This window comes from Ascaphus truei, chromosome 3 (assembly GCF_040206685.1).
Source record: "Ascaphus truei isolate aAscTru1 chromosome 3, aAscTru1.hap1, whole genome shotgun sequence".
Lineage (NCBI taxonomy): Eukaryota > Metazoa > Chordata > Amphibia > Anura > Ascaphidae > Ascaphus > Ascaphus truei.
In genome coordinates this window covers 388554045-388626133 of record NC_134485.1, presented here as the reverse complement: position 1 = coordinate 388626133, position 72089 = coordinate 388554045, and the positions used below count along the sequence as shown (strand labels likewise).

Below are 72089 nucleotides of genomic sequence, written 5' to 3'. Positions count from 1 at the left end.
TATTGATTCGCCATCTGGGTGGGACAGTCTGCTGTGTACACACTGATTAACTTGTGTTTGTAATCCACAGATTGTTCGCCTGCAGGATGGTACATAAATTAGGTCCAAGTGGGGACCATTGGATTCCACCTGAGGGATAGTGTAGCCCTGGTAAGAAATTGGGCTATATGTCTTTCCTCCTTCTGGTATAAGCCCTGATAAGGGCAGGCTTCCAGAAGTCAGGGGTTTCCCCCACTTCAAGCACTGCTCTGAGTGGTGGAGGTAGGTCCCCTGACCCTGTGTCTAAGGCAAGAGACACTGGGGAATGGCCTACTAAGATCATAAAGGGCAGTGCACAGCCTATTTAGTGAGTCATGTGTCAGTTGTGTCAGAGTTCAGTGTGAATAGTTAGAAGTGCATGGAGTGCACAGCTGGAGAAGGAGATTCTGCAGCCTTTGAGTAGAGCTGCTAGAAGTATAGTAGCTAGGTGGACCAATTCCTCTCACCCTGTTTAGGGGGTGAGGGAAGAGCTAGCCCCACCCTGGGTGCCCTTCACCTGGGGTGGTGGCAGGGACACAGATACCATCCTGAGGGAGAGCAGTTTGGAGGAGAGAGAGAATCTGTACCCGACTGTGATCCTGCTGCTATCCCTGCTGCTGTGATAATAAAGAGTTGCTGCTGCTTTTAAGAAAGACTGTGTGAGACTGGAATCTCTCGTCCCTGAGTGGGGGACTCTCTGGAAGGATTCCACCCCGCGTTCCTGGGGCTTACCAGAGATAGAGGCGCTGCACCATTAAATGAGACGGAGGCATTCACCCCAGTAACCTGGTCCTGTCATCCCCCATACCATCGCGGGAGTCTCAGGCCCTTCTGTTGCCAGCAGGTATGCACCACACATATACACGTAGCCAGACCCTAGTACAGGGGGGGGGGCCCAATCTGCGATTGGCCCCGGGAAGAGGGGCTACATATACATACATATACATACATATACATACATATATATATATATAGTTATACGTTACCGTTCCAAGGATTGGTAAACAAGAGACAGCACTCAATGTTGAAAATCAAAGTGTATTAGTGAAAGCTTTCACTAATACACTTTGATTTTCAACATTGAGTGCTGTCTCTTGTTTACCAATCCTTGGAACGGTAACGTATAACTACATTCTCTATATGGGACGTGCACCTGTGGCTTACCAGCACCTATTGGAGTGCCAACTGCCTTATCTGACTATATATATATATATATATATATATATATATATATATATATATATATATATATATATATATATATATATTGTGACAGAAACCAGGGGATGGTAATAAATTCCGTATATAGGGCTCCCAGGATACTAGACAGTTTCTATCCTGTTTGGCCTGGGAGTGCAGCCTTATAATACATACACTCCATCCCACAGTTTGGCAAGCGCTGGAACTGAGGGATGAGAGATCCAGACCAGAGTTTGTCTGCTGCCTGATTTCTGTCACCTGTCATGCTAATTAGGAATCAGGTATGAAAGACTGATTTCCTGTTTGCTCTGGTCTCCCCACAAGAGCCAGGAGGCTGGAAGGCTGCTGAACTACAGAGGGGAGAAGCCTCTTCCCCAAACAGGTTCAATCTTTCTGTTCATTTGTGTAAGACTGCAAAAGTACCGTGTTTTGATGTTGGAAGTGGAAAAGCCACTTCCAACCCTGAGTCAGGGATATCTAAGTTAAGTTATCGCTCAGGTGAGCAGCTTTTGTTTTGATCTGTTTTCTGTTGTATGCACTGTGGCAGTCTCAGTGCCTGGGACTGAATAAACCAGGCATAGCCTGTTTAAAGGAACAGTACGTGACGCCTCATCATTTAACCTACCCTAAAAGACCGTGTTCTAAACAGTCCCGGACAAACGACGGAGCCCCGGAGTAAGCCGTTTGTCACAATATATATATTGTGACATAGTCCAAAGATGTTAGGCAGCTTTCTGCCCCATTTTAGGTCAGAAAGTGCAGGAATAGTTAAAAATGATCCGTTCCACAGCTTCCCATTAACGCAGGCAGCTGGATGGAAAATCCAGACCACAGATTATAATGGCTCTAGTTCTCCCTCACCTGCTCTTCTAATCACATGCACAGGTATTTAGAGCAGAGAGGTTTTGCATTTCACTCTCTCTCCTTAGAGCCTGGAGGCTGGGGGTATCGCTGCTCCCCTGTTTCCAGTGTCGGGGTTGACGGGCCCTCCACGTATCACAGTACCAGAGGATTTGCCTGGACACCACAAGCAGATAAGACAAAACAAATGGTTTCTGCTGTTGCTAAAAGACTGTGCTGTATCTTGTGACCCTAAATGAGAGAGCATTGTTTTAAGCTGGGGAACCAGTTTAGTTGGCCAGCAGCTGTTAGAGAGACTGATTCTGATGTGTAGTTAGATCCCTGAAAGGGATAGGATTTTGCTTATATGATTTTGGTTTTATTTCTTGAAATAACAGTGTGGGAAATATTGTAACACTGAAATATGTGAACTGCTGAATGAAAGTATCTGAGTACCTCTAACCTTCACATGTTAAAGCTGCAGTACCTTACTTGGATGAAAATAAAGCAGGCAGAAGCCTGAGTTAAGCAGCATAATACTTTGCATGATCCTGTTTGTTGTATAATTAACCCTAGAAGACTGTGTCGGGAAGAACCCAGAAAGACGTCAGCACTACAAAAAAGGGGCGTTTGTCACATATGGTGGAGAATGCGGGGCGACACTAAAAAGTCTGTGGGTTTGCAAAGAAATGCGGGGGTTTAAAATGGCCGCCCAGCTGAACTAAAGTACAGATGCTATGAGTGAAGTCTGTCCCACTGTGTATATCAGTTGTGCTTCTAGCATACACAGAGAATGTGCGAAGTGTGGATGCAATAGCACCCTGAACCCAAACAGAAAACCAAAATGTTTTGCTGAAGGAAAAAAAAAAAAATTGCATCTAGCAAGTGCTGTTTGTAAAGCTAATGCCTTTTGCTGAAGTGAGTGAAATTGCAGCTAGCAGATTGTCCCTGCCGGGCTTCTAAAATGGCCGACGTGAAATGTTTGTTTTGTAATGTACATAATCATGAAAAACAGTGTCCCTTCAGGCCATACGATGATGATGATGATGACGACTCATATGTGGCCCCTGGAGGAGAGCCGTACCCACAGATGAATTTAGTATGCTGGGCCTGTCATAAAGTAGGTCACATGGAAGATGTGTGCCCCAAAATTTTCAAAGACAAACAGCTGCAAAAACAAGCAACGCCCTATGAGTGCAAGCAAGATGTGGAAGCTGATACCAGTGAGCGTGTGCCCAGTACCACTGATATCTCTGGAGCTAATAAAGCAAAAAGAAAGAAGAAAAAGAAAACTGTTCCTCAAGTCACAGGGGAAGTGACCGAGCCACTTGAACCTGCGCTGTCAGGACATGCGTCAGAAAGGCGCCGAGATGTGCTGCAGACCGGAGTGACTAGCAGAATTGTCACGGGAACAGTGGCAAAGGAAAAGGAGGAGAAAAGGGAAGCTGAATCCTTGAACCAGGATAAAGAGGCTTTGGTTTCTGCACTCCAAGCTGCCCGCCATGATTATGAAGTCCTGCGGCAGGGATTGATGAAGGAGCGAGAATGTTGGAAGAAGGAACAAGAATCTAACAATAAGGTGCGAGAATGTTGGAACAAGGAGCGAGAAGCGAACGCCGAGTTACAGAGGTGTATACTTCCAGCTTTACAAGAGCACGAGACTTTGAAGAAAACAGAGTCTCTCTTACGGAGTGAGCTGGAAGAGGTGACGACTAGTCTGAAATAGGCCAACACCGTAATTGCCACCATAGAGGAAAAACAGATTAAGTCTGACAAATCGATTGCTATCCTAAAACAGAAATACGGGAAGGCTCTGCAAGAGGTTCACACGCTCAGCACAGAGGTGCAAAACTCACTCCTGGAGGGCCACGGTCTGAACACAGAGCTGGGAATATTGAAAGAAACCTATGAGAATGCCCTGAGTAATTTAGAGACTGTAAAGAGAGAGAATGTAATTCTGAAACAGAAAAATTTAGACTTGACTGACCAGATCAGTGAAGGTGATAAGAAGCTTCACCAAGCAGCAAAAGTGGAGAAGCAATTGATCCAGGAAAAGCTAGAAATACAGGAAGAGCTGCAGAAGCAGATGGCTGAGCGCGAGATACAGTGCGCCGAAATGGAGGAGGTGTCCGTCCGTCAGGTGGTCTGCCTGACATTGCGCTATGAAAGCGAGATGGCCGATATCCACAAGCAGCTGGACCACACGGCAAATGAGGGGGCCCGGCTGCTGCTGGAGCTGAACAAGACCCGAGAGGAGCACCTGCAGCTGCAGGTCAAGAATAGAAAAAATGAAACAGAGTTAAACTTTGCTCTGAAACAAATGACAGACATGGAGTCGCAATTCAACTCCAAAGAAGTTGAATTAGCAGCTGCACTGAGTGGAAAAAGAAATAAAGGACAGCAACAAAGACGCTACCAGGACATGGGAGAAGCTGCTAAAGTGGTTCAGTCGGGCTATCAATCCTACCTCCTAACCAAGCAAGCTGTACGTTCCTATACACTTAAAGTCAATGTCCTCACTGATGACAAAGAGGAAGGAGAAAGAATTGACTTTGATTGTGCTGCTGTTATTCCAGAAACAGATAGGCACCCTCCTGAGAATATTCTCCCTGATCTGGGATTCAAAAATCCAGATCCTCAATTTCATTTACGTTGTCCAGAAGATTATCAAACTAGTGAACGCAGCCAGGCCACCACAGAAGATGTTTTAGCCAAGTGGGTGGCAGTTCCTGAAAACACAAACTTGTTGACAGATCCTGATGACGTTGTTAATATGGACTACGTTTGTACAGAGGCAACTAGGTCTTCAAAACGCAAAGGCCTGGTAATGGCCCCAAAAGGGAAATCAAAGATTGAAAAGAAAAAGCAACGAAGGTCAACACGGCGCCTGAATAGTTCCAGATCTCGCCACTCTGGACCACACTGTGGAGCCAAGGAGAATCCGGACCGAGGGTCTCGTCAGTGGCTGAAGAAACAGTCCAGTCATTTGCAGGCTGCAGCGGGTGTTGAAATAAACTCAGAGGGTGTAATGGACTGGAAGTCAAGAAAAAAAAAAAAGGAAAAATGTTTGGGAACTGACCGATTTTTATGTTATACGAGTGGACTATGTCACTACTACAGTATATGCTATACTATGCCTTTAGAAAAGCATTTTTGTAAATATTGCAATGTTGTATTTTTTTTTTACTCTTCATTGAAAATGTAGGTAAAACTACAAATTAATATACAGGGTTGATGGCCCTTAAGATTACAAGGCTGTAGTATAAGAAAAAAAAAATAGTGGTAGCTTACAATATAGAAAAAAAAATGCCCTTTTCGGTTGGTAAATATATAATGAAGTTCATATTCGTGTCATGTGAATACTTAATATTGTACTGAGGAGTTAGCTCAAGTATTTCAGGTAGGACACTCACCCCAGTGAGGTCCATGGCCGCTCACCCCAGTAGGTGTGAGCTGGGGAGGGGGATATGTGACATAGTCCAAAGATGTTAGGCAGCTTTCTGCCCCATTTCAGGTCAGAAAGTGCAGGAATAGTTAAAAATGATCCGTTCCACAGCTTCCCATTAACGCAGGCAGCTGGATGGAAAATCCAGACCACAGATTATAATGGCTCTAGTTCTCCCTCACCTGCTCTTCTAATCACATGCACAGGTATTTAGAGCAGAGAGGTTTTGCATTTCACTCTCTCTCCTTAGAGCCTGGAGGCTGGGGGTATCGCTGCTCCCCTGTTTCCAGTGTCGGGGTTGACGGGCCCTCCATGTATCACAGTACCAGAGGATTTGCCTGGACACCACAAGCAGATAAGACAAAACAAATGGTTTCTGCTGTTGCTAAAAGACTGTGCTGTATCTTGTGACCCTAAATGAGAGAGCATTGTTTTAAGCTGGGGAACCAGTTTAGTTGGCCAGCAGCTGTTAGAGAGACTGATTCTGATGTGTAGTTAGATCCCTGAAAGGGATAGGATTTTGCTTATATGATTTTGGTTTTATTTCTTGAAATAACAGTGTGGGAAATATTGTAACACTGAAATATGTGAACTGCTGAATGAAAGTATCTGAGTACCTCTAACCTTCACATGTTAAAGCTGCAGTACCTTACTTGGATGAAAATAAAGCAGGCAGAAGCCTGAGTTAAGCAGCATAATACTTTGCATGATCCTGTTTGTTGTATAATTAACCCTAGAAGACTGTGTCGGGAAGAACCCAGACAGACGTCAGCACTACAAAAAAGGGGCGTTTGTCACAATATATATATAGACCATACGATACCGGTTGCAACACGACATCAAGGGACAGCACGCAGGTAAGTAAATCAAAATGTTCTATATTTGATAGAAGACACAAAAACCGACGTTTCGGTCCCCCAGTGGGACCTTTCTCAAGACCTTGAGACCTTGAGAAAGGTCCCACTGGGGGACCGAAACGTCGGTTTTTGTGTCTTCTATCAAATATAGAACATTTTTGATTTACTTACAGCAGCGGCAGCTCTTATTCGAGCAAAAGCCGCCGGCTGCATGCGTCTGGGAAGCGGGTAGCCGCGGCGCGTGGCGGCGCACTGTGACGTCACAGTAACATGCGCGCCCGGCTTCCCCGTCTTCCCCGTCTTCCCCAGGCTTCCCCGACACCCCTGGAGATGAAATTAAGTTAAGCGGGGGTGCGGGGAAGCAGAGGGGCAGAGCAGAAGCCGGGTTCGGGGTCCGGAAGGGGGGGTAAATTGCGCGCGAAGTGGAGGGGGGGTGCGTGGGGGAAACGCGGCGGCGCGCCTTTTTTACTGCCGGCAGCTGGGGTAGATCCCGGCATGCCGCCGGCATTTACTTCAATAAAAGATGTCGGTACTGTACCTGCGTGCTGTCCCTTGATGTCGTGTTGCAACCGGTATCGTATGGTCTGTTATTGCTTTATGGGATAAGCACCAAAACTGATTTACTTGCATATGGTGTGCCGGCTGTGCATTGGATATTATATATATATATATATATATATATATATATATATATATATATATATATATATATATATATTAAGGTCGAAACAGCTGTCTGTGGGTGGTTTTCTGGGTATGCACCTTAACCCTGCCTGTGCTCAAAGCTGTGACCATGCAGCAAGCTTAAGCCTATAGGGAACCATGTTTAAAATGTTTTTTGTAGCAAAAGGTGGCACTGCGTGCTCATTTGCATGTCATTTCCCAGAATCCCTTGCTGCAGTGGAAGTGCTGTATGCTGGGTGATAATGGTGAAAGGTGGGGTTGCAGACCTGCCTAAGACATGCAGATGAGCATACAGCTGTATTTGTATATATATATATATATATATATATATATATAGTGTCTCCGTCATAAATTGGGAGGGTTGGTCAGCGTGGCTGAAAGGGTTAAAAAAATGGAGAACATGAAAATAATGGACTAAGTGGTACTACACCTTTAATAAATAGAGTAACAGTAACATAACATTGGCTTTGTGCAAAAAGGGAAACGGGAAAAGCTGTAATGCAAAGCAGAGAAATACCCTAATCTAACATGTGATGTAGCTACTTGCACCTGATTGACACGAGACAGGAATTCATAGTGATAGTGTGCAGAATCAAACCCGTGTTCACTTAATATATAAATATTTAATTATTGCTCTCATTCATTACAATTTAGTAGTGGTACTTGATGACAGGGGAGGAAATTCCTTTTACAGCTATATTCAAACTTCTTACAGTAAGTCATTAACAGTCATTAAAAGATTTATGCCATGTTTGCATCACACAAATAAAAAAGGGAGATACCCATATATATGGTCACAATCGTTTTTAAACACTGCAATTTTCCATTTCCTGCGTGGGTCACATGCCTTCTGGTAAAAATAATGTAACACCTCTCTGTTTTCGATTATCACTGAATAGGTAAAAACACAGTTCGTGCAAGCTCTAACCCCAACACCGACCACATCATATCATATATCTGTATGAAAAGACGTGCTACTGGGTGCGACCATATGTATACAACAAAAGGCAAAAATACCCAATGCTATATCCAATGTGACAAAAAATATATAGTTAAATACTTAACTGTTTGTCTTCTCATAAGTGAATGAGCTTATGAGAAGAACTTCAAATGAACAATATCTCCCCTACGGGACAAGGGTTAATACACAGCTCGCAAGCTGTCCCACTCTTCACCTTTGCAAAAGGTCCTTCAGATGAGTAATATCTCCTTTAAATCGGTTCCCATATACCATCTGTCATGAACAGCACACAAGTGAGCACGTGACTTAGCTATGCAACCAGGGTTAATACACATGGCTACTCTAGCCAACTCGCCTTTCTCCTCCGCAAAGGCACATCCAATGAGTTAATATTAACCCTTTACTCAATTGCAATCATATCTATACGCTTCCACCACCCGAGAAAATATACAAATAAAAAATGTAAAATTTATATATTTTCCAGGGTCTCAGGTCCTTGTTTACGATAAAAAAAACTATGCACTTAATACTCAAAAATCTGTTGTATAAAAATGTGTCCGAAAAGTAAATACTCTCTCCAGAGCGTGCAATCAGTTCATTCAGAGCCCAAAGCATCATTTATTACATGTTTTAATATATATAAAAATAAAATGCTTAGATTAAAGAAAAAGGATTACAAGAACATACAATTATAGTAAATGCAGGAAAGTTTCTTAAAATAACAGGATAAAACATAAAATAGAAATTCATATACAGTACAATATCAAATGTCATAGGTTTTCTCTCCGAGCGGTCACTGGTGCAAAAAATTGGACTTCACGTGTTTTATCCAAACACCTCTTCCGTGCTAAGGCTTATGTATTCTTTTTCCCTATTGAAACAACATAAGCCCACCCCTGTCGTAAATCAGCTGTGAGATTGGCGGTTTTTTGACAGAGTGAAAACAACTGTTTCCAAACGACATTTGAATTTTGCCTCAATATATAACCGCACTCATAACTTCCCTCCTCTAATACTTAGACACACGTAAGTCACATCATTAGATTCTGGTGCTCACGGCAGACGCAACAAAACTGAGTATGACCGTCTTACCCCTAAATTTGAGCAACAAATGGATATCTGTCCCTTAGTACCTGCTAGACCTGATGTGTCTGTAATCATTATATGCTACTCTTTGCCAAGGATACACACGTCATTCTTAGCATGTACAGCAGATGATGTCACAGGACATTCTACTTTTTAATAAAGTCCTTCAACTGTGTGGCACTTCTCTCTGGAATCCACCAGTAACTCTTCACAAACCTTGAGGCTTCTTTCAAGCTGACAGAATAGTTTCTGATTGGCGTTTATGACCCTCTAAACCAGCGCAAAGTGAAGGGCGCGACACCCAGGGGGGATGGGAGATTGTGCTGGGGGCGCGGGCAGTTGCAGAGGCCCCGCGCTCTTCCCCCAGGCATTTAAATTAAATGCCGGGGGATCGCGTGAGGCCCCTGCAACGGTTTACTTACCGTGATTCAGCCGACCTGACGTCACACGCCCACGCAGCGTCATCTGACACGAATGAAGGTAGGCAGGGGGCGCGAGAGCCGGGGGCAGAGTGACAGGGGGGCGCAGCACAAAATGTTTGCGCTCCCCTGCTCTAAACCACACATCATTTTTAGTGTGCTATCCATGACAGCCCCCCCCCCAATTAATTTCTCTTTGAATCCTGCACAGACCCAGAAAAGGTCTTGTCCTGTCATAACCAAAATATATTATTTTTAAACCCAAATTGTTGCACTATTAACCCCTGAAGCACCAGATGTATTAAAATACATATTTCATGATATTATCATGACATGTGGTAAGACGGGGAAAGTGGTAGGGACATCCTCTTGTGGGGCAGGAGGGTATTTATTGGGTGGTATGGGGCAGTCTAAGCCTATAATAGTAAAAATCCCCTCAACACAGTGCATTACCTGGACATGAATGCCATGATTATTACTTAAATAGTAATTTTAGTATACGTTTCTATGTTAAAATAAGAGAGCCTTTAAAATAAATGTAATACTTCATGTTTGCAAGTTAAAAAGTAGAGGTGCTCAGTGACACCATGTACCAGTACACATCAACCACTAGTCTAATGTGGTTTTCAACCTTTTTTTGGCTAAGGAACCCTTGAAATAGATCGTGTAATTCTGGGCAACTCCAACCCTGCCCTCCGTCTTTCTCTCCCCATCCCTTTCTCCCCCCATCCATCTCTCTCTTCCTCCTCTTTTTGTTCCCCCCCTTACACTCCCTCCCTCTTCCCCCTTTACACTTTCTCTCCCACCTTCCACGCTCTCCCTCACTCTCTACCCTTCTTCCCCCTTGGCCTCCCTCCCTCTCTTCTCCCTTCACACTCTCTGACCTCTCTCTTCTTCCCATACTCTCTCTCCCACCCTCCCCATCTCTCTTCCCCCTTACACTTTCTCCCTCTCTCTTCTCCCTTTACACTCTCCCCCTCTCTCTTCTCCCCTTACACCCCGCCTCTCTTCTCTCCTTAGACTCTCCCCCTCTATCTTCCCCCTTACACTACCCCTCTCTCTCCCCCTCTCTGTTGCCCCCTTATACTCTACCCCTCTCTCTTATCTTATCCCCTTACACACTTCCCCCCATCTACCCCCTTTCACTCTCTCCCCCCTCTCTTGCCCCCTTACAACACACACACACCTTTGGGCAGCACACCCGTGCGCAGCCCCCTCCTTGAGTGCAACTTCCGGCGCCAACAGGAGAAAGGAGAGGATGGATTGCAGTGAACTGGCGGCTGCTGCTGAGCTGATGAGATGCCAGTCACTGCTGTGTACGTTTCTGCCACACCACTGGGACAGCTGGGTTAGTTGTCCCAGCTTTCCCCCTCCTGGTGCCTGCAGAACCCCTGAGGGATCCCAGTTGAAAATAACTGCAGTAGTCTAATGTTGGGTAAAGACAATGATTGAAGTTTAATAGTTGTATGCACCCTTCTGAACTTTAGCTGCCAAATAGTACAGCGGTGCGCAAAGTGGGGGCGCAGAATTTTTTGGGGAGGGGCGGGAGCGGTTGCAGCGGCCTCGCGCTCTTCCCGAGGCATTTAAATTAAATGCCGGGGGAATGTATGAGGTATCTGTAACTCACTTCACTTACCGTGGTTCAGACGCGTTGCTGTGACACGTCGCCATGGCCACGCGGTGTCAAGTGACGTCACACGCCCGTATCAATGGCAACGATGACGCCAAACCAGGTAGGGGGGCGCGAGGGGGAGCAGGCAGGGGCGTGCTGCTCCAAAAGTTTGCTCTCCCCTGAAATAGTACTTAAAAAAATATCCGGTAAACACTGCACTGACACCTAGTGGACAGTCTCATGATTAACACTTATTGTGAATGCTATCCTTCAAAACACATAGAGCTACAGTAGCGACATACTTTATTAAAGTAAATGCCGGCGGCATGCCGGGATCTACCCCAGCTGCCGCCAGTCAGAAACGCGCGCCGCCGCGTTTCCCCCACGCACCCCCCCTCCACATCGCGCGCAATTACCCCCCCAAAGACACCCCGAACCCGGCTTCTACTCTGCCCCTCTGCTTCCCCGCACCCCCGCTTACCTAGATTTGAACTCCAGGGGTGTCGGGGAAGCCTGGGGAAGCCGGGGAAGACGGGGAAGCCGGGCGCGCTTGTGACCGTGACGTCACAGTGCGCCGCCACGCGCCGCGGCTACCCGCTTCCCAGCCTCATTCAGCCAGCGGCATTTGCTCGAATAAGAGCTGCCGCTGCTGTAGATGCACTGAGCTCTGTTCTAGTCTACAGGCATACCCCGCTTTAAGTACACTCACTTTAAGTACACTCGCGAGTAAGTACATATCGCCCAATAGGCAAACGGCAGCTCACGCATGCGCCTGTCATCACGTCCTGAACAGCAATACCGGCTCCCTACCTGTACCAAAGCTGTGTGCAAGCGGGGAGACTATAGAGCCTGTTACAAATGCGTTATTTACATCAGTTATGCACGTATATAACGATTGCAGTACAGTATATGCATCGATAAGTGGGAAAAGGTAGTGCTTCACTTTAAGTTCACTTTAAGTACATTTTCGCTTTACATACATGCTCCGGTCCCATTGCGTACGTTAATGCGGGGTATGCCTGTATTTAACTTAACTTGAACCTAAATTAAGATTAGGTTAATCATAACACCTATCAACTACCAACCTAACGTTAACCCCGTGCAACCCCTTAAATAATGTATGGTTATTTAGATTCTGGATGATAGTGCTAATGAAATGCAAAATAGGTGTTTGACCTAACATCACATACAGTATGCACTAACGGCCATTCAGGTTAGCACAGGAATTTAACCTGTTGTTCTTTAGATCATACAATACATAAAAGTGGCTCCCTCCAGACCCTGATATATGGGTTTCACTGGAGAGACATCTATAGCTAATCATACTCATGGGCACTCTTCTGGCTTCCTTTAAAAACAGCAGTATAGCTCAAATGTATGCTGTGACAAAACAGCTTCCAGCATCTGAGATAGCGCAATGCTAGAGCTGCTGCCCTACATAGCCACAATTGTGGGTTCTGATCCTATTGGGCCTGACACTAGTAACACCTTTGTTACACATATAAAGTGTCGGTGGAGTTAGTTTTGGAGTTATCATCTCTGGATCTCTGGATGTTTTCTATATCTTTAATCATGGATGAATACTAAATATCTAGACTAACATACTGATTCATTTCTTCAAACAGGTATGTGTCTCTGAGTGAATTCTTCTATCAATTGTAACCCAATTGCTTCAGAACCTATATCTAATTAACAAGTACTTGGTACAGTATGTGTCTCTGAGTTGATTAGGCAAACCCTCCCTTAATTGTTAGTCAAGTAAATGTGTTTAGAGTATTTAAGACAGTCTATCTTGCCCCTCTGTAACATCAAAGTGCCACATGTAAAGTGTCTGTGGAGTTAATTTTGGAGTTAGAATTGGAGGTGAAGATTACAGGAAGATCTGGAACCTGCACCCCAACAACAACAACTCTGCAGCTGTGAGAACTTAATGCTTTGATAGTTTGTACTCTTCCTAACCTTCAATACCTAGGAAGTCTCTCCTCCTACATCTCACTATGCCCTCCGTGTTGCTTTTTTTTGTTTTCTGTTTTCTCACTGCTTTGTAAACATTTCTGTTCTGTCCAGCTTCCCAACTCCCCTCCTATCCACATTTCTTCATAGCTCCTCCCCTACCCATATATGCCCATAAACTGCACCATTATTTATACACCTCTTTCCCAACAACTTATTTACCCCTCAATAAAATGCACCCCAGAAATCCTCTATTCAGACCACACTCCTTCCTGCTGCTGGGGATATCTCGCCTAATCCTGGTGTAATGGGTATTCCCTGTGAATACAGACGCTACCGATGATGTATATTACCTGTATGGCTCTCAGGAGCCTAAGCCTCCGCTCGGGGAGCCTGGGGTACATACATATAAACATCTCGTGGTACAGCGCCTCCACCTGGAGGGATTCCAATGGAGTGGGAGGAGGCCCTCACAGGAAACAATCACAATAAGCACACTGGTGTAAAACAGGACTGGCTTTACTGAACATATGCACATAACTTATACATATCGCACAATACTTGCTCTCGTTGAAAGTATTACCCTTCCCAACCACCGTGTACCCCTACACCGTGTCCAACTGTACTATACAGGGCCCTTGGCCACTCTGCCACGTAAGTGTCCCCAAGTGATACCTCCACCCTTTAAGCGTGCTTCTTGCGTTGCTGTACAGTGTTGGTGCACTTGTAGACTGATACCTGCCCGGGGCTCCGACCCCGGGTTCCACAGACAACGACAGGGATTCCGTCCGGTCCGACGTCGTCCTCCGCCACCGCGTTGGGTGAATTCCGGCGTGGATAATATTACCTTAAGTCTCTGTGTCTTTGGAGGCGTTCTGAGCCCAGAACCCACCTCGCAGGGCTGCACTGCTTCAGCACTGTGTCCCTGACTATCAAACAGCTAATGAGGCAGGGTCCCTACCTAGGGCCTGTCCCTATAGCACCACAAGCTTTCAAGGTGGCTCAGGACCTAACTGGGGCCTAGGGGGCTGCTGGCCTAATGCAGTGGGTCACTGATCCCTCCTACCCGTAGCTCGTCCTGGTCCTGACTGACTAGCCTGGGCTGAGCGCACGAAAAGTATCTATCTCCTCAAGCATGGAAATGCTGCAGCCCTATTGGCTCCCTGGCGTCACGTGGGGTCCCCTAAGGCTCATGTAGTCCCTGCTTAGAGCCCTCTCCTGGTTGGTCCAAGTTCACGTGCTTATTACTGCGCATGCGCAACTGGTCCGGCCGCCGGAGCTCCACTGCGCATGCGCGAACTCGCGCAAGATGGACGGGAGCCGCCGGGGGCTTCCGGAGCACCAGAGCGCTCCCTGCTCGGCCCCCACCCTCCAGAAGTGCCGGCGGGTCTGCCGCTTGGCTCCGGCAGCACCCACCATCGCTCCCGGCAGCGGAGGTAACGGGGGGGTCGCAGAGCAGAGGGGGACCTGGCTACATCCTCCCCCTGGTAAAATCCCCAATGCCTCGCTTGGGACGAAACTTAAGCAACTATATACAGAAGTTATATAATAAAAATGCATATCAATACGAACACAACTTAACACATCTAATGACTTTAAACGATGTTTCACAATTCTGTGAGCATTACAATTACAGATTGTATTTTGCTACGAAACCACTGCTGAGCCTCATAATGGGGTGCCCCAATTTGGTCATAGGTTACCCGGTTTGGGGGGTACCTTACTCTTTGGCTCCTATGGAGCTGTTCTTCAGCAACTCCCTCTGGGGAGTAATAAGTACAGTCCTGAGGCTCAGCTTCTTCCCTTGAGGGGAGAAATGTCTCTGAACAGTCTCTGTGTGGCACAAAGCACGGGCTCTGTGGATCCAAAGGCTGGCCTGTTGGTGCCACCTTAGTAGGCGCTGGCCTACGGGGCCCTTTAACCGTAGCTCCTCCGGGATATGCCCCTTCATTGGAATAGTCCCTTTGAGAGGGTCCTTCCATAGGGTCTTCAGGAGTTTCAGAGTTGGTGTAGTTATTTACAGTCTCTTGACCAATCTCTGAGAAATCGACTCACCGTTCAGCAGTGTGGCCAGTATTTCTGCTTCCTCGTCTCCCACTTGTGGAATGGGGAGAAGATGATTACGATGCCAAACCTTTACCCGGCCTTTAGTGTCTTTGATGCGATAGACCGGGAGGCCAGGCATCTGTGACTCTACCGCATATACGCCATCTCTCCATCGGTCAACCAATTTATGTTTTCCGGGGACTCCCAGATTACGAAGTAACACAGCGTCCCCAGGACATAGCTCCCGATATTGACTTTATGGTCGTATCGTCTTTTGTTGCCAGCATTCAGTTTAGCTGTAGACTTCTCAGCCTGTTGGTAAGCTTGCTGCAAACTGTCCTTGAGTCTTTGTACATATTTGAAATGGGTAGCATTGTGTATCACATCCGTTGATACTCGAAGACGTACATCTACTGGCAGTCTCGCCTCTCGCCCAAACATAAGGAAGTATGGAGAGAATCCAGTTGACTCATGGCGGGTACAGTTGTACGCGTGTACCAAAGCCTCCACGTGTCGACTCCATTCCGTTTTCTGCGCACCCTTCAGGGTTCCGAGCATGTCCAACAATGTCCTATTAAATCGTTCTGGCAAAGCATCTCCTTCAGGGTGGTACGGAGTCGTCCGCGATTTGGCAATATTCAACATTTTGAGTAATTCCCGGATCAGAGTGCTCTCAAAATCTCAAAATCTCGACCTTGGTCTGAGTGAAGCCGGTTTGGAAGACCGTAGTGAACGAAGTACTTCTCCCATAGTATTTTTGCCACTGGGATGGCCTTCTGGTCTTTCGTGGGGAAGGCCTGAGCTTACCGGGTGTAATGGTCCGTGATGACCAGCACGTTACATATTCCTCGGGTGTCGGGCTCAATGCACAGAAAGTCCATACACACTAGGTCCATTGCGCCAGAACTCTTTAGGTGGGCCATGGGCGCTGCTCTTGTAGGCAAGGTCTTGCATTGTATACACCAGGAACAACGGCAGCAGTGTTGTTCTACCGCTTCCCGCATTTTGGGCCAGAAGAAGCGGTCTCTGACCAACCCAAAGGTCTTCTCTACACCGAGATGCCCATGTTCATCATGTAGAGACTTCAATACCATATATCATAAGTTTTGGGGTAGAACCAGTTGCCGCCTATCAGGGTGGTCGTGATATTGTACGCCCCTATAGAGCAAGCAATTGTCAATCTCAAACTTGTCCACCTCACGCATGTGGTTTGCAGTGTGTGGTTTTAAATCTTCAGCAGCAGCAGCAGCAGATGCACCGCCGTTTTTCCTGCACTTTCTTCAATTGTTCCTTGGTAGGAGCACGCTGGACAGGACCAGGATATCCCCAAGGTCAGCAGTGTGTAATTTATTTACTTCATTTATGTGATCAGTCCCACACACGGTTACCTAGACCACCACACAAGACTTACCTATATGGCTAGTGGCAATATCTATGGGAGTGTGTTTAACGTTGGACTATTTGGAATCCTGGGTCTTATGAACTGTCTTATGCTATGAAGATGTTTATATATATATAATGACCAAATATTGCCTACTCCTGGTTAGCATCACAAGTGGGAATTAACCCTCCCCTTCCCTTCTATGTTCACCTCACGCATTAGCAACGCGATCAGGTCTCTGGGAGCACGTTTCAGTAGGGCTGGATTCTTTCTTTGAACAGCTTGCTGAATGATGCTGATTACCGGATCTCTCATCTGGTAGTCCACTACGTCTTTCCATTGTATGACCTTGTCGTGAGTTATGTTCATTCTCTTTGGATCGCAATATGCAGCTGGGATAGCCTGCGACTGGCATCCTAAGGAATCAGCAACCCGTAGTTCTGAGAAGGCCACCTGATCATTGATGAAAGCCGCTATGCTAAACATTGCTCGCATCCCTGGCCCGGGATCTCTTCCCATTCATCATCATCGGGAGTAGTACTTAGTCCTGGTCGTCGGGATAGAGCGTCAGCTCCAATGTTCAAAGGCCCCAGCTTATACTTCAGAGAGAATCTGTAATTACATAGAGTTGCCAGCCATCGGTGCCCTGCTGCATCCAATTTGGCAGAGGTATTGATGTACGTGAGGGGATTGTTATCCGTCCTTATCTCAAACGTAACCCCGTAAAGGTAATCGTGGAGTTTTTCCGTGATCGCCCATTTGAGAGCCATGAACTCTAACTTGTGTATGGGGTATTTTTGTTCACTGGGTGTCAGACTGCGGCTGACGTAGGCTACAGGCGAAGACCCTCAGGGTGCTTCTGATGTAAGACAGCGCCCAGTCCATTGAGACTGGCATCGACATGCAGAACGTATGGTTGTTCTGGATCAGCATACGCCAGCACTGGTGCTTCGGTCAGGCTTTTCTTCAAGTTCAGGAAGGCCTGTTCACACTCGGACGTCCACTTATCGCCAAACGGTTGACGGGCCGATGTGGCCTTCCATCCTGTATCTTCGGGATATATCTTCAAAAGATTGTTCAGGGGTTTAGCTCGACTAGAGTACCCTTCCACGAAGCAACGGTAATACCCACAGAAACCCAGGAATGATCACTGTTCTGTGACATTCTCGGGACGAGGCCAGTTCACTACCGCTTCTACTTTGGCCGGATCGGTAGCAATTCCTTGAGCAGACACGATGTGTCCCACGTAAGTCACCGAGGTGTGACAGAAACGACACTTGTCGAGGGACAACTTCAATCCTTCTTTTCCAAGACGGTCTATCACCTTAAGCAGCCTCTCTTCGTGCTCCTCCAGGGTCTTTCCGAAGACAATGATGTCATCCAGGTAGACTAGACACTCCCGAGGGTTCAAGTCTCCGATAGTTTTCTCCATCAGTCGCTGGAAGGTAGCAGGGGCTCCACATATACCTTGGGGCATATGCGTCAATTGGTAGAAACCCAGGGGGCAGACGAAGGCTGTCTTTTCCTGGTCCTCTGCGCTCATAGGTACCTGGTAGTACCCAGATCGTAAGTCGAGAACACTGAACCATTGGCTCCCGGTTAGAGCATTCAGAATCTCTTCAATACGAGGAAGGTTGTATTGGTTGGGTACCGTACGATTATTCAGGGTTCGATAATCGACGCACAGTCTTACAGATCCGTTCTTCTTCGTTACCCCCACTATGGGTGATGCATAAAGACTCCGAAATGCCGTCAAAATCCCAGCGGTCTCCATTTCTTTCAGGACGTTCCTTAAATCGTCCACATCCCTGGGGGCGATGCGACAAGAGCGTTCACGGAATGGAGTGGTGTCACTCAACCTAATGGTGTGTTGGGCACTGCGACTGCACCCCACATCCATCTCACTTGTGGAAAACACCGTCTTTCGTTCATTCAACTTTGCCATCAGTCGATCCTTCCACTCAGTTGGCAGCGTCGAGTCTCTGAAGTTGAAATCCAGATCTACTAACTGCTCATCCACTGCAGCGGCATTCACCTGTGGCACTGTTTCCACAGGGCTGACCGGATATATGCGGCCCAAATTTCGTCCTGCATCAAGGTCCATCAGGACTGGAGTGATATTCTGAACATATACGTAGGTTCGTAGAGGAATTTTAGTCGTCCACTCTCTCACTTCGGGTATTACCCTATACCCTCTCCGAACCTCTTCCTCAGGGGTACTCTCCAGAGAGAAAAGATGATTGGTCTCATCTCAATCGGGATAACAGCACCTGACGGCAATCTGTTGCACTCCCCCTGGTAAAATGGTTGTCAGTCCGCGTTGATGATTGCAGAGGTCCCCGTGACGCTCTAAGGCATATACTCGGTTGCACTCCTCCCGTAGTACAGGGTCAAGGAGTGTATTGGCCATTGGTAATTCGTTGGTCTCTTTCAGGTATGCTCTGATTACAGCTCGCACTATATCAGTATTCGTTCCCAAGATGATCGGGTACTGACACTGTCCTTGAGGCTTCGGACATACCATTGCGTCCACATACATGGGATGCTTCTTGCCGGTGTTCAGTTGGAGTATCTCCAGTTGAACTCTCACAATCCCATTGATGAGGTAATCTTTGTTACTTAACCCCCTCACCTTCATATGTTGAACCGATTGCAAGGGACAGTGTTTGAGGTGTTGGTCATATGATTTGTCTGTATATTATAGTCACTTGGGATCCGGTGTCTAGTAGAGCAGAGGCATAGATCCCTTCTAATACCACACGCACGATGGCAGGTGGGCCTACCTGACTGTAAGCATCCCCTGGTGGCGTTCCATCGTCGGGGCTTAGATCAGTAGGAGCTTCGGGAGGCTGAGGAGTGGCTTCAGATATCTTAGCTTCTGTGGTCTGTGTCCGGCAGATCATGGACCTAGCCGAGCTTCCCTTACTTGGAGTTTTTTTTTCTTGGTTGACTCCTTCAGGGCACTCTCTGGAGAAATGACCCTTCTGTCCACAGCCATAGCAGACGATATCCGTAGGATCAAGTCATCTTGGGTAAGTGGGGGGAGATTTCCCCAAAGTTCGGCCTTTCATTGAGGGCGACTTGGGTGGCTCCTCTTCTTCTTTGACAGGTTTCTTGACCCGGCGAGCGGAGGCTCCTTGAATGTCACTCGTAAGCTGTTCTTTGACCTTGCTGGACGTATGTAGCTTGGTATAGGCTTCATGTCCCTTGACTAGCCCCAAAATGTCCATGAATGTAGGGAGAGGCCCTTCCATTAGTGAGCACCTAATCATAATCACTATGTGATGCGTGGGGATGGCCCCTCGAAGGAACTGCTTGCGCCGGTATTCGTCCATATCTGAAGCTGGAATGAGGCCGCAAGTTTGCAATTTCCAAAGTACCAGCTGAATTCGTTGAAGGAAATCTGACAGGTCCTCTTTCTCTTTCTGTCTGAGACCATAATATTTGAACCACAGCTCACTTTCCTCTTCATCTTTGCCATAGATCTGGTGTCTACCATCTGATGAGCAGAGAGATCAGGGTCTTGGTCGTGCTGTGCACTGACCATGGTGGATGCCAGGGGTCTGAGGCTTTCCAGGATTCTCTGCCGTCTTACCGCTTCTGAGCAGGACCATTCATCGATAACCTTGAGGGTGTGTTCCTTCCACGACTCGATGCTTCCCTCACCTGCGGGGACAGGAACCGTTCCTGAAAACGCCTTCAGCTTCCGGTAATTCTGAGCTTGTGCTGACATAGTTATAGCTTCCACAAGTTGCGGGAATGTCACTCCCAGCATGGAGCCGCCACTGTCTGAGGTACTTGCGATCCCCGCTCCCTGACTGTTAGGGGTTGGTGTGAAGCTGTTCATTAATCTGTTAGGGGCCGGTGATGTTGGCGGACTACCGTCCCAGCTGGTGGCCCCTTGCCTAGCATCAGAAAGGAAAGTCACTCGGGGTAGGGATACGTCCGATCTGATGGGAGTACTGGTGGCCATATCTTTGCCTTCCCAACCCACATGTCTGGTAGGGGAAGTGACATATCTGGAGACTGTTCCAGGGTAAATGAGAGGGCACCCTTGCGGTAAGGTCTCTGGTAGATACACTACTTGTGGGCCTCTAGAGCTTGTTCTGTGGCCAGTGTTCTCTTGCTGGTCAAGGTGATAGAGCTTACTGATGAGCCTGGCTCCCGCCAGACCAGGTAATGTCCTAACTGCACTGCAGACAGTAAACATGGGTACATCGGCAGGTACCCCTCCTACGGTGACTACGTGTCGCAGGAGTTCACCTAGTCTCTCGGCCCAATCGCCCACTTGTTGTGGCATGAGCGCAGGCATGCTGACTGATACGATTCTACGTGAACTACTGAGTAGGGCACCCCAGGGCCTCCAAATGTAACGGGTATTCCCTGTGAATACAGATGCTACCGATGATGTATATTACCTGTATGGCTCTCAGGAGCCTAAGCCTAAGCCTCCGCTCGGGGAGCCTGGGGTACATACATATAAATATCTCGTGGTACAGCGCCTCCACCTGGGAGGGATCCCAACGGAGTGGGAGGAGGCCCTCACAGGAAACAATCACAATAAGCACACTGGTGTAAAACAGGACTGGCTTTACTGAACATATGCACATAACTTATACATATCACATAATACTTGCTCTCGTTGAAAGTATTACCCTTCCCAACCACTGTATACCCTACACCGTGTCCAACTGTACTATACAGGGCCCTTGGCCACTCTGCCCCGTAAGTGTCCCCAAGTGATACCCCCACCCTTTAGGCATGCTTCTTGCGTTGCTGTACAGTGTTGGTGCACTTGTAGACTGATACCTGCCCGGGGCTCCGACCCCGGGTTCCGCAGACAACGACAGGGATTCCGTCCGGTCTGACGTCGTCCTCCGCCACCGCGTTGGGTGAATTCCGGCGTTGATAATATCACCTTAAGTCTCTGTGTCTTTGGTGGCGTTCTGAGCCCAAAACCCACCTTGCAGGGCTGCACTGCTTCAGCACTGTGTCCCTTACTATCAAACAGCTAATGGGGCAGGGTCCCTACCTAGGGCCTGTCCATATAGCACCACAAGCTTTCAAGGTGGCTCAGGACCTAACTGGGGCCTAGGGGGTTGCTGGCCTAATGTAGTGGGTCACTGACCCCTGCACTCACCTCCTTCCCCTAGCTCGTCCTGACTGACTAGCCTGGGCTGAGCGCGCGAAAAGTATCTCCTCGAGCAGGGAGATTCTGCAGCCCTATTGGCTCCCTGTCGTCACGTGGGGTCCCCTAAGGCTCATGGGACTTGTAGTCCCTGCTTAGAGCCCTCTCCTGGTTGGTCCGTGTTCGCGCGCTAATCACTGCGCATGCGCAACTTGTCCGGCCGCCGGAGCTCCACTGCGCATGCGCGAACTCGCGCAAGATGGCGGCGCCCTGCACGGGTGCCGCCGGGGGCCTCCGGAGCACCGGAGCGCTCCCTGCTCGGCCCCCACCCTCCAGAAGTGCCGCGGGTCTGCCGCTTGGCTCCGGCAGCACCCACCATCGCTCTCGGCAGCGGAGGTAATGGGGGGGTCGCAGAACAGAGGGGGACCTGGCTACATCGGACACAGCCATATACACGTCTGCTCTCACCCACGCCTCCCTGTTACCTATTCACCAGCTAATGGTGTTAACCTATCTACTGACTAACCTTAAAACTCGCCCCGCAAATCAAGCATCCCAATAGCTTCAACTCACAGCTACTGTCCCACATCCACAGTCACTCGTACCAACCATTGTGGCCAAGGACTGCCACCTACAGCACCTTTTCCCTCACATGCTGCCTCTGTAAGTCTTCCATCATACCACTTAGATTGTAAGCTCTTCGGGGCAGGGATTTTCTTTCGTATTCTCTGATTTTGCTGCACTTATTGTATTATTATATTTCCCTTTACTGTTTTCTTTGTGAAGCGCTGAGTACAATTTTGTGCTATATAAATAAAGATATACCTACATACATACTGTACGTACATACATACCTTCATCACAAGGGGCCTTAAAGCAGCAAAACGTGAAAAATCATATATATTTTTTTATAAATCAGTTCTGAAGTATTAGATAATGCTTTCTGCATTTTTAAAAAAAACGCCAAATGCCATTTTTAGCAGTCGCTTTCCCTGAGCCTCAGCGCGCCTCAGCACGCCAGAGGTAAGCGTGTCCGAGGCCTTAGCATACAGTGCTTCCACTGCAGTCAAGAATTCTGGGAAATGACATACAAAGGATCAAACAGTGTCACCTTTTGCTTCTTATATAACTTGAAAATCCCTGAAAAGGAGTTTAGATTTCTGCAAGTCAAACACTTACATCCTCACATTTAAAGGGTACTCATTTTAAAAATTGGGAAAGATATTTATGCAAGACCTTAGTCCCAGAAGACTGGTTTGAGCTTTAGGCATCCATAAGCTAAACCCCCAATGTGCGTAACAAAGAAAATACTTACAAGCTGCTCCTCTTAACACCTCCAAACTGTACAAAGGTTGATCCCTGCGGTTTAAAAGAAGTAGTGGGCTTAACTGGTTCCATAATCCTTATTACATATTTGGTGGTCTTGTCCCTGGATCTTGGCTATTTGGAATCATATTTACTCCATGATAAATAATATTTCAGTCCTGAACCTTTTGAGCGTTGGTCATGCCTCCTGAATTAATACCATTATATTTTGGGACGAATTTAAACTAATTACGCATTATTTTAGCAACAAGATATTGTATCCCTGCTGCCTGGAGACCATAGTCTGCCCCCACTCTTCAACAGGTAGAGCTAAAGCTATGGCAGGTTATGCGATGGAGAGGCTCACCAACTTTCTTACAGGCTGTCACGTAAAGTTTCACAAGATCTGGGGAACATGGCAACACAAAATGTATCAACCTTGGCACAATTTTCAGCTCCATTTAAATATTTAAGACAGAGTAGTCGACGCCTTAGGCCTCGTTCAGGGTGCTGGCGTCGGAGGGAGGGCGTGCTGCCGTGCGTGCTGCCGTGAGAAACAAAGTATTCAATTTGAATACTGGTTTTCAGGGTAGCAACCGCCCTGTCTCCGAAGCCAGGAGTTGAAGCTGACTACAGTTTCAATAAACGAAAATTTCGTTTTTTGGAGCTGCAGCAGCGTCACAGGGACCAAGGCAGCCAATGAAATCATTCTTCAGAATGATTTCATGACTGCAACTTGGATACTTACCCTGCCGTGTGTAACCCCGCCCCCTCCCCAACGCTGAAAAGTCTGCTGCTGGGGGATAAACACAGATCGCCCAGCAAACTCCCGCACTGCCTGCCTCCCGCCCTCCGAGTCCTGCAGCTGACACCCTGAACGAGGCCTTATACTCATAGGCGAAAGTGTTCAGAGGCTGCAGATACTTGTATTTGTTGACTTTACCAGAGTAAATGGTTTAGACATTTTAAGATCATTAAATATATCACCCGGATTCTATCCATCATTTTATTTCCCCTTTCTTTTTTTGTATCAATCTTTTTTATTGGCATTGACATATACATGTATAGATACATTTTTGTTAACATATAACTGTTTAACGTTGATTGAACTGAGTGGATATTGGCCAACATATTGTTTTAAGATTTGGGGGTAAGGGTAGTGAGGTGGGTGGGTGTGGGGGGAAGACAAACAGAGGGGGTGGGGGTGGGGGGAGGTCCTCCGAGGTTCATCCAGTTCTCCTGCCTTTGGGTTCTGGACTCATCTCCTCATTCCAGTTTTCACATTATTTCCCCTTTCTTTAAATTCTCCCCAATGCAATTTATTCAATTAATGTAAAAAAATATGCAAATCATATCACACATGTTCACTCTTCCATATTTTCCAATTCCTTTTTTTCTGTACCCTAACAAAATTAATTAATAAACCATAAAAAAAAAAAAAAAAACCCCGTTATGTAGACCCGAGGAAGCTTTGATTGAGCAAAAGGCGTAGGGTGGACAGCACAGACCATAGGACGCTCAGGCTGATGCTATACTTGGTGACAACCTGCAACAGGATTTCGTTCCCTCTTCCTGCAAAATTCCACTGTGGGCGGCCGCCACGGGTGGAATACTAGTCAAGGAGGAAGTGCTGCTTTTTGCCATTGACTAACCCTGGGTGGTCCAAATGCCGGAGTACTTTTTATGTTTGCGAGTGTAAACTTTTATATTTATTCTATTTGTTAGAAAGCTTTTTTGCACGATTTTGTGTCCTCCATTTTCCACATATGGGTCCCCATGTCTCTCTGCACGACTGTATACTGACGGACATCATTGCTAAAATCTACATCTGAGGTGGTCACTCCTGATAACCAAAAAGCCTGGATTACTCACGGAGAATGCGAGTGATTATATATGATCTATTCATATCACGTATAGTCAGACGTTTTTTGCACTGTGTATGTTTTTTATTCCCCTTTTTTTTTATACCCTTGGACGCGAGTGCGCTCCTGACCCTCTGCCGCTACACATGTAGGATATGGCTTGGATTGCTCCTTTAAAAGGTATGTCAATAAGGTGTGCAGTATGTAATGCTTATAATTTATGTCTGAAAACAGATACATGTTAAACTCTAGTTCCTCTAATGGAAGACAGGGTGTAACCCTCGTGCCTTATAACCAGATTGCAGTTCAATTTACTGCACTCATTTGAAGTTCTTATTGCCTTCTTGTGGTAAAGGTTACTTGAAGCTATTGCATCATTACTTTTCTGCAGTTCTTTCTACTTTTTGTTTGCATCTCTGCTTTCCTTTTGGCATTGTACAGGACAGTGTATACCAGCACATATTTTATAGGAATGAACAATTATTGAATCGTGGCTTCCTAAGTGCACCGAGAATAAGAAGTACATTAAATGTAGGATTTCACTGTAAAGTCTGATCAAGTTGTAAAAGGAAAGAGTAAAGGGGCATACAGTATATTTACAAAATGGTGCACACCCTTCCTGCTATGGAAGACACAGCTCACTGAAATAAACAGGCCATTAAGGAAGATATCTTCCAGTGTTGGATGGTGTTCTATTCCATTTCAATCCGCTTTGCAGTTTGACATGTCATGTGCATAACATTTTCATCCCAAGTGCTGCAATACGGGCTGGATATTGAGAGTAATCTTATCTTTCATATAGGCAAACTAGAGTTTTTGCTGGAGAAAATATTTTTGGCTGTCAGTTACAGGCAATCTGCAAACTTGCAGTTTAATGAATAGCCCATGAATATGGAACTTTGTGAGTAACTCATTTGCATACTGCACAAAATTGCACAGCCGGAACCAAGCCACATAAACTCCCCCCCCCCCTCAGCTATTTTCACACGGTTTGGACATGTGATAAGAGCTTATTGAATACAGTGACAAGCAAGTCTGTGAAATGAATAGTTTCTTCAACACCAACATATGTATAATCATGTTTTCTATATTACAGTACCTTTTATTTTATAATTGTGGCAGAGTTAAAAACATACAGGTTTTGTTATATGGAATAAAACAGAAATAGTGCAAATTATCCTTTATTTTATCTGTACAGAACATTCAGATCAACATTTGAAATTTTTTCTCATCCAAGTCACATTAAAATTATAACTTCACTTTTAAAGTAACATTACTACTGTATAATTAGATATCTTGCAGGCTAACATTTATTTGGCCAAAATTAAATGCAGAATTGCTGTTACAGTTTAAAACAAAAACAAAAATAATATTAAAAGGATATAACCTGCAAAAACACATTTTTATTCCAACCAAGAGAGCGGCTAGAACTCATCACTTAAAAAACTAAAATTGTGAAAAAACATTTACTTCAGGCTTATATACAAATGTATTCAGACAATAACAACAAATATCTTCCTAATAGGAATAAGCGATCGTTTCTGGATCACAAACTGTTTTGGTTTTAGCTTTATGGCTCTTTGAAGGCAACTTTCTTTTTTTGAATTGTCATTTATCCCCAAGGTGGACTAGTGGTTTGTGGAAAGTTGATAGAAACAAACATGAATGTCTCACACATGGCTCAGCATGCTTGAAAGCTGGAATATGAAATACTATAATTCCTTATGTAAAAGCAATAACAGTCTACTGCAAGGTCGCCAACTCCAATCCTCAAGAGCCACCAACAGGTCAGGTTTTCAGGATATCCCTGCTCCAGCACATGTGGCTCTGATCAAGCCAGCTGTGCTGAAGCATATACTCTGAAAACCTGACCTGTTGGTGGCCCTTGAGGACTGGAGTTGGCCACTCCTGGTATACAGCAATAACTACAGTATAGGCAACTAATGCTCAGTAACCTATTGAATACAAACCCAGGCACTGTACTGTAGGTACCCATGGCACTAAGTGGTTAGGATGAAACTCTTAAGCAATGTCCAATTTGTGATGCAAGCCGAGAAAATTACTTGCAGAGAAATTATGGAGCCGTTAAAGAACCTGCCAAAAATAATTGTGTACAGTGATCCTAGTAAATGTGTATACGTTCCCAAGATAACACGTGTAACAAACTACACCATCCGCCATATTCCTTATGTACTTATCAAATGTAACTTCCTACAATGAAAAGAAAAAAGAAGAAAAAAACAAAAACTGCCAAGGCACAAACTGACCTTCTTGTGATTATTGCAATTAGACACTACAGGAATCACGTCACAAAAACAAAAATAAAGTTTCCAAGTATAGGAAAACTTGAGAAAATGTGAAAATATACTGCAAAATCCAAATGAAAAACATTGGTAACCAAGCTTTTTTTTTTCTTTTAAAGGCAAATTGAATTAATCACCATGTTACCAATACATTTAAATTACAAAAAGAATGCCAACATATTGATTCAAACTCAATGTGCATAAAATATTGTCCTAAACCAATAGCCTTTATGCTGATAAAGCATGCTTTTCTGGCTGTTCATACCACATATCCATTAGTTGTGACATGGTAATGGCGTCAGTCACTTAATCCCACTAGCAGATTGGCGTGTGACAAATCCTCCTCAATGCTGCAAGTACGGCCTAGTGACTGACACATTACATTTATTAAAAAATAGTAACATTATTCCTTGACCTTCCAGAACTGGAATTTTTTTCCACCATTATCTAAATGCGTAATCGTAAGTGGTTATTTCACTGGATTTTCTCATCACACATGGAACAATAAACTGCATATATTGAATTTTCTCATGTGAGAAGGTATATCGATCTTGGCGGCAACTGCAATTAATCTTTAACTCTAATACCAAATGCTTCAGTTTTCAAGTCAAGGATTTATGAGTTACAATTTTACAGTAGGAAACAGAATATAACCAAACACATTTGAAAGTTGCTCTGTTTAAAGACTTTAGTGAATTTTGTGTAATACCGCCATATACATGTCTTGTGTATCTGCTAATATGCCAAAATCAGAGTACAGCATAATTCAAATGCACATTCTATGCAACACTTGTTTTGACCCAATTGGTGCAATCTTCAAAAAAAAGCTGATATAAGAGGAAAATATGGTTGCTAGAATATTAAACGGTGCTTCATTTTAAATGATTGCTTCATGTTCATCTCTGCAACAACAACAAAAAGAAAACAGAATGAGAAAAAATATTTATATCATTAAAAAAATTCTAATGCAAAGTTTAATTAGATTAATAGAAAAATAAAAGTAGCACTACATAAATACAGTATGATAAAGCAGCAAAAACTCAGTGTAGAAACACCTGTGAACACACCTGATGCAACGTATATTCATTTTGCTCCAGTGAATGTTTCAAGGACTTAAATGTGCAAATTAAATTTGTATAAATTCTAGTCTAGTGTCACAATAAAATGGGGCCACTTTGGAATCTCATGGGCTTTAAAGATAAGTCATCATTTTTCATCTAAAATAGTGCCGCAAAAATGACGGAAATATTATGGCAACGTAACAACTTTAGTTTGATCTGAAATCGATGCAGTGTCCGGGGTCTGTCGGCACTAGAGTACTACTGGACCTACTGCACTTTCTGCGTCATGTGACCACTCGTGGAGCTGGATTTGGAAGTGGAGAGAGCTTTACTTACGTTTGGATCGGGCTGGCCACTTCAAAGCGGTCAGCCCGACCTGCCCCTACAAAACGTGCTAGTGCCCATGACTTACCTAGTACTGTACATCATAAAGCACTCTAAAGATTAATACACTCAGGATGATCTGGTACAACCGATTAGGACTGACTGCATTGCATCTTGGTTCAGAGTTGGCGGTTATATCAATTCCACGATTGCCTAGAGTAACCAGGATTAAGGGGCCCTGTATTTATTGAAAGATGCTTTCCTCTCCAAATCACTGATTTTTCTTTGGCATATAGGATAATGAACATGTGCAGCACACACCTGCTTCACTGGTTAGTGGTAGGATGAATGGCCGGTCTCCCTTTACACGTTTTGGGTTTTCAGGTTGGTCTATGATTGATGTCGATTTGACCGATTGTGTGTGTTATGTACAGTATATTTTACAGCGATAGCAGTACTTTCTTTTATTATAATGTGTGTTTAAGTGTCTCAAATTGATAGTTTTATGTACTATAATTCATGATTGTGAGTCTGGAGTGCAATCACAAAGGTTTAGCTTTTAGTTAAATATAGTTGTGTCTTTTTTTAGCACCTCCACCGACTGATCTTATACTTATATGTATTTCATGATATAATTATGGTGGTAGTGATCCATAAAATCCTTTCACAGTTGCAGGTTTCTTACTTTTCCCTCTTTCTTTACCAAAACTGTAAAACACGAAGTCTCCCTGTATAAAATAAAAAAATCTACCATTGCATTTTAGAAATGTAAAAATAAAACAACTTACATGGTCCTGTAGCGAACGCCTCTCTTTGAGTTATAAAATTTGCAACCGAAGTATAGTACTGCAAGAAGTCCAAGTGCCAATACAATGCCGCCTATGAAACTGCCCAGGTCAAACCCAGAGATTTTGATTAATGCAGCGGAAGCCATGGAGCCTGCATAAAAACAAAAAAAGGCACATCACCAATGTTTTCAACCAGATTTTTACATAGGCCAATGTATTTGTGAGTCTGTTAACTAAACCTGCAATATCATATTGGAGCTGCAATAAAATGAAAGTACTATGCATGACATTTTCTTACATTTTTAAAAAAAAATCAGTTTTATAATTTAAGAGTGATAATAATGTTGCAATTGTAGGTCCAAAAGTCTAACTGCAAAAAGCACCGTTACAAAGATGAACAGTAATTCTGTTCAAATCACAATATATATTTTTTAATCTGACTGCTCTCTTAATATTATTTATTCTTATTCCTGGGGTCCCCCCCCCCCAGTTTTGGCAATTGGGAAGAACCAGCAATAAATAAATAAATAAATAAATAAATAAAGTGGGCGAATTGCTGGCAATCAGTGCGGGGAATGACGTGCGTCACAACATCATCCTCAACAATTGTTGCACTGCTTGCACCATTTCGACTTCTCTGTGGACTGGGAAACCAGCTGCACATTTCTTTTTGAACAGAGAAGTCCACGGTTATAAGAGATCTGGAATTGTGCTGCTTGGGAACCCTCTGTTCAGGCAAGATGAAAAATAAATACTAAGAGCAGAGAGGACTGCTCTTTGAAAAATATACAATACATACGACTTTCCTTAGAGGCTTGTAAGGAATCTCCAATCGGAAACCATGCAAAAGCAGAAGATGGCTCAAATGTTTAGTTACGAGAGATAAAGCACATTTTTAGAAGTTACAATTACCAGGGACACGCAGCAAAAAGTAAAAGAGAAAGCTGCATAGTGTTTACCATTGTAGGCACCCACATGGGTGAGATTCTGGGCAGCACATATTCAGCTACTAAAGAAATTAGTGATTGTCAATTTCCATATATAACCAAATATCAAAATCTTAGGCACTGATCTATTGGCGATTGAACAAACACATTGTTTAAGTAATAATCCCTGAAGAACGGGCATTACTGCCCTAGCTGAAAGAGGAAGGCAAGAGGCAAAGCTGAGGGACTTTAGCACAGTCAGGTTATTATTGGCCAGTAATGCCCTGTTCTGAGGAGATTAGCATCATAGGCTAAATGGAGGCTTTTTACACACACACACACACACACACACACACACACACACACACACACACACACACACACACACACACACACACACACACACACACACACACACACACACACACACACACACACACACACACACACACACACACACACACACACACACACACACTTTTATCAACATGATTGTCTACATTATTTTGCTTTTACTGCAAGTTTATTAAAAAAGAAATTGTACATACACACAGGCCCCCTCTATACAGACAGACAGAGACAGACAGACCTCTATATAAACAAACACACGCTGCGGTCCCCCCTACACACCCACAAAACACACCAGCAGCCCCCCCCTGTAAACCCACACACTGCAGAGACACACACACACACACACACACACAAAAACTCTGCAGTCTTCCACCTACCAAACACACACTGCAGCCACCCCCCCCTCTACACCCACCAACAGAAGAGACACACACACACCAATAAAACACTCTGGTGGGCACTTTACACCCACAAAACACATAAACCTTCCCCCTCACTCTCCTGTGCGGAGATCTCTGCAGGGAGGGTGGGGGAGGAGTCAGTGCCTTGCTGGTGCCTCCTATCCAATCAACCCCCCCCCCCCGAGAGCTGATATCACCCTTTATGAATGAGAACTGAAAGCTGAGAAACTTGTGAAGGTGCCAAAATAGTTGGCCCATTACTGATTGGATAATGCCCGGAATGTTAACCAATCAGAGAACAGGGATTTCAATAATGCCCCGAATTTACCAGCTGTAATTTACCTATAAGTATAAGTAATAATCTCTGAAGAACAGACCATTAAGGCCAATAATTCCCTGGCTGGAAGAGTTGAAGGCTCAAGGCATTATTGGTCAGTAATGCCCTGTTCGTCTGCGATTATTACTTAATTATAGATTTTTTTTTTTTCATTTTTCATTAAAAAAAAGATACAGTAGTTTTGTATTTATATTGATCGTTATCAGCATGACCCTCCTCCACCCTCTACAACACCACAAAACACACTGAAGAATCACACACACCACACAAAGCAGCCCCCCTCTACACCAACAAACACACTGCAGCCACCCTATAAATCCACAAAACTGCAGACAGACCAGCAGCCCCCTCTACACCCACAAATACACTGTACCCCCCTGTAAACCCACATCATGCAGACACACAAACACCAACAAAAAAACACCCTGCAGCCTTCCTCCACCACAAAGCACACACTGCAGAGGCACACACACCAGACTTTGCTGCTCCCACAAAACACACACATACTGTAGACACACACACACACACCAACAAAACGCTCTGCTGCCCCCATCTAGACCCAAAAAACACACTGCAGACACACACACACACACACACACACACACACACACACACACACACACACCTTTCTCCTCAATCTCCTGAGCGGAGCTCTCTGCAGGCAGGGTGGGGGAGGAGTCACTGCCTTGCTAGTGCCTCCTGTCCAATCACCCCCCTTGTCTGAGAGCTGTTCTTACTGTGTGTATGAGAACTCAACGCTGATTGGCTGAAAACCTTGACAGGGTGCCAAAAATTCTGGGCCATTACCGAATGGATAATGTCCAGAATTTTAACCAATCAGAGAGTAGGGATTTCAATAATGCCTTGAATTGAACAGCGTTAGCCGATAATTCTAAATACACACTTGTCCCAGCGATAGATGACGTTGAAACTGCAGCTGTGGTTTTATCAGATACTTTGTCTGTTGTTGAAGAGGAACTGTTCGTCACAGGTGTACCTACATTTGGAAAAGAAGGTTTTTGTTACTAGCTGTTGCTTGAAATGTAAGTAGTAGACATGTTTTATTAGAGGCTTTGTGTAATAATATACAGTATTCTATAAAGTAAACACATCCCTCACAAAAACGGTTGCAAAATCTAGGCGTTTACAACTTGCCTAAATACGTGTGTGCTTTTCCTCAAAAGTCTGGCTGGTTAGTACGTATGTGAGAATTATTTTATGACTTAAAAACACAAGGAAAAAAACCCCAAAAAAAAGTATTTCCGTGATTTCCCCCTTGCATTAGTCTTTTTAGATGTATGCCATTCTGACACCATTAATTCTTAAGGAATTTAGTTTCGAATTTTTTATTGTTAAAGATTTCATATGTTCAACTATAATTTTCAGAAAACGTGGTTTGAGATATTAATGCTTGCCATGTTTAGGAAGAAACAACGCGAAACTTCGCTTACTCAAAAGAAACCAAATAGAAATGTGAAACTGTGAACAGCATTCAAAACTAGCTTTACTACATCAAAGAAATTCAAATTACTATTCTGAGCAGTCAAAATGAACCGATTGCTGACCTTTTCAGGAAGCACTTATACTACTTTTCATGTAACACACACACATTATAGCCGTGGGTAACAGACCATGTCAATAGTGGACATTCATTTCCCCCCAATTTCCTAGAAAATTACTACAGTTGATGTATACAATTCAATAAAACTGCATGCAGAGGTCCACGTGGCTTCTGCACTTACCTCATGGAAGTATGATGCGCAGATCCTTTATGAAGCGTGTGTAAAATACAAATATTAGGCTATATGTACTCTAAACCTATCAAATAATACACTGCACTGATTTACAAGGCTTCATATTGCAGTCATGGTGCAGAATATCTGCTCAGACTGAGCAAAGAAACGGCAATAGTCTGGTTTCATAAATAAAAGATACAATGGAAGATCCCTATATAAACAATTTAATGTTAACTTGTTTGTGCTGATGGGCTCTACTTTGCTATTTGAGGGGAAATGCAGAAAAAAAATAGTTTATTGAAAATCTAATGCGATTGTATTTATTGTAACAATCAATGTACATCCATGTGTTTGCGTGTGTACATGCGCATATCTGGAACAATAAGTAAGCCACCACGGAAGCCAAGTAAACAAAGAACAAGTATTAGATAGCAAAGATGGTCGAATTAACATTAAATGATATGATTAATAAGAGCAATGGCTGCAAATGATTCAAAGAAACGGCTATATTTCTTTACTGTGACACTTCCTAGTATAACACGTAGCAAGCCAACAGGGGCCAGTTTGAGCTTGTTTATTGCTTTGCACAAAACAAAGCCACTATTTCTAGAGTACTAAACTGCTACTTTGCGTTTGCTGTAAACCTCTTTACTGTTTGCTCTGTGTGTTATGCAAAACATCAGGGATGTCGGGTGAAAAACAATGACTTGCGAATAATTGAGCCCTGAAATCCGTTGAACTCCTTTGCTACTAGAAAGCAACGTAACATTTTGTGCAGGACATCATCCCTACCTGTGGTGACAGGAGTAGGAGTATAAACACACTACCTAATAAACAGTGCGGCAACAGCAAACAATAACAACATAGGAGATCGACAGATTAAATTATAGTGAATAAAGCTTTGAAACCTGACAGGTCTCTTTTTTACCTTGCACATTACGGGGAGACTTGTGAAGTTTTAAACGATCAACCTACAACGTAATGTACTCTTCTCTAGGATCAACGCAGTTACATTTACACTAAAACAAACACGGGAAACTAAGTTGGAAAGAAGTGTGAATCCCAGAATAATGTTTCCAACTAAAAAATAAGTTATGATGATTAATAATATCTTCGGCATAATTATGCTCTTACTTCGTGGGTGGAACCCAAAAAGCATAATTTTGACACTTATCTGCACAGCAGTCTTCAAGTAAAAGGTTTAGAGAAAGGAACTGTAGTATTTGCAATAACAGGTTGGAAAGCAGAGGCACAGGAACAAAAGGTATTACCCAAGGTCATACTCTATGTAGTGCAAGTGGCCCAAGATTGTATTTGAACCACAAGCTGCAGTGTTCAAGAGAACACCTAAAAATATCAAATATAAGCACAAGAAAAAAAACACATCACAAGTATATCTACATTGTTGTTCAACAACAAATCAAAACTGACTTGTAGCCTTGATACTAATGACTTCTGGTTAATGCTACAAAGATGTCCTATTAATAATGATGATGTCATTTACCTGGCACTGAAGTCGTTGCTAGAATTGTGCTGCTGGCTGTAGTTGACATATTAGTTACAGTAATGGGGATGGTGGTCAAGTTACTTGGAGACATTGTGGTGTTGAATGTGGTTTCATTGCTTGCAGCTGCAGAACTAGGAATCGTTGCAGTGTTACCTAAAATGGTAAATTAAAAAAAAAAGTTAAACCAAAAAGGAGTATTTATTCACACCAATAGAGACACTTTTAAGTAGATCCAGTTAATACAAAGTATTAGCTGATAAACTATTACAGTATATTTTATTTTCCATTCCACCATCAGCCTGAGCAACTTATCCAGTCCATTTTCTTTACATACTGGACGTAACAATCCTTGTTTTCAGAGTGTTTTTACCCATTATGTTAACTCAGCTGTCCTTGGGAAACATGGATTTAGGCAGCCAACAATGGAAGACGGAAATATTTGTTGGTTCGTGAAGGATGGTTTTTATTCCCATTTAGAATAAAAATGTTTTTTTAAACATTCAATTACATACTATTTATTTATTTTATTTATAAAATGTTTTACCAGGAAGTAATACATTGAGAGTTACCTCTCGTTTTCAAGTATGTCCTGGACATAATTAATATGACAAATAATACATGGTTACAAATACAGTTACATAAATGAACAGGGTATACATTATATACAAGACATTGCATGCACAGTTAGAGAAGATGTATATTATAGGCTTATGTAACAGTTACAGACCAGATTAAAATGTGAGACAGTCTTAGTTTTGAAAGAACTTAAACTGGTGGTGGATGTGAGAGTCTCCGGTAGGTTGTTCCAGTTTTGGGGTGCACGGTAAGAGAAGGAGGAGCGTCCGGATACTTTGTTGAGCCTTAGGACCATGAACAGTCTTTTGGAGTCTGATCTCAGATAAGTGCTGCATATGGTAGGGGTTAGGAGCTGGTTCAGATAGATGGGTAGTTTGCCCAGAAAGTATTTGAAGGCAAGACAGGAAAGGTGAACTTTGCGTCTAGACTCAAGTGATGACCAATCTAGTTCTTTGAGCATTTCGCAGTGATGTGTGTTGTAGTTGCATTGGAGAACGAAACGACAAATTGAATTGTAGAGGGTGTCAAGTTTTCCAAGGTGGGTTTGTGTGCCGAGCCATATACTATATCTCCATAGTCTATAATTGGCATTAGCATCTGCTGTGCGATACACTTTCTGACCAGCAGGCTTAGGGATGATTTGTTCCTGTAAAGTACACCTAGTTTGGCATAGGTTTTGGATGTCAGGGCATCAATGTGCATCCTAAATGTTAAGTGGGAATCAAACCATATGCCCAGGTATTTAAAACAAGTAACAGGAGTTAGGGTGGTGTTAGCGTTGGTTCCGATCTGGTGCTAGGGTTAGTTTATTTGTTGAAGTTTAAATCATAGCATTTCTTATTTTAATTTAAGTGGGGGACGGTTTCCATTTAAAGCAGCATACAGAGCAGATGCTTTCTTGGTCATTTATATTTGACATAAACTGAACTTTGTGGTCTCACTGAACCAATCTGTGATCTTTTAACCTTTAATACCTTTCTAGTTCTTACAATTTCCACGGCAAGAACAATTCTCTGGTGGACACAAGGTAGCTACCAGGGCCAGGGGATGGTGACCAGCTCTGGTTCAGGTAATAAGAAAATACAAATTTGGGGGTGGGGGATGGAGAAATCACAGCTTTAACATTTGAGGATCACATCTGTGATACAGTAGCAGGTGTGAAAGCTTCCTTGCTTCTAAATACAGTTTGCCATTAAGGTTCTTAGTGGATGTAGGCCACCTGAATACAGGTGTTTATACAGAACTGTTTTACAAGAAAGCTCATTGACGTGGCAGAATCAGCCAGCAAGTATAGAGAGGACAACAGATGACTCAAATATAGTCTCATTTTAATTTGTGTCATGAGAGTAACTACTGTATGGTGAACTTGTGTACAGTCTTTGTTTGAAATAAAACCCTTTTAGCAGTACCAAGTACGGGGAGTATTCTGCAATACAGTGTGCCAAAGGCATCCAAGGTACAGACGCCCTTGGCAACACAGTGTTGCAAATTGTTTTTTAAATGATAATGTAAAAAGCACTGAACTATGTAATACTGTCAGTAAAATATTTACCTTTGTTCTACAAAGGAAAGAACTGTAAAAACCATGTAAAATGTGGAGAAAACAGGTGGAATACAAACTATTAGGGGGACTATCCTACAAGGCTCAATTGTTAGAATCAAACCATTGAAGCGATTCAGTAACTGATAATATTTAGCAATTCAATGTTATCCATCTCCTATACCAGGGGTGCGCGGGCGGTTGCATTGACACTGCGCTCTTCCCCAAGGCACTAAAATGAAATGCCGGAGGATCACGTGAGGCCCCTGCAAACTCAACTTACCGTGATTCAGTCGGTGTCTGGAAGCGTCTCCATGGCGTCAAATGACGCTGCGGGGTCATGCGGTGTGACGTCACAAGCATGCCATAGCAACGCGGCAGCAAATGACACCACGGGTCATGTGACACCCTGCGCGTCATTTGACGCCGCACTATTAAGTGAAAGGGACGCGAGCACTGGGGGAAACAGGAGCAAAAGTTTGCACACCCCTGTTCTATACTGCAACAGCCCATACCATGAATTTATTGGGTGCATTTATCCGACAAAATCGAAGAAATGTGTTAAAACACAGAAAAAAAACCGTTGGTACAATTGTACATATTTTGCATTCTGCTGCAGTACAAGCTGTTGAGAGAGGAAAAAAACAAACAAAAAAAAAAAAACAAAAAAAAAAAAAAACAAAAAAAAAAAAAACAAAAGCTTCTTACACGTGGCTAATCTTTTTGCTAGATGTAGCAAATAAGCAAGATGGGCACAAAATTCGATAAAACCAAATGCATACAGTGGCCAGAAAAAGTTTTTGAACGCATTAAGATTTTCACATATTTCAAACCTAAAATGTTGTTCTTAGATTTTAATCTAAGTCCTAATAATAGATAAAGATAACCTGATCAAACAAATGACCCAAAAACATGATACTTTTTCAACATTTATTTATGCACAAATTATTCAACATTCAATACCCATGTGTGAAAAAGTATGTGAACTTTTAGATCCAGTACCCTGTGGCATCCCCTTGAACAGCAATGACTTCAACTAAGAGTCTTTAATTAATAATCAGTCTCTCACATAGATTGAGGAATTTTGGCCCATTCCTCCTTACAGAACAGCTTAAATTCAGTGGCATTTGAGGGCTTCCTTGCATGGACTGCTCGCTTCAGTTCGTGCCACAACATTTCGATGGGGTTTAGGTCCGGGCTTTGACTAGGCCATTCTAAACTGCAGAATTTCTTCTTCAACCATTCTTTTGTAGATTTGCTTGTATGTTTAGGATCATCGTCTTGCTGCATGATCCACTTTCGGTACAGCTTCAACTCACGGACGGGCGGCCTGATACAATGCAGAATTCCTGGTGTGTCAATGATGGCAATCCATCCAGGTCCTGAGGCAGCCCCAAAGCATCACTCTGCCACCACCACACTTGACGGTTTGGCTGAGGTTCTTCTGTTCTGCAGTGTTTGGTTTTTGCCAAAAATAAAGTTTCTCATGGAGGCCAAAAAGTTCTACCTTTGACTCGTCTGTCCAGAAAATATTGTTCCAGAAGTCTTGTGGATCATCTATGTGCACATTGGCAAACGTCAGACAGGCAGCAATGTTCTTTGTAAGAGAGCAGCGATTTCCTCCTGGCTATCCTTCCATGAACGCCATTCTTGTTGAGTCCTTTTCTGATAGGCGAGTCATGAAGACTCACATTAGCTAAAGCCAGAGTGGCCTGCAGACCCTTGGATGTTACTCTTGGGTTCTTTATGACTTTCTGGATGATTTGCCGGTTTGTTCTTGGAGAGATTTGTTAGGACGACCGCTCCTGGGTAGATCGACTGTGGTCTTGAACTTTCTACATTTGTAGACTGTCAGACAGTGGATTGGTGGAGCCCCAAATCCTTACAAATGGTTTTGTAACCCTTTCTATACTGATGAGCATTAATAATGGTTATCTTTTGATCGCGGCATGACGTGTTGCCACACATTTGTAGGATGAAGACCAAAGTCACAAAGTTTCTGATCTTTTTATAGGATGGGGCTTCCCAAACTCACACTTGAAGATCTAACTAATTATTTAAACACTTTATTCTAATTATCCCTTTAATTTGGGTGATAACACCAGGGTGTCACTTACTTTTGCACATACCCGACTCTTAATTAGTCATGGCTCGTCTAATTCACACATCATTTTGTTTCAAAAGACAGAACTGGTTAATAAAAACCCTATTGGATATTTAAGAAAAGACTGATTTTGATTCAAGAAGGTTTTCGTGAAAAAACTATGAATACTAGTAATTATCATTGGAGTTCACAAACCTTTTCTCGCCACTGTATGCACCTCAGTCAACTCTTCTAAGTGTCACTCCTCAAATCCCAAACTGGTTCACTATTGGCAAAACTGGAGCAAAGTGCCTTGTGCACAGAAGAGCTACTAAAATGGTGCATGGTTTGCATCATAAAACTTATCAGGAAAGACTAAAGCATTTCAGCATGTAAAGCTTGGAGCCAAGAAGGGAGAGGAGAAATAGGATTGAAACCCTTAATATATTGCAAAGTTTCTACAAGCAACAGGGTGGGAGCATATTTCAGGGAAACAAACATCAGGACAAGAGCAGGGGGGACAGAGGAAAGATGAAGTACTTCACTGAAAATGGTGGAGGTTTCCTAAAATAGTCGACAGAGGGGCTACAGGCTAATCCAATAGGGCAGGGGTGGACAAAATTTTGGAAGCTAGTATAATTTTTTTTTTTTTTTTTAGGAGCCATGCTTTTTACTGTAATATCTATTTTAGCAATGTTCTGGAAAAGGAAACGGCAAAATTTAGTAACAGCATTAGGCTGCGGCCCCGCCGACGCTGACCGTGCTCATGCTTGAGAGCGGTGACGTCACAAGCTCTCCAAGCACGAGTGCCGGGAGTCCTAGCTATTTCGCAAGCGCGGAGGAGCGTTGCAGGCAAGTTGAGCGCGCTTCAAAGTCTATTTTTTTTGTTTATCAAAGTGCCAAGCATGGGTGAGCTTGTGCCCGCACGGGGACGGGACAATTTAATTTGCCTAAACTAAATTCGGCAAGCACTGCGCGGTCAGCACGCTCAGCGCTAGTGTGGTCGCAGCCTTAAGGTTAGAACAGTCATTTATACAACTAGCCTTGGAAATCGAACGGATTGCAGTGTTACTGAATATGATAGAAAATTACACAATGGGGCTTGATTTAGGTGGGATTGTGAGAAGCTCAGTTATAGGCTTCTTAAACTCATTATGTCACACTGCCATCCAGAATGAGATTGTCATGAGACAGTTGGAGACCAGGGACTATACTACAGATGAGGTCCCGAATGGATAGATACCGTTGAGTGTTGTTATCTGCATATAGGTGATATTTTAAGTCAAATGAATTACAATAATAAGGTCACCAAGGGAGAGTGTAGAGAGAGAAAAGAGGAGACGTCCCAAAACTAAGCTTTGGGGTAAACCAACAGATAGCAGAGGAAGGACGACTTAGCAATAGATACACTACAGAAAGATTGAGGTAGAAAGAAAGCCAGAAGAGAACTTTGTCCCTAACACAGGAGAAGGAGTGGCTCAGTGAGTAAAGACACTGATTGACACTGAGATTGTTGCAGGGGAGCCTTGTTCAATTCCCGGTGTCTGCTCCTTGTGACCTTGGGCAAGTCACTGTATCTCCCTGTGCCTCAGGCATCAAAAACATAGATTGTGAGCTCCACGGGGGCAGGGACCTGTGCCTGCAAAATGTCTCTGTAAAGCGCTGCGTATAACTAGCTGCGCTATACAAGAACATGCTATTATTATTAACACTGAGGGAGTGAAGAATAGGGTTGTGCGATTTACCAGTATTGCAGTAATATCGCGATAACTTCTCACGCTATGCCGATGCGGGAGATTAGTGGTTATCGTGATATTACCATGGTGCAGAGTGTGAGGGAGAGAGCAGGCGATCGGAACTTGCTGCACTGTGAAAGATCGGAGCTGCAGGCTGCTCTCACTCCCTCCTCCCGCCAGTGCTTCTCACTGCAGGGAGGGAGGGGGAGCATCTGGCAGCTCTCTGTCTGAGGCAGCACGAGGCGGCAGAGAGATGAGTGTCAGCAGGAATACTGCATGTCTGGTAACAACCTCTCCTCTCTAACTCAATCATTTAGCTCACTCTCCGTGGGACTTAACCCTTCCTCCCTACCATTGTTAACCAATTCCTTCACCCCCCCCCCAATTACCCACCTATCTCCTTAACGCTTCTACTCCATACCTCTTAACCCCTTTCTCCTCCAATCTTTTATTAACCCTTTTCACTACCAAAGAGACAGCAGGGCATTGAAGGAGATTTTATGCAAATCCCTCCGGTAACAAAAAGGGTTAATCCCTTAATTACCAAACTTTACCATATCTGCGCGTCACCTTTTCTCACCTTCACCGCTTCTATTCCCCTCCTTCACCCACATCTCATCCTATTACTCTCACCCTTAGATATTCCCTCCATAATAATAAAAAAAAAAAACCCAACACACATTTCATTTATAAACACACAAAACCTATTTTAGATATTCTCTTCATTTATAAAGGGGAGTGATGGAATGAGGGATGGGTGCGGTGTAGGTGAGAAAAGGTGAAGTGTGCGACATGAAAAGCGTTTGGGAATGAAGGGCCCTTAGCACTAGTAAAGAAATGAATTTATTTTTTAACACTTTGTGGTTTACTAGAACATTTTCGGGCTTTAAAAAAACAATTTAAAGCGATATACATACTGTAATTATTGCAATAGACGTATTGATATCGTTATTATGGGATTTTTTTCTGTTATTGCCCAATAACAGAAGTTATTAGTCCCCTAGTGAAGAGAGTGGAGAAGTGGGTGACAATATTATCAATTATCTCATTGAACAGAATGAGAAGTAATGCCCTGGGGATTTAGGAATGTGAAGGTCATTTGCTACTTTGGTTAATATGGCTTAGTTGAGCTAGCAGTTTTAAACCCAGATTGGAGAGAATGCAACAGAGAATCAGAGCGGAGTGAAAAGTAAGCATGCGGGAAGATACAAGCTGTTCCAGACATTTAGAGGCAAAAGGCAGGAGAAATAGGGCGGTATATACTGTATACTCAAACTACAGGCCAATCTCACTTCTCCCAATTCTATCCAAAGTTATGGAAAAATGTGTCCACTCCCAATTAAGCGATTTCTACACCAAGACAAATTTCCCTAGCCAATTCCAGTCTGGGTTTCGTCCCAAACACTCCACCGTAACTACCCTGCTAAAAGTTTGCAATGAAATCCAGTGTGGAATGGAACGGGGACAACTCACTGGTGCAGTATTCCTAGATTTTGCAAAGGCTTTTGACACAGTTGATCATGCTATCCTGCTTAACAAACTCCAGAGCTCTGGAATAGGGAACCATGCTTTAAACTGGTTTCAGTCCTACCTATCAGGAAGATCCCAACATGTGTCCATCTCAGGCTCTAACTCCAACCCCCTGGATATAACCTGTGGTGTCCCGCAAGGCTCTGTTCTGGGGCCCCTACTCTTCTCAGTGTTCATTAATGATCTTCCCACAGCTTGTAAGGAAGCCTCAATACACATGTATGCAGATGACACAATCCTGTATGCACACAGCCATAGCCTCTCTGACCTTCAACACATACTTCAGTCTGACTTTTTGAGACTCGAAAACTGGATTTCCCAAAACAAAATGTTTTTAAACACTGACAAGACTGTAACAATGGTATTTGGGACCAAGACTAAATTTGTAAAGCTTCCAGTGACTGAGCTCCTGATTAGAACCAACGCTAACACCACCCTAACACCTGTCACTAGTTTTAAATACCTGGGCTTATGGTTTGACTCCCACTTAACATTTGGGATGCACATTGATACCCTGACAACCAAGACCTATGCCAAACTAGGGGTACTTTACAGGAACAAATCCTCCCTAAGTCTCCTGGTCAGAAAGCGTATTGCACAGCAGATGCTAATGCCAATTATTGACTATGGAGACATAGTATATGGGTCGGCTCCTCAAACCCACCTTAGCAAACTTGACACCCTCTACAATTCAATTTGTCGTTTTGTTCTCCAATGCAACTACAGCACACATCACTGCGAAATGCTCAAAGAACTAGAGTGGTCATCACTAGAGTCTAGGCGCAAAGTTCACCTTTCCTGTCTCACCCTCAAATACTTTCTGGGCAAGCTACCCAGCTACCTGAACAAGCTCCTCACCCCTACCACATGCAGCACCTATCACCCGAGATCAGACTCCAAAAGACTATTCATGGTCCCAAGACTCAACAAAGTATCCGGACGTTCCTCCTTCTCCTTCCGTGCACCCCAAAACTGGAACAACCTACCAGAGACTCTCATATCCACCACCAGCTTAAGTTCTTTCAAATCTAAGGCTGTCTCACACTTTAATCTGGTCTGTAACTGTTTCATACGCTCATAATATATATTTTCTTTAACTGTGCACGCAATGTCTTGTATATAATGTATACCTTGTTCATTTACGTAACTGTACTTGTAATCATGTATTATTTGTTTTACTCTGTGCCCAGGACATACTTGAAAACGAGAGGTAACTCTCAATGTATTACTTCCTGGTAAAATATTTTATAAATAAATAAAATATATATTAATATTAAATCTGCAAACAGGACATTAGGCTGCTTGGGAAGGAACAAAATGCATCAAGAATGTATATCCTACTTTAAAAGGTTAAAGGAACATGAAAGAAGGAAGTGAAATATGGTATAACATGCAACAGGAAATAAATGTCGTCTTGCGTCCAAATATAGTTTGTTTAAACAAATGTCCATGGTATGTTTTACCAGATTTATGATGGACTCGAAGTTATAATCTTATATCTCCATAATTTAGAAAGCAACAGCCCAGGAAAAGTCAAAAAAAAAAAAAAGCAATTCTCCTTGGTGATGCAAGATTTTAAATGCCTTTTAATGTGGTCTATTTTAATTTCTGATTTTTAGTATGCATAAAACCCATGATGAGGCCGATGCAGACCTGAAAGAACCCTCTCTAATTCTAAGCAGAGCAAGTGAAAGGATTAGTGGATTATTCAAATATTTGTTTTAATGTTTGCTGCTGGCATGTGTGATTAAATACTTCATTTATTCTTAAAAATAAACGTTGATTAGTTCTTTGATTTTCTTCCTTTTTTTAAATGTATGAAGACTGTAACCTCTTGCACTTCAATTGGTCTGGATCTGACTTTAAAGATGCAATTCCTTTAAAATGTGTTAAACAGAAACTATTACAATGGTTCCTCCAAGTAATTTAAAACAATTTAGAAATGTTTGAAAATATACCCTTCACAATTTATAACAAGGACTCTAAAGGTGGAGGCAATAACTACGATCAGTTTATATAGAGTAAATGGTGTGTGTTTGTGTGGTGTTTTAATTGTCTTTCAAGCTACAAAACAAAATATGTACATGGTTTTAAAATAAATCCAAATGTATGTATATACAAATTAATTACCAATTGTAATCTATTAAAACGTTATACAAATGTGGCGAGTAGGACTTTATAAATAGTTAGTTATATTAAATACTGCGAGACTGGGTTTTGAGCTTGCTAAAATTGTGCACATCCAATTGTAAATAGACTTGCATTAATGCAGTGCAGAAAACGCACTATTGTTGAACGTGCTGGTTGCTTTATTCCCCACCCCCTAAAATGATGGACTTTACACCTGGATTAATTAAAATCGAATGCAGGGTATTGCATCCAATCCAGCATTAACTGCCATTCAAATCAGGGGCAGTTAACATAGGATCGAGGGTGCGATACGCCTTATCAGAGCTTGACGAATCTGCCACTTGGTGCTTTATTTAATCAAAACAAGATCGAGCTGAAGAAATAATGATTTAGCAAGCAACTCAATGCAGGCAAAACAACTGGCATCTGTGACAGAATAATTGCGTCACAGATATTACATAACGCCAACTGGAAAACAATGTACACAACTAACAGAGAAGGTGCCAAATAATTTCAAACGCTGCTACGGGGGTTGTTTCAGTGTTCATGAGCTCACGGCCCAACTCTACCAATTTATTGGTTGGTTTTATGCAATTCCTGTGACTTCTGATTATGGGGGGGCGGGGGGGGGGGAATAAATAAATTAAAAAAAAATATTACAAGGCATTGATAACTAGATTACTACAAAATGTTAAACAGTTTTTTTTATTTAGATCCAGGACCAACTTCATGTAGCTCCCCTACCCCCATAACTTACAGCCATTAGACTTCTAGATGTAAACTATTCAGTGTCGCTAGAATTGCTGCTAAAATATGCCACAATACGGGTTTGCCTTATCAACTCAAAACATAATACATTTGTTTTATAAAGTGCTGTCACAGGAGCCTACAATAGTCAAATTTACAAGAGAAAGATTCCCCTATGATGCACTCTACCTCTGCTAATAATCAAAATAATAAAGAAAAACTTAATTCAGCATAGGTATACCTCATATATAAGATGTATACATATGCTGAATTAGGTTATCTTTATATGTTTTTTGTCTTTTCTGATCAAATAAAACTTTATTATTTTGCTCAGAGGTAGAGTGCATCATAGGGGAATCTCTGGTAAATGTACAGTACTGTATCTCTCTTCCCAGATAGCACCCCTCTAGCATGTGATACATATTATATGAGTTGCTGAGCAGTAACCCCCTCTTCTTTGGTGTTGCCTACGATAGTCAGCCACAAGCCACAATCGTAACTCCCTTATTTTCTGTTAATTCTTTTGTTTCTTGCGGATGCTTCTAGTATCGCTCTTTGCAGAAACAGCTGCAGAGGAACTTGCTAGAAAAACATCAAATATCTATATCTATATATATATATATATATATATATTGTTTTGGGGTAAATTACAAAAAGAATTTGGAGCACATGGACATTCAAGTTCATCAATGGGGCCGTCATAAAGGCATACTGTTCATAAGTAAATGGCTGTTCTCGTATCTTTGGCAATTAAGGCTGGGCCATGCTACAGCGGAGCGCGCTTATGCTTGGCGCGCTCACTTTAATGTAATCTAATGAGCATGCTGACGTTTTGTGCGCACGCACGTACGCTCGGCAACGCTCAGCGCTTGGGGCGACGTGGAATATTGATTTCCAAGCGCTCAGAAGGCTCACATAACCCAAAATTAAGTCACGATAGTTCCTTCAATAACATGCCCGGATCCAGCCAATTACACTCCCCCTCCCTTAAACACCACGCCCCCCACTCACGCTCGCAAATTGCAGAAGGACAGCCGAGTGCTCATGCTTGGAGAGTTGGTGTCGTCACCGCTCTCAAGCATGAGCGAGCTCAGCGGCAGCGGGGCCACAACCTAAGAAGAGTTTTCTTCAGGGGACTATGAATGGGGAGTGCTTAATAACCAAGTGTTTACCAAATGTCGAGCACACTCAGCCCATGTTAGAGGGCTAATAAAAACGGAGTAGAGGGGGTGTTAGTCTATTAACAGCAAGGGGAGGAGTCAGAGGATATCAACACTCCTGTCCAAGTTTCTGCTTACTATGTTTAAAGAGCAATTCTACAAATTGATATAAAAAGGGTACTAGTCAACTCATTTTACGGAGTGAACTTTAATAGATACTGCATGATTTATTAAAGGACTATTAAAGTCACAATTTCCACTGCAACGTCTGCAGGGAACATAAAAAGTGCCTTCATAAAGGCAAATATATTTGCACAGGAAGTAAGTAATCGCGGGGGCTCTTCCCTAAAATCTCTATGCTGCAAAACCAGTGCAAAAAAACAGCTCCACATTTACCAAAGAAAGGGAATTTCATTTTTTTCCCCCTGTTGATAAATGTGTTGCAATTCGTCGGCACTGGTTTTTGCAATGGGAAACTTTAATAACTAAGCTTTGAGAGTCCAAGCTTGATATAGAAACTCCTTTGTAACAATCTATTGCCGATTTACCTACAGTAGTTACAAAATTTGGCTTGAAATGCAAACCCAATGAGAGATTACAGAGATTAGAAGGGAAGGAGTGTGCGTTTAGAAGGGGTGCACGGGGAGTTAAATTTAGGCCTGTAGCTCTCATTTACTGATAACATTGAACTCATTTTTATTATTATCACACGTTTCCCATTTCAAAGAATCAATTAAGTCACTTCTTTTTCCTTGAACATTTTTGGTCCAAAACTTCCAAATCTCACTGACCTGGTAAACTGCTAAAAAACGACACTTTAACGTGGTAGTTGGCCAGTAAAATAATAAATATTACAAAATACTCAAGACAAATAATGTTTTACCAGAGACAGATTGGAAAAAAAAAAAATGTTGCAACAATTTCAATGTTACAGTGATAGTAGGATTGTCTGACATTTATGTAGATATTGTTTATTGTTAAAAAAATTGTACTGAGTTTATAAGCAAAGAACAAGTAAATGTACAGTATTACAATAATAATAATAAAAAAATGTCTTGCACAGAAAAACTGAACACTAGCAGCTACTTAGGAAAGGTACATTAAAAAGTCAAAACATGGCCTAGTTCAACTAAGGATGTTGTCACAAAAACCTAACGGGTAAAGATAAATCGTCCAACAAATCAGTAATCTCAAAGTCCCCAGCCTCTTTCTTGAACTGTTTCTGTATTTTCTGAATCCATAGATGGGCTGTATCAATTTTTAATTATTTATTTTTTAATTACCATCTATTTTTTTCAAATATTCAATATTTATTTCATTTTAAGTTTTATTTAAGGGGAGTTCCGATTTTCTTTTTTAAACGTGCATATACCAAAAGACTAGACCTTAGCTTCAGGTTTGCATTAGACAATGTCTATCTACATGTATTTCTGCTTTACACCAGTTTTCTGCAGTTTTTATATATAGAAAATATTTTAAGAACCACTAGCACAAAAATACATGAATCGAAATCATAATGAAACGGTAGCACAATATTTTCATTGAACCTTTCACTGAGAGTTAGTGGCAGTGAAAGGTTTAATTTAATACACTATTTTGGTTAATTTATTTTTGTACGTATGGTTCTTATGCTTTTTTTCCTTTGACAGTTCAATCGGTGTTATTTTGACTTGAGAAGGGGGTTGACTCTTTAGTTCCTTAGATGTTTGTTATACAGGGAGCAGAAATCTAATACCAGGAAATTGGGATGAAAACACATTTTACAATTTCCCTGCTAGTCGGATCCTGTCATTAACGAACTCTTCACTGCCAGAGACATGCAGCGAATTGCTTTCACTATTCAAATACAGTAAAAATAATAATAAATAATATGATAATATATATCTGAAGGTTATATATTGCACTATGTGGAAGGAAAGTTGGCGCATTTTATAAAATGAGGATTGTCACTAAAAATCTATTAAAATATCCCAAAGTTTGCTCTGCCAACAATTCAATCACTGTGTTTAACACAAACATCACCACCTGTCTGACTTTGAACATTTTGGTCACTGCCAGACTTTTCTAACCAGAGGTAAACAAAAACTGTAGCAGTGCTTGCTTTCCTCACGCTTCCAGAGCATGATCTCCTCATGTCATATTTTAAAGGGACAATCCCTCTTAGGACCCAATGCCAATGCTTATTGTGGCATTGCTCCCATCGTTCTATGTACAATTTTCCTGCTGTCTTATTATACGTACAAGGTTCCTGCTGTCCTGTTATTATATACATACAAGGTTCCTGCTGTCCTGTTATTATATACATAGTTACATACTAGACGAGGCTAAAAAAAAAGACATATGTCCAAGTTCAACCTATGCTACATTTAAAACGACAGATACTTATTCTATATTTACAATATATTGTAGAGGAAGGCAAACAAAAAATCCCAGTGAAATATCATCTAATGATATCTCATAACGGGAAAATACATTCCTTCCTGACTCCAAATAATGGCGATCAGATTTGTCCCGGGATCAAAATCCTTCTCATGTTGACTTATGTAGTATATCCTTGTATACCTTTCCTTTCTAAAAAGATGTCCAACCTTTTTTGAAGATATCTATTATATCTGCCATCATAGTCTCCATGAGTGTGAATCAGTGAATTCCACATTTTAACTGCCCTTACTGTAAAGAACCCTTTTCCTTTGTTGCTGGTGAAATCTCCTTTCCTCCAACCTTAAGGGATGACTCAGTGTCCTTTGTACTGCCCTTGGGATGAATAGTTCTTATGAAAGCTCCTTGTATTGTCCCTGAATATATATGTACAAGGTCCCTGCTGTCCTGTTATTATATGTTCAGTCAAACACCACAGAAAATGGAATGACAGCGACCGGTTTAATGGCTTAAATCTAAGTAATTAATGTATTTGAAAGGGTAGTACTACATAGCAGGCAACTATATAAACAAACAACAAGTAACTATTCAATGAGACTGGATTACTTTGAAAGATTTAAAAATCGCCCTTAAAAGTAAATTCATTTACTTATTTGTGACCCGCGAAAAATTATTTGGTCCTGTAAAAACAGTGATTATTAGAAACATGTTCTACGCTGATATGTTTGCAGTATTACACACAAAAATTCTATAACGGCTGCAAAAACAACCCTAATAATGTCATTAACATGGAACCATTCACAGTCTAAAACATATTTAAATAAATACTTCTACTTGTTTTTAAAAGAGCAAATCGCCCATATTTAACTACAGTAATTAAACTTGTAATTAACATTAGTTCACTTTAGTATTTTTTAAATGAAATTTGAAAGCGGACTTGCAAAAGTGTGTAAATTTAATTCTTGTAAGATATTGAATTAATATTCCCTGGAGGTCACAGGGCTGGCTTGATGGCAGTGCCATCCGTGTCTCTGCACCAAGCCCCGCAACTACAAAGGCCCCGCGTTCTTCCCACAACAATTAAATGGATTGCCAGTAGAGAGCGCGGGGCCTCCATAACAGTCTCTTACCTTGCCCGGCACCATCTCCTCTTGCAGCGTATAGTTGTCATGGCGCCGCATTGTCATGACAACATGATGCTACGTCATTGGAGGAGATGTCAGACCAGAAAGGTAAGAGGTCCTCAAAAGCCGATGCACAAAGCCACACAAAAGTCCCAACTATTACCACTACAGGCTAAGTGCTATTATTAATAATGTCTAGTTTAACGTATGAAGTGCTTATTTCTATTATGTCACTTGTATTACTGCTATAAAGTGCAATGTACATGGGTGGCGCCGCTATATAAATAAAGATATACATAAGTATTATTATTACAGTTTGTGCGTTTGGAGTGTTTTAGAACTAATTTTCAATGTTGGTTGAGAAATGTTACTGTGTCCTTCTGCCAATGTTTTATAATATTGTTCCTGTAAACAGAGAATATAAAAAAATAAAATAAAGTAGCCCCAATATAGAATTAAATAAGCAAACAAACCCATTTTTTTTTTTACAGAAGTAAACCAGCGAGTAAAAACCTACGTATCTCAGTAACCAAAGGCTCCTCGGAGCTTCAAAGTTCTGCTGTGAAAGACGCCATGGATCTAATTCATATTTTTTTTTTTTTTATTGAAATGGATTTGTATCCCAGGAGTAGAATCTACCCTAGTGTTACCCCCGTTATATACTGCGCTGCAGCTCATGTTGGTGCTATGCATTATACACAGTACATACCCGTAGAGTCTGTGGTTGACTGGACACCATCTGTAGTAAAAAAATAAAAAATATGAGGAGAGCGTTAAGTTGGTACTGTACTGTAGATTAGACTGGAGAGGAAGGAAATAAAAGCAGAGAGATCAGGAAAAGGGAGAAAAGGGAAATGGACATTAAAAAAGTTGCCAACTTAAAGGAACAGAAAGAGGAAAATTGAGGAGTAGAAAAAGCACAGCAAAATTAAAGGTAAAAAAAGCAAAAAATAAAAAAGAGACAAGAAAGCAGCAAATGAAATAAGAGAAACAAGGAAGGAAGGAAAATTGCATAATCGGACTGAAAAAGGAATAAATTAAAAGATAGGAGACATTAAAAAAAATTATTGCAAAGGAACCCTTTCAGTGCTGTAATACAGGGGCTTTCAACTCCAGGTCTCAAGACCCCCCCCCCACCCACCCAAACATGTCAGGTTTTAAAGATATCTTTTTCAGCAGAGGTGGCTCAATCAGTGGCTCAGTCAAAGAGCATGTTTCAGCACAGGTTGCTCAAAACCCGAGCCACTGATTGACCCACCTGTACCGAAGCAGGGACATCCTTAAAACCTACCACACACACGTAACACGAAGACTGTCATAACCCAGGGAACTTTGACGTACACTGGATGTAAATGCCCTTTGCTTATTTTTCTGTGGCTACATGCAATCACGTACCACGCTGAAGGTCAGCTCCTCATATCCAACACTGAAATGGTCATGTGATCGCTCCGAAGAGCCACCCCGTGATCCGCAAGTGCCGCTGTCACAGAGGTGGCAAAACTATCCCGCAATGAAAAGTTTAATATAAAATGACAATGTTATGTGGCTTATACAATTCTGGGCTCTTGCAGTGCGATTAATCTTAATGCTTCAAATCTTAGCCAGAGAGCAGGATTTCATAATTCCCTTTCTATTTTGCCTATAGTTTCCCTTATCCTTGGTCTTGTTTTTGTCTTACTGCATCTTCCTCCAATGCCATAGTCTCCTGTGACCCTGTCCTATGCCAGCCTCATGTGACTGTCCCAGACACTAATCCCCAGCATTACGGTCTCTGTGCTCTCCAGCCACCTGTGTCATTGCCTCCTACCAAGCCCGTGTGCCAGCCCCCCTGTAACTGCCTGCTGCCCACCCACCCCCGTAATTGCCTCCTGCCCACCCCCCCGTAACTGCCTCCTGCCCAGCCCCCCCGTAACTGCCTCCTGCCCAGCCCCCCCCGTAACTGCCTCCTGCCTAGCTCCCCCCCGTAACTGCCTCCTGCCCAGCCCCCCCCCCGTAACTGCCTCCTGCCCAGCCCCCCCCCCCCGTAACTGCCTCCTGCCCAGCCCCCCCCCCCGTAACTGCCTCCTGCCCAGACCCCCCCCGTAACTGCCTCCTGCCCAGACCCCCCCCGTAACTGCCTCCTGCCCAGACCCCCCCCCCCGTAGATGCCTCCTGCCCAGACCCCCCCGTAACTGCCTCCTGCCCAGACCCCCCCGTAACTGCCTCCTGCCCAGACCCCCCCCCCCCCGTAACTGCCTCCTGCCCAGACCCCCCCCCCGTAACTGCCTCCTGCCCAAACCCCCCCCCCCCCGTAACTGCCTCCTGCCCAGACCCCCCTGTAACTGCCTCCTGCCCAGCCCTCCATGCGCCAACCTACCTTGTAACTGCTCCAGCTCCCACCCCCATGTGCCAGCCTGCTCTGCCCACCCTCGAGTCCCCTAGCAATCTCACAGCCTTCCACGTGTCGCACTCACGCGAGTCGCTGTGGTCAGACGCGCAGGAAGCGGCCAGCAGCACGAGAAGCGCGAGCTCCGGCCGAGCCCGCACAAACCCCGAGACCCTCATCCCGGTATCCGCTCACAAACCCCAGATACAAACACAGGGAAGTCAGCGCTGGCGTGTCCTGCCCGATCAGCGCACGGCCAGACACTTCCCGGCCACACCGCCAACACACCACAGGAGCGCGCGAGCTGTCAGCTGGACGCGCCTCCCAGTGGAACGCAAGCGGCGACGCATTACGTCACGTGTGCGTTCCATGACAAGGGTGATGTGTTGATGTAGCACTGCATTGGGGACACGTCTAGGAAGTAGAAGTGTTAAATTGGATATAGTGGGCATTATATATTATCATTATTTAATGAATCTAGGGAACACGAGTATACACAACATTATTATTCATTACACATATTACTTGCAATGGTGTGTGTGTGGGATTTTTTTTCCTGGCAACCACCAAATTCAAACAGAAATTAGTCAACAGAAAACTTGAGAACGAACTCAAGGACACCGAGAATGGCACGAAACCATGTCTGGCCAGGTCTGCCTATGGGTTCCTCTGCCCCCTCCCTTTACCTCAGCTGCCGGTGGGTGGTGCGCGGGTGCCTCTGGTGCGCTGGAAGCTTATGCAGGGCGACCGAGTCGCCGGCAGCTCCCGTAGCAGGGCGTCACCATATTGAAATTGATTGCGCATGCAGGGCTCCGCGAGGTGACACCACACAGCCAATAGGGCTGCAGCTTTTCTCTGCACCACAGAAGATACATTTCGCAAGCTGGGACACGCTAGTCAGTCAGAAGAGGGACCTCTGAGGAGTAGGTAGTGTCCAGGGAGAAGCGCTTCCATAGACTAGACCAGATTTCACCCCTTAGGCCCCGACTCACTGTAGCTTGTAGCTACATATACGTTTAGGGAAAGCCCATAGTCAGGGACCTTTCCCAGTAGCTGCATATAATCAGGTACAGCACCAGTGAGACACCACACGGTGACTCCGGCCTGTGGTCTGGGACCAGACCAGCTGTGCGGTAAAGACGGTAAGGTGATATTATCCACGCTAGAATTCACCCCAGACGCCATCATGGACAACAACGTTGGATCAGACCGATCCTCTGTCATTCTGCAATACCCGGGTGCTGGAGCCCCGGGCAGGTACCTAACCTAGTGCACTAACACTCCATGGGATAGCGCTATCTCCAACACTTTGGGAAAGGGACATCAGGGAATTGGTACCTGGCACCCAATGTACTCTGGGGACACTCACCGTTGGTATCAGGTTGGGGGCTATATTACTGTGGGGTACAGGGTACCAAGATTGTTGTGTTCAGTAAAAGGTTGTTAGCATATATATATTTGGGTGCGTTTATTATTATTGTTCCTGTAAGGGTTTATCCCGCCAAGTCAGGATCCCATGCGGATGAAGGCGCTGTCACCATAAGAACCAGATACACCCCAGGCTCCCAGCGGCGGAGGTTCAGGCCTTCTGTGAACCACAGGTAATGCACCACACACACCGTAGTCACTATATCTTCCATAGGGTGGGAGAAAGTGTGCTACACATGCAACAACACACGGTACAAACTCTGCAAACATATGCCAAGATCCCACAGCCAGTCACAACCATGGTACATTCAATGTTAAAGGATCATACCGCTGCACATCCAGGAATGTAGTTTATATCAAGGGTGTGCAAACTTTTCCCAGTGCGCACCCCCCACCCCTCTCGACATAATTTGACGCCGGGTTACCATGATGACGCGTCACTGTAAGGTAAGTTTGCTATAGGGGCCTTGCGCGGTCTCCCGGCATTTAATTTAAGTGCCTTGGGGGAGAGTGCGGGACCTCTATAACTGCCACGTCCACCCTAGACAATCTTGCACCCCCCAGTTTGCGCACCCCTGGTTTATATGATTCAATCAACAAATGTAACTAAGGATGCTACATTGGGGAAACCAGTCAAAAACTTCAAGGCAGAATGAACATGCACAGACACTCAATACAACACCATGAAGAAGGAAGATACTGCTCTCCAGCGGGACATCGTTTCTCCCTACCAGATCATTCCTTAAATTATTTAAAAATCAAAATCCTCAACGGAATGTTTAAACGCACCCAAGAATGGAAAACATTTGAACACAGAATGATAAGACTCTTTGACACCAAAACAAGAGGACTTAATGCGGATATGGGGTTTCTCACACACTATCATAATTTTTTGTAATGGTCCGCCCTGCCTCCCTGCCAATGTTTCATCCAAACCTTTCCTCTCCCCCCCCCCCCAGCATCCCTTTGCCCCCCTGTGCTGCTGTTGATGTACAGCCCCCCCATCCCTTATTCTCACCTTCCTTGTCACCGTTTTTATTACCCTTCCAGTGTCTTCAAACATCCCTTTCTCACCCCACCTCAATACATCTCTATTTTTCCCCCTTTTCTTTCTTTTCTAATCTTGGTTTAAAACATACTGTAGAATCCTTTGTAAATCAGTATTGTTTTACCTGATGAAGAGAGGAAAACTCTCAAAAGCCTGTCTTACTACATTGATTGTTAGTCCAAATAAAAAAGGTATTACCTAATACTGAAGAACTCATTTATTCTGCACTATCGCAACTGGACTAACACGGCTATTTCCATTAAAAAAAATATATACAGTATATATAATGCTTGTAATGAATTTCAATTTTGGATGCAGTATTTAGGGTCAGGGTGTATTAGTATTGTCTTTTTGCTTTTCCATATACGTTGGTCACACCCAAGACCGAGAGATACATGCTGGTGGAAGAGTTATAAAGTGCATGTTGAGATAAATGTAATCTACACTTGTCCTGACATATGAGTTTTACATTTCAACCGGTTTCCTGTCAAAGGGTCATACAACATGAATCCTCGCGCGCTCCCCGGCATTTAATTTAAATGTCATGGGGACGAACACGGGGCCTATAAGTGCCGCGCCCCCCTCCCCAGAAAATTGTGAGCCCCGTTTGCGCACCCCTGATATAAGGTACCCAGTGGTTCTTGGGCTTTAATTAAATATTACTTATTTCTGTGAGACAGATTGTGATAGCGCTAAGTCCCTTGTGATCTTTGGATTTTTCATTTATCTCTGCCTTTCGGCGCTCAAATTAGATTGCAAGCTCTTTTGTGTTGTAGTGCACAGTAGATATTTTTAATCATAGTGGAATAAAATGGGTCATACAACAATAAGATGAACGTGAATTAGAAAATGTATCAGAAGATATTAGTTTCTTCTACATTATTTATCTATCTAATGTATCCATGTGGAGGGTGGTACTGTGTTAGCCTGTATAATAAAGACTCAGTAAAAATAAGAACAAGTTTAGGGTAAAAATTGTACATTTTAATGGCTAGCTGATGTTACAAGATAAGTGCAAGATTTCAGGACAACTAAAGTCCCTTCTTCAGACTATTTAAAAAACCACATAATAATATGGAGTATGAAATGCAGGAAGAGCTCATTTAATTGTGGCTCATCAAATGAGATCTACTTAAGAATGTGCACTAAGGCAGCGGTGCGCAAACTGTGGGGCGCGACCCCCAGGGGGGGCGCGAGACTGCCGACGGGGGGCGCGGGGTTTACAGAGGCCCCGCGCGCTTCCCGAAGGCACTTAAATTAAGTGCCGGGGGAGCTGCAGGGCCTCTGTAAACCATACTTACCCGTGGCTCCGGCGGCTTCCTCCCGGCGTCGCCATGGCAACGCGGCGGCAAAATGACGCTGCGAGGTCATGTGACGTCATTACGCCGGAGCGAGGGTAAATTGGGGTTGGGGGGGGGGGGGGCGCGGGAGTGAGGGGACAGCCGGCAGGGGGGCGCAGGGAAAAAAGTTTGCGCCCCCCTGCACTAAGGCATGGATGGCAGTTTTTATGGAGGGGAAATAGTACAAACGCTTAGAAAAAGAATGCACATGCATCGCTTTACCATCAACAAGCAAGAAAATAGACACATTTATTGGGAATTAGCATTAAAGACATGCAAGGGACATTCTAAAGGGATTTCAAACAGAAAAACGTAGGAATAAAACTCACGCAAAACTGTGACACGGACACATGTCTGAGCAGAGATCCGAGTTTTAAGTCACACTGCCCTACATAAAACACTTGGCGATATTCAAATCAAATAAGCTTTATTGGCATGACATAAATATTTCAGTATTGCCAAAGCTTGAATAACGGGGTAAGGTATAATGTTACACATTACATGGGTCACAGTTACAGGTGCCCAAACCAGGAATTATTTTTCTGGGGCGCAAAGTTTTTACCTGCCCCGCGCGTCGTGATGTAATTGCGTCACGTCATGGCCATGTGTTGCCATGATAGCGCAGCATCAAATGACGCTGTGACGCAGCAAAGTCAATGGAAGAGGGAATGTACCCTTGCATCCCTCCCCAGTTGTGCTACTGTACAGTTACATACAGGGATGTGGAGTTTAGTGGGCGTCTCTTAGTCTGTGATCGGTGCTGATATAGTGGGCAGCCAGTTTTGCTGCGGTTTCATCTTCTAGGAGGATTGCTATTTTGTGGTTCTCTTCTATATTATGACATTTATGGATAAAAGCTGTGTGTTTCACAAAGTGGTCACTCCTCACCTCCTCACTCCAGAATATTTTGTGCAGCGCAGAAGGAAGCGTGTTTCATCTTCTACTTCTCCTAGCTCACATCGCTGGCACAGTCTCATCTACCGGGGCTTCTAGTTCTGTCTGTGTCTGCCTGTTTCTATTTCCAGGTTGTGGGCACTCATTCTGTATTGGCCAAAGGACGGTCTGTCTCTGTTTTGGGTAATTTACCTTGAGTAGGTAGGGTGCCAGGGTGTATTCTCTCTTTAGACTGTGGTAGGTCTCCAGCTTCTTTGAGCTCTGGATATCATTTTCCCACATTGTCACTTGCTGCTTCTTCATTTTCCTGGTGATTAATATTCATATTCACTAATAAGTGCTACTCCATACGACACCTTTCATGCTGGAGAGCATATTGCAGCCGAGTTCAAGTTAATGGCCAGAAAGAGCCCATTCAGAAGGAGGGACCCCCGCAGTGTTAATCCTGATGGGAAATCCCCCCCGCTCTGCATTTGGCAGTGATCAGGCCACAGTTTGGTTGTGGTTCACCCATAACAAGTGCAGGATAGGGTGCAGATAAATCATGCTCCATCTGTAACTGAATCAACATTAGCAATCACCATTGATGACACCCCAGAAATGCATGGTGATCCTGCAGTTGCTATCCTATTTAGTTTTACATGTAACCCATCGACCCCCTCCCCCCCCCCCAACCTCATATCGGGTACCCAAGGGTGTCTCTTGGTCTGGCTACGTGTGTCTGAGTAGCAGACCATACCTGCTAGCAACAGGAGGGCCTGAGTCTCCCACGGTGACATGGGGAACAACAGGATAGGTTTCTGGGGCGGATGCCTTTGTTCTCGTCAATGGTGCAGCGCCTCCATCTGTAGTAGGCCCCAGGGATACGGGTGGAATTCCTACTGCAGAATCCCCTCCCAGGGACGAGAGATTCCAGTCTCACACACTGTCTCTTTAAATAGCAGCAGCTCTTTATTAACTTCTCAGCAGCAGCAGACAGGTACAGATCATATATATACACACCCAGCCTGCTGTCCTCCAGGATGTCCCCCTGACTCCACTCTGGGCCTAAGGGCCACCCAGAGTGGGTCTAGCTCTTCCCTTGCCCCCTAAGCAGGGCAAGAGGTATTTGGTCCACCTATATATCTAACAGCTCTACTCATTCTCCTACTACTACACTCTCCACTCTCTTGACTATAACACACTAAAATACGAATCACACTGTCATAAGTAGATTCAGCAGGCACCGCCCCTGTGTCTCTTGATTGGACACAGAGTAAGGTGACTTACCTTCACTATCTCACGGCAAGTGCTTGAGGTGGGGGAAACCCATGATAACTCCTGGCAGACCTGCCCTTACACAGGGATTACTGACAGGAGGAGAGTAGAAATATAGCCCATAAACATACCAGGGCTACATACAGACAACCGATTCTCTCAAAGAAGGGAAAAACAGCAACTCCAGAGAACTTGGAAGAAGAATATTCAAATTGTGCCCTATTATGGCAGACCTGGAAGTATTAGAACCCTGCAATGCTGTTTCAATTGCAATACTCTTGCAAAAGGTGCTTGACAAATGTGCAAAAAAATGGGAAGATGTTGTTTGTTTTGCCAGTGACAATGCAAGTTACATGACAAAATGTTGCAAGGACTTAAAGGAGGCAAAATCAGACTTCAAAGCTTTTCCTTTACGTGACCCGTGTCACTCTTTAGATGGTGTTTTGAAAAACGCTTTAAGTTCATGTGAAGTATTAAAAAAAAGCTGTTGATTTTATTATGCCTTCTGGGGCTCTTTTTAAGTGTGCAAGGTAACGCAAGCGGAAGAACTATGGTGTGTGTACCCGACATGGAGTAAAATAGAAAGTAATACCAACGGTTACTCAGGCTACACCCTGTTTCTAGAACATACTGGGTTGGTCACCTCGTCTAGGGTGACTCAGCAGGGATTAGGCTCAGCCCCTTTTTTGCCTGGAGACAGGGAGTTAGAGAGAGGTGATAAATAGGAGGGGAGAAGAGTCCCACCCTTAGATCCCTGGAGGGGAGGAGCAGTGGCTTCTCACAGATGTGTATAGCACTGTAAATAGTTAGGAGAGTGTAGATGGCCCTGTGCTTGTTTTCTTAGATAGGGAAGTGCCCTCATAGTCAGGCTCCCGAGAAATATGTGGAGCTCCCAGAGGGGAGGCCTGTCTCCCCTAGGGGTTACCCCAAATGGTACCCCTGGGACTCTTAAAAGAATAGCAACTGGTGGCCCTGGACACCCTCCCTTTGTGAGCATCACAGGGGAATGCAGTGTGGGGCCCACTAGAGAGGGACCACCTCTGCCATCCCAGCACTGAAGTGCTACCAGAGGGATGGTCAGAGCAAGATATAGAGTCAAAGCCGGTCTGACCAAAGATATAAAAGATTAGCCCATGCAGGGGCCCAGAAGGTAACAGGAGAGTATGTACCATGATGAATAAGATGGTTGGTATACTTAATCAACTAATTTCAATGTTCTAAGACTGTGCCTTTCTAGGAATGCAGTAATGCACTTGGAGAAGTTGTAACTCTAATGAGATGCCAATAAACACCATTCTGTTCATCACTATAAAGTTCCTGGTGACCATCCTTTCTCCATTACCACCCAGCTACACGGACGCAGCACCCTGATAAGGTAATACACAGAGGAAGCCAAATATACAGACTATCCGATGTAAAGTGCCTAGGAGCCGAGCAGCGTGGGTTACACACGTGTGCATCCAGTGCTTACCATAGCAGGGGTCTAAACAAAGCTCCTACTGGAGAGTGGGTAGCACCTTCTGTGATTCTGGTCCAGCCACAAGTGTTTACCATCTGAAAAACAGCAGTTACTCGAGGGCATCTTAAGATTATTTTATGATTCTATGAATAACAAATGGCACGCAATGCTTCAGCATAACATCCCTTCTCCCACCGTGGCATTTGAAATGCAAGAGGTATCCTTTTGGTACACGGTTCAGATCCATGACTTATTTCGGAAAGGAGAATATAGCCAGGATTATAGAAATGATGTTTTTTTTATTTTCAGTGTTCTCCAGCGCTGATGGTCTGGAAAAGGAATTTCATCAATACGCTGCAAAACCAATACCAGAAAACAGTTCATTGTTATTGGAAAGGAAAATTAATATGTTGGCCTGATTTGGCAGAATGTACTTTGAATAATCTTGGTCTTTCAGTGCTAATGTGGAACGGGCCTTCTCAGAAATTAAAATATTTACTGCAAGAAAAGAGAGAACTAAAATGTCTAAGGAATCGCTCAAAAAGTATTGCATGGTGTACAACAACAAATTTGTTAACTAGACTTAGCTGTTATTTAAATCTTATGATGTGTACACCATATTATGAAAAATCTCATTTTAAATGAGTAACTCATTTTTCATAGCACAGTTACATTGATAAGAAACAATGCACTGCTCATTTAACAGAAAAGTACTGTTAAATGCACTTTTAAGGTTAACTGAACCTTCTTTCTTAATGAGGAAAAATGAGTGACTAATTTAGAATTTTAGACAGTAAAAAAAGCCATATTAAAATTTTTTGGACTTTTCTTGCCTTGATCCTTTCAGTGTTATGACCAGGGTTTCCACCTTCTACTGAAGGGCAAGCGGGAGATTTTTTTTTTTTAATGCCTTGCTTACCTTCAGCGACATCTCCCGGCATCTTCCCCCTGCAACTCTTCTCAATATGGCTGCGTGGTGTCACATAGCGCCGCGTTGTCATGACAACAGGACGCTATGTGATGTCAAGTTGCCGTGGCAACTGGACGCCGTTTGATGCATTGCGTCTTGACATCACGTAGCGTCTCGACATCACGTAGCGTCTTGTTGCCATGCCAACGAGCGTCACATGATGTGGCTATGTCACGTGGTGTTCCCGTTGGCATGGCAACACGGCGCCATTTGACACAGCGCAGCCATATTGAGAAGAGTTGCAGGATGAAGATGCCGGAGCATGCCTGGAGACGCCGCCCACCCAGGGTTACCGCCACCCGAGGTTTACTAGGTAAACTCGTAGCCCAGGAGATAAGAGGCCGAAACACGTAGTATACGGGTGAAATCCGGAGGGGTGGCAAACAAGTTATGACAGAATGTATGCTATAGCTATGCATGGTTTACTTTGCCTGTTATGTCATTTTTATTTTTATGATCTTTTTTCTTTTCTTATATTTTCTTATAGCACAGATCACCTTTCGTTGTACCGAGTAAGCAAGGGATAAAAAAAAGGTTTAACTGCTGTAAATGCTCTCAGATTACAATTTACTCCATGTATATGATGAGGATTTGGTCTAAATTGACTGTTTACTGAGCAATCTCTTTTTCACGGCAGTTATATGAAAGTATGCAATGCTCATTTAAAAGAGCAATCATTTTTACACTTAAAGCAGCAAAATGTGAAAAATCCTATATATTTATTTTAAAATAAATCAGTTCTGTAGTATTAGATAATACTGTCTGCATTTTTTTAAACTCCTAATGCCATTTTTAATGATTTTTTAAAAATGTACAGTTATCCTTTGGTTGCTACAGCAATCATTTAGAAAGTCACATGCACTTCTTCTTTTCAGTCTCTCACACACACCATTTTGAGCTCTGCCCTTTGGCAGCAAAGTATCACAAACGGTTGTGTTCCAAGCAGCAGACTGTATTACTCTGAAAGTTGTAACAATAATGTGTTACACTTAGTAATATATGTTACAGTACATATCAGCTGCAGCATTTCACTGACTGCAGCATAGAGTCAAAAGGCAGTAATTTCATTAGGCCACAATCAGAATTGTTACAGAATTATAACAGGAGCACCAAACAGTTGCTAGCTTAGGTAAGAATGTAGAATTATCCATTGTCACATGCTTTACATATAAGAAAAAGGGGGAATGTAGTATTTCTGCTTTAAGGTGAAACAAGCAAGACATTCTTTCTTAATGACATTTTTTTGCTCATTTAGGATTTCAGCAAGTGCTGATGCGGCTTTTTCAGAGATATGGCAGTATGTAATGCCTTGGCTGTGTCTGTGCTTCTGTTCTGATATGCTTAGGATATTTAGTTAATGTTAAGATTTTTCTGTTCAATGTATGCTTGCAAACATTGCATGATAAAAATAAATGAGACCATACACTACTTGGTATAAGCAAAATGCATGTAACTAACAGTATCTGGATATGGCCCCCATGGTTCCCCTACGTCCCGATGTGGTTGCGGAGGTGCAGGGTGCGCTTGGCAGGTGCAGGGAGCTTGCGGCAGGTGACCGAGTCGCCGGAGGCTCCAGGCGGCTCCCCTTGCAGGGCACCGCCATCTTCAGTGCGGCCTCGCATGTGCTAGATGGTGCGCATGTGCAGAAGAGCTTGGCAGCCATGTTTGTACTCCCAACGCATGCGCAGAGGCTCATCAATAGCGACGGCCATTACCAAGCAGAGGATGCAGCAGCATGGACCGGAGAGAGGTGAGTCCTGTGTGTCTCTGTGTATTTGTTCTGGCCTGTTGTGTGGATGTATGTATCTGTTCTGGTGTGTGTCAGTGGGAGGAGAGAATGTCAGTGGGGGAGAGAGTGTCGGAAAGTGGGGGGATAGAGAGTGTCAGGGAGACTGGGGGGTGAGAGAGTGTCAGTGGGGGGAGAGAAATCGAGTGGGGGAGAAAAAAGTGTCAGGGAAAGTGGGGGAGAGAGTGTGGGACAGTGTCTGGGAGAGTTGGGGAAAAGTATTGTAGGGGATAGGGGGTTGAGAGTGGAGGAGAGAGTGGGGGTAAGAAAGTGTCAGAGAGAGTGAATGTTGGTGAGAGTGGGGAGTGCGTCGGGGAGAGTGGGGGAGAATTTTTCAATTAGATTTCTTTTCCCAAAAGTATTAGCAGGGATGCACACTGACTGTATGCACACAGTCAGAAAAATGGGATCCTAGAAACGGAGGCAACTCATCTTGGGAGATTTCATTTTAAGAGGTGCAGATGTAGAAATACTTACTGTTTTCGGGCCGTGAATGCACACGGTCCCACTACCACGCTAATTGCAGTGCCGGACACAAATGATTAAATGCGAGGGTCCCATGCTTCTGAATGGAGTGTCAATGCTTTGGTTACCTCAGTGCAATAAACCCAATACCTGACCTCCGTTTCTCCTGTATGAGAGGAGGTAAGGATCGTACCTGGAGTTACATCAACCTGCCAAAAAAATACATCAACTCAATCACCAGAGAAATGAAGGAGCAGTATGTGACTATGTGGAAAAATGATATCTAGCGCTCATAGAAGCGGGATACTTACCACAACCTACAGAGAGAATACACCTTGGCATCCTGCCTACTGAAGATTAATGACCCAAAGCAGAGACAAACCTTGTGCCAGTACAGAATGAGTGCCCACGGCTCGGAAATAGAAACAGGCAGACACAGAGAGAACTGTAAGCCCCGGGAGATTAGATTGTGCCAGTGATGTGAGCTAGAAGAGGTAGAAAATGAAATACACTTCCTGCTGTGTTGCACACAATACTCTGAAGTGAGGAGTGCCCACTTGGAGAAACTCACAGCTCTTATTCAGAAGTTTAATAATATACAGCAGAACCGAAAAAATATGATCCTCCTAGGAGAAGATGAAACCACAGCAGAACTGGCTGCACACTATCAGCACCGGTCACAGACTGAGGGACGCCCCCTGTGTAACTGTTACCCATGTACTATGTAATCATTATACCCTACCCCTGTTATTCATGTACTGTACTGTCTAATCATTATACCCAACACCCTGTTATTCAGGTACTGTGTAAACATTATACCCTACCCCCTGTTATTTATGTACTGTGTAATCATTATACCCTAACCCCTGTTAGTCATGTTGTGTTATCATTATACCCTACCCCTGTTATTCATGTACTGTGTAAACATTATACCTTACCCCCTGTTATTCATGTACTGTGTAATCATTATACCCTACCCCCTGTTATTCATGTACTGTGTAATCATTATACTCTACCCCCTGTTATTCAGGTACTGTGTAATCATTATACCCTACCCCTTGCTATTCATGTACTGTGTAATCATTATACCCTACCCCCTGTTATTCATGTACCATGTAAACATTATACCCTATCCCCTTTTTTTCACGTACTGTGTAATCATTATACCCAACCCCCTGCTATTCATGTACTGTGTAATCATTATACCCTACCCCCTGTTATTCATGTACTGTGTAATCATTATACCCTACCCCCTGTTATTCATGTACTGTGTAATCATTATACCCAACCCCCTGCTATTCACGTACTGTGTAAACATTATACCCAACCCCCTGCTATTCATGTACCATGTAAACATTATACCCTACCCCCTGCTATTCATGTACTGTGTAAACATTATACCCAACCCCCTGCTATTCATGTACTGTGTAATCATTATACCCTACCCCCTGTTATTCATGCTTTGACAGTACTGAAATGTTTTTCTGTCATGCCACTAAAGCTGATTTGATAGGAGACACAGTCCTGGGAATTTATAAGGGAGGAAGACAGCAGGGAGTGGTAGATGTCATTGTCCACCTAGGGACTGATTACCTGGCTAGACATGAAGTTAAGGTATTGCTGGATGAATTGAGTGAGAGCTCGTAGGCAGGTAGCCTACTCTGTGGCATTTTCAGATATATTTCTAAAACTCTTGACAAAAGGCAATATGTTAGTCCGAAACGTTGAGTCTCTTTCCTAAACTGTCACCCTGCAATATTGTTTCTATAATCTGCACATTGAATATATTATGGTGGGATAAAAAAGTGAGAAAAGTGATAAAAACCCTCCACCGCAAAGTGTACAGCAAATAAAATGATCACGTGTGAGTGTATTCATGTGTCAGGCAGGTCTGTGACTGTCTTTTCTATAATCTGGTAAGGTAGCACATTTACATTCTATTCAATATGTATATGATCTCATTGGAGTTACTTTTTTTGTGATATGTATCTTTCATTTACACATTGTATTTATGCTATTTTTGACTTTCTGTGATCATATTACAGTCTGCTGTCATCATATTACAATATTATTCAATTTATCTCTTTTGAACATCTATTGGTGTCTTGTTCTCTTCATTTGCGACCAAAGCTCCATTTACCTTTTTAGAATCATTTTGATGGGATTGAAGGATACTATCTCCACATTTGTCACATAACATTTTTCTAAATTATTTTTCATAATGATTATATATACTGTATTTCAGGGGTGTGCAAAGTTCTCTCCCTGCACCCTTTGCCTGCTCTCCTACCCGGGACCTCCGTAACTGGCGCGTCCCCTCAAAAATCTCGTACCCCCAAGTTTACGCACCCCTGCTGTATATAGAGCAATAAACAAATCAGCGCACTGGGAATCAATTTTATATATATATATATATATATATATATATATATATATATATATATATATATATATATACATGTAGAGGTATCAGTACCGTGTTAGCCGAGCTTCAATAATCAAAAAATAAATAGATGATACCGTTCTGTGGCTAACGAAATGCTTTTATTTGTGCGAGCTTTCGAGATACACTGATCTCTTCTTCCGGCGATGTTACAATGAATGAAGCAAGGATAACTTAAAAACAGTGTCTCTTGGAATGTTATCTGTGCTTGTCCTTCCCCCGGTGTGGATGTGTTTTATGGCTAGAGGTGTCAAAGGGTAACTGAAAGCAAGTGAAGAAAGAGTGTGTATGTTTATCAGTGTGAATAAAAATGAATGGAGAGCCCACAGTATAAACAGTGCTCTACACAAGGTGTGTGTGGAGTGAGAGGGATATAAATGGTGTGGGTGGGTGTGGAAATGTGAGAGTTTTTAGCACAACTAAAAGTGTTTGGATACTATGTGGTCCCTATTGGTGTATAGGGATGTACATATATATATATATATATATATATATATATATGTGTGCAAATATAACTGTATGCTCATCTGCATGTCTTAGGCAGGTCTGCAACCCCGCCTTTCCCCATTATCACCCAGCATACAGCACTTCCACTGCAGCAAGGGATTGCATGTCATTTCCCAGAATCCCTTGCTGCAGTGGAAGTGCTGTATGCTGGGTGATAATGGGGAAAGGCGGGGTTGCAGACCTGCCTAAGACATGCAGATGAGCATACAGTTATATTTGCATATTTGCTTTCCTGTGGAGGGTTTTTGTAACTTTTTTTGCTCACCATAACTTAACTCAGTATTATGTTTTTTTTATTTATATATATATATATATATATATATATATATATAAATAAAAATATATATATATATAATATATATATGTATATATATATATATACATATATATTAAACACAATAGCAAAAAAATTACTATTATTATTCAAGTATTCATACTTTATACTCATTACCATATATGTTTTTTCAATTTGATGTAGCATTGGGCACCCCTGTCTTCTGTTGTATACAATTGCCACGCTCAGTAGCACTAATTTTTGCATAAATATATATTCATGATGTGGTGGATGTAGGAGTTTGAGCTATCTGGGAATGTGTGTTAATTAATTTCTGACTGGTAACAGTCTGTGGAGGTTAGGTGGCACCTCCCCCCAGAGCTCGCCCCTCCCCACCTTTTTAACTTGGGAGGTTCTAGCAACTTGCTGAAATGGACAGGACTCACAGCAGTTCCTTCCCCTCATACAGAGGTAACAGGAAGGGTTCACAGTTTTAGTGTTAGGACCTGCATTTTTGGTTTACCTTGACGTTGGTATGCAGGCTTACGACGCTTTGGCCAAAGGGTTTAACTAAAAAAACAAGTTATTACTATTATTATTCAAGTATTTATACTTTGTACTCATTACCATATATGTTTTGTCAATTTGATGTAGCATTGGGCACCCCTGTCTTCTGTTGTACGTATACATTTGCCACGCTCAGTAGCACTCATTTTGGCATAAATATATATTCATGATGTGGTGGATGTAGGAGTTTGAGCTATCTGGGAATGTATGTAAAAAAAAAAAAAAAAATATATATATATATATATATATATATATATATATATATATATATATATATATATATATATATAATACTGAGTTAAGTTATGGTGAGTAAAAAAAGTGACAAAAACCCTCCACAGGAAAGCAAATATGCAAATATAGCTGTATGCTCATCTGCATGTCTTAGGCAGGTCTGCAACCCCGCCTTTCCCCATTATCACCCAGCATACAGCACTTCCACTGCAGCAAGGGATTCTGGGAAATGACATGCAAATGAGCACACAGTGTCACTTTTTGCCTCAATAACCATTTTTAACATGGTTCCCTATAGGCGTAAGCTTGTGCATGGTCACAGCTTCGAGCACAGCCAGTAAAATCAACCCCACACTGATGAGACCCATCAAGGTCGAAACAGCTGTCTGTGGGTGGTTTTCTGGGTATGCACCTTAACCCTGGCTGTGCTCGAAGCTGTGACCATGCAGCAAGCTTACGCCTATAGGGAACCATGTTAAAAATGGTTATTGAGGCAAAAAGTGACACTGTGTGCTCATTTGCATGTCATTTCCCAGAATCCCTTGCTGCAGTGGAAGTGCTGTATGCTGGGTGATAATGGGGAAAGGCGGGGTTGCAGACCTGCCTAAGACATGCAGATGAGCATACAGCTATATTTGCATATATATATTGTGACAAACGCCCCTCTTTTGTAGTGCTGACGTCTGTCTGGGTTCTTCCCGACACAGTCTTCTAGGGTTATTTAATACAAAAACAGGATCATGCAAAGTATTAAGCTGCTTAACTCAGGCTTCTGCCTGCTTTATTTTCATCCAAGTAAGGTACTGCAGCTTTAACATGTGTAGGTTAGAGGTACTCAGATACTTTCATTCAGCAGTTCACTCATTTCATTGTTACAGTATTTCCCACACTGTTATTTCAAGTAAAAAGAAACCAAATTATATAAACAAAATCCTATCCCTTTCAGGGATCTAACTACACATAGAATCAGTCTCTCTAACAGCTGCTGGCCAACTAACCTGGTTCCCCAGCTTAAAACAATGCCCTCTCATTTAGGGTCACTTAGATACAGCACAGTCTTTTAGCAACAGCAGTAAACATTTGTTTGGTCTTATCTGTTCGTGGTGGGAACTCGGTCCCGTGTCCAGGCAAATCCTCTGGTACTGTGATACTTGGAGGGGCCGTCAACCCCGAAAACTGGAAACAGGGGAGCAGCGATACCCCCAGCCTCCAGGCTCTAAGGAGAGAGAGAGAAATGCAAAAACCTCTCTGCTCTAAATACCTGTGCATGTGATTAGAAGAGCAGGTGAGGGAGAACTAGAGCCATTGTAATCTGTGGTCTGGATTTTCCATCCAGCTGCCTGAGTTAATGTGAAGCTGTGGACCGGATCATTTTTAGCTATTCCTGCACTTTCTGCTCTAAAATGGGGCAGAAAGCTGCCTAACATCTTTGGACTATGTCACAATATATATATATATATATATATATATATATAGCAACTGTAAATATTCCTGTATATTCATTTGCATGTCTTAGACAGGTCTGCAATCCTGTCTTTCACCATTATCACCCAGCAAACAGCACTTCCACTGCAGCAAGGGATTCTGGGAAATGACATGCAAATGAGCACACAGTGCCACTTTTTATCTCATGCTCACATTACATGAGCAACCCATAGTCAATGCATGCTGCTTTAAACACAGCTTTTAAGCAAGGACTTGGGAGATGCAAAGTCAGTTAACCCACTCACAGACATGTTTCAACCTTGATGGGTCTCATCAATGTGAGGTTGGCTTACCGACATTTGCTCAAATGAGATAAGAGTAGGTAATCACCACGACTATTAAGGTTATGGTGGGTAAAAAAAGTGACTAAAACCCTCCACAGTAAAGCATAAAGCAATTGTAAATATTCCTGTATATTCATTTGCATGTCTTAGACAGGTCTGCAACCCTGTCTTTCACCATTATCACCCAGCAAACAGCACTTCCACTGCAGCAAGGGATTCTGGGAAATGACATGCAAATGAGCACACAGTGCCACTTTTTATCTCATGCTCACATGACATGAGCAACCCTTAGTCAATGCATGCTGCTTTAAACACAGCTTTTAAGCAAGGACTTGAGAGATGCAAAGTCAGTTAACCCACTCACAGACATGTTTCAACCTTGATGGGTCTCATCAGTGTGAGGTTGGCTTACCAACATTTGCTCAAATGAGATAAGAGTAGGTAATCACCACGACTATTAAGGTTATGGTGGGTGAAAAAGTGACTAAAACCCTCCACAGTAAAGCATAAAGCAACTGTAAATATTCCTGTATATTCATTTGCATGTCTTAGACAGGTCTGCAACCCTGTCTTTCATCATTATCACCCAGCAAACAGCACTTCCACTGCAGCAAGGGATTCTGGGAAATGACATGCAAATGAGCACACAGTGCCACTTTTTATCTCATGCTCACATTACATGAGCATGAAATGTGAGCATGAGATAAAAAGTGGCACTGTGTGCTCATTTGCATGTCATTTCCCAGAATCCCTTGCTGCAGTGGAAGTGCTGTTTGCTGGATGATAATGGTGAAAGACAGGGTTGCAGACCTGTCTAAGACATGCAAATGAATATACAGGAATATTTACAGTTGCTTTATGCTTTACTGTGGAGGGTTTTAGTCACTTTTTTTACCCACCATAACCTTAATAGTCGTGGTATATATATATATATATATATATATATATATATATATATATATAAAAACAAAAACAAAAACATAAAAAAAGCGCAAGCTCCATAGCGCAAAACTGTGTACAAATGAAGGTGAATTTATTAAGAAAAGTGTCCCTAGGAGATACACTTACATTTACACTTGATTCCAGTCTTCCCTGAGCTTTTTTGCTGTGTTTACATGGACTGCCCTATAAAACTGGCTACAGAACATCAACTAATCCCTCCTGAGGAAGTCACGCAACGTGACGAAACGCGTAGAGACGGGTGACGTCATCTCAGACGGTCGTGTGGGAGGAGGTCCTGTGTTCTTCGGCACTTTTCCAGCTATTCTGATTGTGCTTCTATTATTGCACCTTCAAAAGAAGCTCCTTTAACATCAGAGACGCTGAATTGCTGCAGGACTCGTGGCAGGAGTCAGAAGCAGTCAAACCAGGTGCTCAGTATCACGGACGAAATCCCTCTCCCCCACTCCTGTAGATGACGACCCTTACAGATTCTCACCAATGTATATTTTAATCTAACCTTTTGTAAGTGTATCTCCTAGGGACACTTTTCTTAATAAATTCACCCTCATTTGTACACAGTTATGTGCTATGGAGCTTGCGCTTTTTTGTGTTTTGTTTTTCTAGATCTATGGTGGGTGGCTACACTACTTTCTTTTGAAGCAGCAAGGAGCTCCTGTGGTCAGTGTATCGTTGGGACGCTCTCCTCCTCCAGACCACTACCAAGTGGAGACATTTGGACTTATCCTTTTTTTCTTTGGACACTATCTATTTATTTGTTGGTTATTTTTATTAATTTGCATATATTTAAGTGTTTATATTAATTATTCACAGTTATTTACTATACTTTGTAGCGCTACTTTTTTTGTGTGTTTTTCAATATATATATATATATTTATACATATATATTAAACACAATAGCAAAAAAAAAAACAATATGAATGAAATCACATGAAATGGACAAATCTAAAAAAAAAGCACTGTACAGATTACTTCTCAGATTTCAAAACATATGATGGCAAAGCCAGCAAATACCACAAAGGTAAGGTGCAATACATTTATACAACTGGAAGAATCTTACAGTGTAAGACAAACAGTGCGGTGGTGAGCTGAGGCTAAGGAGGTGGGCCGACAGGAAAAATCTTCAGAGATCACTGTGGGCAGCTGATTCACCGCAATACCATACAACACGTCTCTCACTAGCGGCACTGCTGATCGGCTTGACTGCTGATCGGCTTGACCTCAACGCGTTTTGCACGTTGGTGCTTCATCAGGGAGAATCATTTTGATGGGATTGAGGGATACCATCTCCACATTTGTCGAAATTATTTTTATAAATCATATATATTTATGTTATATATATATACCACACAATTAAGGTTATGGTGCGTAAAAAAAGTGACAAAAATCCTCCACAGCAAAGCATATTGCAAATGGAAATATTTCTGTATATTCATTTGCATGCATATTTACATGCAAATGAATATACAGTAATATTTCCATTTGCTATATGCTTTGCTGTGGAGGGTTTTTGTCACTTTTTTACCCACCATAACCTTAATTGTGTGGTGAATACCTTACTCAGTCTCAAACCAGCATAGCCAGCACAACCAACCTCACACTGATGATACCCATCAAGGTTGAAACATGTCTGTGAGTGGGTTTACTGGCTTTGCATCACACCCCAGCATTTGCTTATGTAAGGGTGTGCTTAAACCAGGTGCGTGTGTATGGCAGGTTCCGCGAGTGCACGGTATACAGGGTGCCGCCATGTTTTGCGTAATATTGTAAAGGACACTAACAGGGTCGCGAGGTCGCGCATGTGTAAGGGGAGCGCGCGAACACAGGCCAATGAGGAAAAGGCTCTGATAATGGACGGCAACTCCCGAGAGCTCTGGGACAATCACCTGATGCTAGGGGCCAATGAGAGGGCGGGGATTATGGAAACAGGAAACAGGAAGCGTGGGGGCAGAGACCACGTTAGGAGAGGAAGCTCGGGACCGAGCGAGAAGGAGGTAGTGTAAGTGCAGGGGGTCCGTGACCCGCCTGCATAGGCCAACTATTACCCCCAGGCCCATAGGAGGTTTTCCCTGAGTCACAGTAGGTTGCTGTACTGCAGGGACGCCCGATAGTGGAGAGAATTGTCACCGTGCGCACGGAGTTGTGGACAGTCACAGTTATCTGGGATCAGACGGCTGGACATCGCGATGTCCGGAGGATCCGAGCGGAAGCAACGGACCCTTTGCGAAGAGGCACCGGTCACCGCCGTGACCGGAAGGTACAATTGTATATCACGTGCACCAACACCGGTTATCAGGCGCTGATCCCGCCTTAGACATAACTCTAGTAGTGACACTAGCAAGTGGCTAGCGGACTGAGTACATTATCTACCCTCTTGCATGGACAACACTCTATAGAGCGTGGCAGAGCCACTGCTATTCGGGACAATTGCACTAGGAATGCGGCTGAGCCACGTGGTATAAGGACTCCAGCGTATATTAGAAGTATAAAAGTTATGTATGATGTTATGTAGAGAGTAAGATACGGTTACCTATGCACAGTAAACTTGGTTGTACGCATTGTTGGTATGTTTCTTGCCCAGGGCGATCTTACTTAACGGGGATCCTGGGTAAGTGGAGGCGCTGCGCTAGAACTCTTACCCCAGGCTCCCAGCTAGCGGAGGCTCAGATCTCCTGGAGCTGCAGGTGTTATACAGTGACCAGTAGTCCCTTAGGAAGGTGTTCAGAATAAGGGCTACATTTGGAGGCGCTGCTGAGATTCAGACCTGGGGTGCCCCTATAATTTTTT

General features: G+C 43.2%; 1 protein-coding gene across 1 annotated transcript; it reads right to left on the bottom strand.

Moving 5' to 3' along the window:
• Positions 1–25962: 25962 nt before the first annotated feature.
• On the bottom strand, positions 25963–52205 carry TMEM123 (transmembrane protein 123). Its single transcript, XM_075592422.1, has 6 exons — positions 51990–52205; positions 50246–50275; positions 34529–34684; positions 32193–32285; positions 29274–29424; positions 25963–28002 (listed from the first exon to the last, which is right to left on the bottom strand). Exons 1-6 carry the CDS (start codon positions 52078–52080, stop codon positions 27978–27980), a joined length of 546 nt encoding a protein of 181 aa, XP_075448537.1. The 5' UTR covers positions 52081–52205; the 3' UTR covers positions 25963–27977.
• Positions 52206–72089: the final 19884 nt, after the last annotated feature.

Bases quoted from the DNA above. Each gene is read 5' to 3' on its own strand.
- TMEM123 (XM_075592422.1), bottom strand. From the start codon at position 52,080: ATGAGGGTCTCGGGGTTTGTGCGGGCTCGGCCGGAGCTCGCGCTTCTC. The intron at 50,276-51,989 runs GTGAGTGCGACA...TTTTTACTACAG, and splicing joins GTCTGACCACAGCGACTCGC to ATGGTGTCCAGTCAACCACA. The intron at 32,286-34,528 runs GTAAATGACATC...TTCCAAATGTAG, and splicing joins AGCAACGACTTCAGTGCCAG to GTACACCTGTGACGAACAGT.